Genomic DNA, 72,089 nt, shown 5'->3' with positions numbered 1-72,089 from the left:
AACTATAATTTTGTTCAGTTTTTCCAGGAATTCTGTTTAGATTTTTCTTCTGTATGATGAAAGAGTGATCTTTAAATATGGCTAATTCTCTCAGTATAGTATAATAACTTTTATATAAGTAAGCCAAAAAATTTAAAGAAGACTTGCCAAATCAGAATCCGAATCATCTCTTTAGATAATCATCTCTTTAGATAACCACAGAGAAGGGAGTGACTTTCAATTAGGAATACAAATCAGGAGTTATCCTTGTTCTTAACAATGTTGCAATGGAATAAATGGGTATTCTTCTCTACTCTTTGTGGGGCAGAGTAAGAATTTAGACTTCTCCCCAAGTGAGATAGGAACTCCTTGGAGGGACAGGAGTAAAGTAAGGTTCATATGGTATGATGCCACATATAAATAGCATGATTACAGATGCAATCCCTCATCTACAAGAAGATGACATGATTTGTTCGCAGTAATGTGGAGAGAGAAATTTGACTTCTAGGAAATTTTATTAGATGTTTCAGGACTTGTCAATAATAGATCTGGGTGTAGAGAAGCAGAGTCCACAGGAATACCAAGGTATAGGAGTGACATAGAATGGGAGATGGAAAATTCTAGGTCAAAAACTCCGGTAAAGATCTGACTCTGAATGGAGACATACTGATTTTCCCTCCAGAATTTCAAGGTCTTTCTTTTTTTTTTTTTTTTTTTTTTGGCATTTATATATTTATTTATTTATTTATTTATTTATTTATATTACGTGTTTTCCTCAATTACATTTCCAATGCTATCCCAAAAGTCCCCCATACCCTCCGCCCCACTTCCCTACCCACTCATTACCATTTTTTTTTTTTTTTTGGCCCTGGCGTTCCCCTGTACTGGGGCATATACAGTTTGCATGTCCAATGGGCCTCTCTTTCCAAGGATGGCCAACTAGGCCATCTTTTGATACATATGCAGCTAGAGTCAAGAGCTCCGGGGTACTGGTTAGTTCATAATGTTGTTCCACCTATAGGGTTGCAGATCCCTTTAGCTCCTTGGCTACTTTCTCTAGCTCCTCCATTGGGAGCCCTGTGATCCATCCATTAGCTGACTGTGAGCATCCACTTCTGTGTTTGCTAGGCCCCGGCATAGTCTCACAAGAGACAGCTACATCTGGGTCCTTTCAATAAAATCTTGCTAGTGTATGCAATGGTGTCAGCGTTTGGATGCTGATTATGGGGTGGATCCCTGGATATGGCAGTCTCTACATGGTCCATCCTTTCATCTCAGCTCCAAACTTTGTCTCTGTAACTCCTTCCATGAGTGTTTTGTTCCCACTTCTAAGGAGGGGCATAGTGTCCACACTTCAGTCTTCATTTTTCTTGAGTTTCATGTGTTTAGCAAATTGTATCTTATATCTTGGATATCCTAGGTTTTGGGCTAATATCCACTTATCAGTGAGTACATATTGTGTGAGTTCCTTTGTGAATGTGTTACCTCACTCAGGATGATGCCCTCCAGGTCCATCCATTTGGCTAGGAATTTCATAAATTCATTCTTTTTAATAGCTGAGTAGTACTCCATTGTGTAGATGTACCACATTTTCTGTATCCATTCCTCTGTTGAGGGGCATCTAGGTTCTTTCCAGCTTCTGGCTATTATAAATAAGGCTGCTATGAACATAGTGGAGCATGTGTCCTTCTTATCAGTTGGGGCATCTTCTGGATATATGCCGAGGAGAGGTATTGATGGATCCTCTGGTAGTACTATGTCCAATTTTCTGAGGAACCGCCAGACTGATTTCCAGAGTGGTTGTACAAGCCTGCAATCCCACCAACAATGGAGGAGCATTTCTCTTTCTCCACATCCACGCCAGCATCTGCTGTCACCTGAATTTCTGATCTTAGCCATTCTGACTGGTGTGAGGTGGAATCTCAGGGTTGTTTTGATTTGCATTTCCCTGATGATTAAGGATGTTGAACATTTTTTCAGGTGCTTCTCTGCCATTTGGTATTCCTCAGGTGAGAATTCTTTGTTCAGTTCTGAGCCCCATTTTTAATGGGGTTTGATTTTCTGAAGTCCACCTTCTTGAGTTCTTTATATATGTTGGATATTAGTCCCCTATCTGATTTAGGATAGGTAAAGATTCTTTCCCAATCTGTTGGTGGTCTTTTGGTCTTATTGACGGTGTCTTTTTGCCTTGCAGAAGCTTTGGAGTTTCATGAGGTCCCATTTGTCAATTCTCGATCTTACAGCACAAGCCATTGCTGTTCTATTCAGGAAATTTTCCCCTGTGCCATTATCTTCAAGGTAAAATTTTCCACACTTTCTCCTCTATAAGTTTCAGTGTCTCTGGTTTTATGTGGAGTTCCTTGATCCACTTAGATTTGACCTTAATACAAGGAGATAAGTATGGATCGATTCACATTCTTCTGCATGATAACAACCAGTTGTGCCAGCACCATTTGTTGAAAATGCTGTCTTTCTTCCACTGGATGGTTTTAGCTCCCTTGTCAAAGATCAAGTGACCATAGGTGTGCGGGTTCATTTCTGGGTCTTCAATTCTATTCCATTGGTCTACTTGTCTGTCAGTATACCAGTACCATGCAGATTTTATCACAATTGCTCTGTAGTAAAGCTTTAGCTCAGGCATGGTGATTCCACCAGAGGTTCTTTTATCCTTGAGAAGAGTTTTTGTTATCCTAGGTTTTTTGTTATTCCAGATGAATTTGCAGATTGCTCCTTCTAATTCGTTGAAGAATTGAATTGGAATTTTGATGGGGATTACATTGAATCTGTAGATTGCTTTTGGCAAGATAGCCATTTTTACAATGTTGATTCTGACAATCCATGAGCATGGGAGATCGTTCCATCTTCTGAGATCTTCTTTAATTTCTTTCTTCAGAGACTTGAAGTTTTTATCATACAGATGTTTCACTTCCTTAGTTAGAGTCACGCCAAGATATTTTATATTATTTGTGACTATTGTGAAGGGTGTTGTTTCCCTAATTTCTTTCTCAGCCTGTTTATTCTTTTTGTAGAGAAAGGCCATTGACTTGTTTGAGTTAATTTTATATCCAGCTACTTCACCGAAGCTGTTTATCAAGTTTAGGAGTTCTCTGGTGGAATTTTTAGGGTCACTTATATATACTATCATATCATCTGCAAAAAGTGATATTTTGACTTCCTCTTTTCCAATTTGTATCCCCTTGATCTCCTTTTGTTGTCGAATTGCTCTGGCTAATACTTCAAGTACTATGTTGAAAAGGTAGGGAGAAAGTGGGCAGCCTTGTCTAGTCCCTGATTTTAGTGGGATTGCTTCCAGCTTCTCTCAATTTACTTTGATGTTGGCTACTGGTTTGCTGTAGATTGCTTTTATCATGTTTAGGTATCGGCCTTGAATTCCTGATCTTTCCAAGACTTTTATCATGAATGAGTGTTGGATCTTGTCAAATGCTTTTTCTGCATCCAACGAGATGATCATGTGGTTGTTGTCTTTGAGTTTGTTTATATAATGGATTACATTGATGGATTTTCGTATATTAAACCATCCCTGCATCCCTGGAATAAAACCTACTTGGACAGGATGGATGATTGCTTTAATGTGTTCTTGGATTCGGTTAGCGAGAATTTTATTGAGTATTTTTGCATTGATATTCATAAGAGAAATTGGTCTGAAGTTCTCTATCTTTGTTGGATCTTTCTGTGGTTTAGGTATCAGAGTAATTGTGGCTTCATAAAATGAGTTGGGTAGAGTACCTTCTACTTCTATTTTGTGAAATAATTTGTGCAGAACTGGAATTAGATCTTCTTTGAAGTTCTGATAGAACTCTGCACTAAACCTGTCTGGTCCTGAGTGGAGCGGACGGGACTTGTGCCCCGGGTCAGGCCGGGGTCCACTGCTTCCCTACTTCTCAAGGTCTTTCTCAGGAGCATATTATGATGATTATTCAAAAAACATCCACTCACAGTGTGACTCTGGTAATAGTAAGTTCTTAAATATAGAAGTCTTTTCTTTCACTAAATATCTTTCATTAAGACACCACACATGTCGAGTTCATTATTTTAAAACATGTGTGGGGAGTCAAAGTGATTCAACTCAATTTGAAAACCTTTCAGCTCTTTTCATTAGATATTATTCATTTTTCCCAGTTTTTTTTCCAAAACAATCTCAACATCTACATGCTTATGCAGCTCTAGAAACTGACCTAACTGAGGCTGAGGAGGACTGAAGAAAGGAGAGACACACTGGTACATATAAAGAAAATAGTAATTGGTGGGCTAGGCTGTCAGATAGAAAAGATACAGCATACCTTGAAGTATAGTGTATCTGTTATACAGTTACTCAGGCTATGGGTGGGTGGGTCTTATGCCATATAGCTAAACAAGGAGGCAACTTTAGCTAATCTCACTGGGGCAGTCTCTATAAAAATATCATTCTTCAGACCCTGAAATCTTGGGAGGAGAAAACTATGGTAGACATTTTTTCTGCACACACTATCAAAAGGCAGTCAGCAGAGGAAACCTTTGCTATCCCTTTGTCCCTCATCCAGGAAAGGTTTTGTCACTCTCTGTCTGAGATATTGTGTCTGTGACGTGTGCTACATCCACTCCAGTAGTGACAAGCACAACAGGCCTCAAAAATCTGGGCGCTGTCCCAATGCGAAAAGTTCATGGAAACTTAGTCTCCTGTATAACTAATGCTCCAATGTCGTTGCTTTAGTTGGTAAACGAATCTGTGTGCTTTCCCTTAATATTGCTTTATTACAAGTGCTCCTAAGGATTGACATTTTGACATATAGCTAAGTTAGATTCTAGGCAGTCCTTGATCCGACCTTGGGCATGGATAGCTAAGTCACTGCCCTACACAGAAATTTACTATTATCTAGGAAGAAGGAAGTTTGTGACCTAAAGAGGAACCAGAGTAGATAGCCTAGTTATACCCATACACACGTATTTACAATGGCCTAGGGGAAAGGTGGGCTATACAATAGACTAGAGTAGGAACTATGGCAAGGGCATGAAGCCGTGGCCCTGGCTTCTGCGATTAAGTGGACCTTAGGTGGAGCTGGTTTTGATCCCAGTTGTTAACATTGAATTTTATCCCAGTTGGTTCCTGCCAGTCCTTCCATGTTTGCCTTCCTCTGTTTTGTGTAAGAATCCAGTAACTTCTTGGTACCTTGCTGTTGTGTCACCCAACTTCCCTATTTTCTTCTGTATATAAAGTTTGATGCTCAATTTGACAAATTACATTCAGATCCACACTCCCTTGTGTTGAGTCTGTCTGTCAATTCCTGCCGACTCCTTGTCCACCTGCAACCAGAGACCCGTTCCACGCAGACAGGAACCAAAGAGGGTCTGCAGCAGACATAGCCATGGCTATGTCAAGTGATTCACAACCATTCAGGACTTCACTTGCTTCATACACACAACAGTTTTCTTTATATAAATTCCCCTGACTGACATTTACTCTACACTCATCATGTAGAATAAATACTCATATTCCCAGCTGAGAGATTCTAGTCATTAATTTTTAAGAGAGGAAATCTTATTCATTCTCATTACAAATGGGTCAAATGAATGGATGTAGGCTGGCATTTCTTCACAGAAAGCCATCCTGGCATCTTTCAAAAGAAAATGGGCCAAATGAAACTTAAGCTTCTCATTTTGACATGCTTAAAACCCAGCATGTAAATATGGCCCCTGAGAGAAGCAGAGACATACTCACAAACAGATGTTTTCACAGGTAAATCATTGATTTTTAACCTTGAGGAGATAATAAAGCAATGTCAACTTCTTTTTATCAGCAAGAGAGGGAAGTCATCCATCACCCCCAGGGGCTTGTGATGCTTATAAATGAACAGTGGTGACAAAGTCAGTGTGATACCTTTGATACAGTAAAGCCTTAGATCTCTTTGAGGCTGGGATCTTATGCTGAAAGACCAGCAGCAGTGTATTTATAGAGCACTCCTACAGCTGTGGTTACTAGCAGCAATTTCTAAGCATCTACCCAAGCCCTTTCAGTATGACATCAGCCCAAATTACAGCATCCACTGCAAACTTTCCCAAGCAAAGTTCATATGGTACAAATTTGAAAGTACTCTTTGTTCTTTGGGAATGAAATTATATTTAATGATGTATGGACAGAACAGCAAATAATAAGGAAGTATAAAAAGTGCAAGGAAGCAATCAAACAAACAGCAATAATAAGCAGTAAACACTTATAAGCTCATCTGCAGAAGGAAATCCTACCTTCTCTTTTGAATATTTCTCTGAGCTGAGGACACAGTATATGTTAATGTGATTATAAAATGTTCACTCAGACTTGTAGAAAATGACATAGTGCAGTGATTCATGGCTGGACGAGGAACCAAAAACAAGTGATTCACGAGTGTTACTCCTTGATTATCATTCTATATCATGAAGCAGAGGAAATGCAGAGAGAAGGTAAGGGCCATTAGAGGTCTGTTTAAGAGAATGCCTTCTTAGAATGATAGCAGTGAGTTCTCCCCTAGAAAGTTCAACCTTTATTCACATATTCTTCATCCCAGGATCATTTTCAGAAATAGGTAACAACATAGAGCAGGCCTTAAAACAAATTAGAAAGTGGTTCCTTACTCTCATGACATTCAAGCTACCAGTGGGTTAATAGTAGCACTGTGGGGCTGGCCATTATTGTAGATTGCACAATTCACAGCTGCATACAATTGGTGGATACTTTCCTATTTTTGGTTGAATGCATAAGATATCCCTGGACTCTGAAAGAGCATCTGTAGGGATGATGCTTCTAGATCAGTGGCCACTTCATTTTCCCATTGGTATATGGCTTACGTATGTGGTGTCTTCAGCAGGAGGGTTCTACTATCAAGATCTGGAGGATAACCATGGGCAGTATACATATTCTGTAATTTTCAGGAGTCTATCAGAACTTATCGGTCAATGTCTACAAAGGAGGTAACCCATTCCTGGAACTGGCCATTTTATTTGTTAGCCTGTGATGTTTCTCCTGTTTCCATCTTCTTATAAAGGTAAGTATTTCTTTATAAGCTGTTTGTTTTATAGTTGTATAGATTACATTGTATGGATAAAACTATGTTTTATGGTTAAACTATAGTTGAAAAGATCTATCATTGGACAGTTAACTTGATTTTTATTATTATCTATTTACAATAATTCTATGATGTTTGTTCTTGCTGAATCTTATGAGAACTTATTTTATGTTTTTCCAAATTCCATAAGGCAAACATGTAACATACACATACACATACACAACTGGACATTATTTTTAAAGTTTTAAGTCAGATTTTATTTGTGTTTATGTGTGTGTGTACGTGTCTGTCTGTCTGTCTTTTTGTCTGTCTCTGTGTGATGTGTTTATTTGTGCACGTCAGTTAGAGGACAATAGGCAGCTGTTGGTTCTCTCCTTTTACCACGTGTGTCCCAGAAGTTGAGGAGTTCTGGAATCTTATTTGAATCACCAGACTTGACAACAAGTGTCTTTATCCACTGAGCTTTCTCACCAGCTTAATGGTGCAGGAATTTTTGCTAAGTGAAGAAAGGATAATACCTGTCCACATCTCAGAAGCTCTGGTGTGTTACTTTTCTTCTAATTACCTACCATCAAGAAAAGTAATTCCTTGACTTTTTACATTGTAGAAACCCCCTTCCCTGCTTTAACTCTATTCATCTCTGCCTATTCTCTCCTCAATTCACAGTGCCTTTGATTATTACAGTTACACACACACACACACACACACACACACACACACATACACACGTGTGTCTGTGTGTCTGTGTGTGTCTGTGTGTGTGTCTGTGTGTCTTTCTGTCTTTGTGTGCCCGTGTTATGTGTTCACTTTTACATGTCAGAAGACAATTGGCAAGTGTTGATTCTTTCAACCGCGCGCATGCATGCGTGTGTGCGTGCGTGCGTGCGTGCGTGCGTGCGTGCGTGCGTGTGTGTGTGTGTGTGTGTGTGTGTGTGTGTGTGTATTATATGATAGTAAGCCCATACCTGTTGCAGTAAATCTCCTCCCAAATATACCCCGGCAATGAAAACACAACACAATTAATATGAATATATGCTGGGCGCCTAGATTGGGCAGATCTACTGCTATACTACCATCTTCCACATCTGTGAGACCCCTTAGATCATGCGGGTTCTCCAGGTCATGTGCTTCTGCTCTGATTTTCTTCTTCCTCCTCTTCTGTGTCATCTCCCTCTTCCCATTTTCTCTTCTTCTCCTTTCCTTTCAACTCCACCTTCCCTTTTTCTGCCCAATCATCAGCTCTCCTTTATTTTACAAATTAAGGTGTGAAGCAGGTTTACAGGAAATCACCTGAGTGCTGACTCATTCCTTGTTCTCAACCACTCACAGGAGAACAGAATTAACATCAAATATAATTAAACCCTAGGGCTATCCACAACATGAATTAAAAAATCCTAAATATGCTCTCCTCTTAAATGTTTGCTACCTTTCCCTCAGCACTATGTCTCTATTATCTATATTATTCCTCTCCAGTTATGACTGTCATATTAACATATATGGTTCTATTAACGCATGTTAATATACATATTCTTTGAAAAGACAAAGTACTCTAGGTTTGTGATGCCCAAAACAAGTGTGTTTAGCATATTCTGAGTGGGTAGGTATGTTTTGCAGTGCTTTAAAATAAAATATAAAAACAGCTCTTTTTACTTTACAAATCATATAAACATGGCTTATACCATCTGGCTCCTAAGACATCATCCTGACCCCTGTTGTTTACTGTTCAATTACATGAAAGCAACAGATTTCATTTATACCCTTATGGATAATTATTGTTTCCAAATTTTGTTTTTTAAAGAGAGTATGAATATAGTGGCACATGCTTATATAATGAGAATATATATCCATGACTTTGGAGAAAACCTATAGCCATAAAACTGTTAGTCTTAAGTCAGTGTATTTATTCTGCTGTAGTAAAAATAGCCAAATGTTTTCCAGAGTGATTATATCAAATCAAATTCATACAAAATACATGATGTTTTCAAATATTCAAATCCTTTGCTGAAGATCTGGATTCTGTGTCCTTTTAAGTTTTAATCAATTTCATGTGTAGGAAGTACTATTGCATGCAAGTTCTAAATATTTCTCTTTTTAGTGTGTGATGTATGTGTGAGGCTGTATGTTTATATGTGAGAATGTGTGCATGCAGTTATGCAAACACATGTATGCAGGTGCATGTGAAGGGTAAAGTATATCAATTGTTTTTTCTCTACCACTCTTCATTTTACTTTATAAAATAGAGTTAGCATGAAGCCTGAAGCTCTTCAACTAACTAGTCTGATTGGCCAACATGCTTACCTCCTATTCTGTCTCCCTGCAGATGCATATCACGATGCTGGTATTTTACACAGGCCTTGGGAACTCAGGTATTGGTACTTGTTGGGCAGATACTTTACAATTGACCCATCTTGACATACCCATTCAAACAGGCTTAATATTAATTTTAATACAAATTTAGAATTTATCAATATGTTCATATCAATTGGGCATTTCAATTCCTTTTATGAGGATGCTTTTTGAAATTCATGACAAGTTTTGAAGGATGTTATAAACCATTATTCTTGACTTGTAAGTATTCCAGACTTAATTGGTCTAGGTATTATCATTTTCTTCTACTTTGTTTCTTTGATTTTTCTCTTAACTTTGTCTTTAATTGAACAGTATTTTCAAAGCTTAATATCTTATCAAAAATTTTGTTTGTAGTTATTTACTTTGTATGCCTTCCAATGAATTGTTTTTCTCTTAGTAGCTTGTGCAGATTCTCACCTTTCTTCAACCCTTTTTTTTTTTTTTACCAATCACATTTATATATGACCCATTTTTATACTCTTTTGTATATGGTCCAACACAGGCATCAAGATTTCTTTTCCACTTGTATGGCTAGTCAAGTGGCCTACCAGTATTTAATGAATGTGGAGAGCTGTGCCGTTAGCAATTGCCATTATAAGACGGCGCTGGCCTCCGCTGTGCCTAACTAGTAAACAAGCCTTGTACGTAGGTGCAAGAGTGAACTCACGCCTAGTCACTGCCCATCTCGGGCGTAGTAATGGGGTGATGGGCAAGCAACGAATCAGGAGTTGACACGCCACATCAGGTGCTGAAACGCCATGGCTGAGGGCTATATAAGCAGTGCCATTTTCCGGGGTCGGGGTCTTCCCTCCTGACGAAGCAATAAAGCTTGCCGCAGAACTGGTGGTTGAGTCTTTCTTGCTGGTCGAGTGGGTCGCGACAAATGAAAAGATTATCTTTTCACTTGAACTTAGTGTCATGGTAGGTAGAATTCAAATAACCTCATAACCCCTGGGTCAGTTGTTGAATTCTTTATTTTACCAGTTTATTTATCTAGGTAATTTGGAATGTATTTATAACACCAATCCCAAAGCCATTGAAGAATTAAACAATTGCAGTTTTATTGTGTTCCTCTTTAGCATTGTAGGCCCACCTCCTCTCATTGAGCAAAGGACATTCATATTGTATGACAAAATTAAAACAAAAACAATGTGAAAATGTTTCTTTGAATATTGGGAGGATATAATATACACACGAAAATGAAAATGATTAAGATTAGGATGGGATGTATTTTAGTGACAGTGACACATTGTTTTTTTTTTTTCCAGACCACTTGAAATCTTTAAAGGATATTAGATTTATATATTTTATTATTTTATGGGTATAGGTCTAGGTCTTTTACATTCATTTATTTAGATCCAACATGTACAATGCTCGGTGCCCATGATGAGCTGAAAACCAAGAATAGAGTCTATGAGACTGCATTTTACATAGTTATAAGCTATCATATGGGGACTGTGAATAGAACCTGGGTCCTTTATAAGAACATCAGTGATATGAAATGTTGTACTCCTCTTTTTGTGGTATTTTTCCTTTTATTGAAAGTACATTGTTCTTAAATAATAGCTCCTTGATTCCTTGTTCATCCTCATTTCTTCTCCTATCTGGATCTATTCCATTTCTTTGTCTCATTTAAAAGAGACAAGTTTCTGAAGAATAATATATAATTTAATGTAATATAATATCATATCTAATAAACTATAGTAAGATAAAACAAAAAATAATACATCTGAGTTGGAAAAGACATAAAAGAGAGGGAAAGGAGCCCAAGAAAAGGCACAACAATCAGAGCAACCCACTAATTCCATACTCAGGAATCTCATAACAGCAGTAAACTGGATGTTATACAATGTAGATGAGGAGCTTGTACAGACCTGTGCAGGCCTTCTGCATGCTGCCGCAGTCTCTGTGAGGTTATACTATAAACATTGATTAGGTTGATTTAGAGGACCCTATGGCCTCCATTCCCTCTGGCTATTAAATTTTTCCTACCTTTTCTTCCCTGAGCCTCAAATGGTGGGGCTTAGGGGGCATTGATGAAGACATCCCATTTATGTTTCAGTGTTCCAATGTGTCTTACTGTCTTCACAATGTCCTACTGTGGATCACCGTGTTTGTTCCCATCCACTGTAGAAAGAAACTTCATGGAAGATGTTGAACAAGGCACTCCTGAAAAAGTGCAGGAGTCATTTTATTACTATAGGATTTTTGTTGTTGTCGTTGTTGTTATTTTTTGGATTTGTTTTAAGAACAGTAATATTTGGTTTTACCCTAAGTATATAGGCAAGTTATTCTCTTAATCTTGTCGTTCAAGCATTGTTGGGTAGAAGTTCCATCTCTTGGAGTGGTCCTTAAGTCAAATTGGATATTGGCTGGTTATTCCCACAAGCTTTGTGCCACTATTGCCCTAGCACAATTTACAGGTAGGCCTCCATCTTAGATCAAAGGTCTTGTGGCTGGGCTGGTATTTTCATTTGTCTTCTGCTAGCACGAACAGTCCCTTTCTGTACCAAAGATGCTAGAACATATAGGTGAAGGCTCTATCTATGAAATACCTTGAATTCTCCATGTTCATTGATTTGTGCAGGTTTTATCTTCAGCAATAGGGCTTTGCCTTCAGTTTGTGCAAAGCTACCTATGGCCTTGTCAACAGTCCAACTGTTTTGGAAACTCCATGAGAACCCTTTGGCTAACAACTCAATTAGATACAATTCTACACTGAAGTACCTGGCCCTTCTCTTAGTTGGTGACAAGATATGGCCAGTTGGGACTCTCTCTTCTCAACTAACTGACAATATCATTAGATAGCCTTTATATATGTATGCCTTTTAGGAAGTTTGTACACTATTTTACTTACATAATAACCCTCAAACAACCCTCTCCATATTCACTTTCTGGTCCCCATTTTTCCCTCCCTATCACCAATTGTTTCTGCCATTCATTTATTCTATTTCCTTTCCCTATGGAAATCTATCACCTTCCAAAGATTAGGTATAGAAATCTATACCTAATCTCTGTAGTTCTAAGGATTGTTGCCAGGTTATCATTGACTTAACAGCTGTCCAAGCTTTGCAATAGACTGTTATAGTCTCTTATATACACTATCAGATAGTATACTGCAAATAAATATACTTTGATTTCTTCCTTTCCAATTTGTACTCTTTTGATCTGTTTCAGTTTTCCTAATGGAGTATGACTTAGCTCTTAAAAGAAATGAAATCATTTAATTTGCAGGTAAATGGACGCAACTAAAATACAATCATTCTAAGTGAGGTATCAGAGACCCAGAAAGACAAATATTGTATGTATTCTGTTATATGTGGATATTAGCTGTTAAACTTTCTATAAGCTGGTTGTATTAGTCAGGGTTCTCTAGAGTCACAGAACTTATGGATAATTTCTAAATAGTAAAGGAATTTATTGATGACTTACAGTCGGCAGCCCAATTCCCAACAATGGTTCAGTCGCAGCTGTGAATGGAAGTCCAAGGATCTAGCAGTTACTCAGTCTCACGCAGCAAGCAGGCGAAGGAGCAAGAGCAAGAGCTAGACTCCCTTCTTCCAATGTCCTTATATTGTCTCCAGCAAAAGGTGTAGCCCAGATTAAAGGTGTGTTCCTTAACTCGGAGATTCAATCTTCTGGAATCCATAGCCACTATGGCTCAAGATCTTCAAACCAAGATCCAGATAAGGATCTCCAAGCCTCCAGATAAGGGTCACTGGTGAGCCTTCCAATTCCGGATTGTAGTTCATTCCAAATATTGTCAAGTTGACAACCAGGAATAGCCACTACAATCCACCCCTTGTCAACTTGACACAAATAATATCTCATGTTCACATGAAACAATAACAAGGTTGTAAATACGCCTAACATGATATAACTATCCCTCGTACAATCGCAAACGCATTAGTAAATTTACAATGGGCATTCATATTACTTTATAATCCTCGTTTCTGCAACTGGTTACGTGGCCTTAATTGGTATTTATAACTACCTTCCTCTACTACCCATTCTGTATTTCCTTCACCTTCAGCCAGCACCTCAGCAGGTCTTGGCTCTTTTCCTGGAGGATTGACCCATACCTTCATTCCTGATGGGTCTGCGTCCTTTGTCATCCTGCTTGGATTAGGCTGTTGTAGTTTCCCATTGACTTTAATCACAGGACATGGTAGTACTAAGAGACGCCCTAAGGGATCTCCTGCACTCCAGACATAATCTTGCTTACCACCATTGTGAAGAGGTAATCCAATTTCCCCATGGTAATCTGGATCTATCACGCCTCCTAACACTGTTATTCCTTTTTTAGCCTGTTGGTTTAAGGGCATTAGAAGCCCAAAATGACCAGGGGGAAGTCTGAGCTTCCAGTTCAATGAAATGTTTGTTGTAGCTCCTGGTAGGAGCACTCCCCTCTCTGGAGCCAAAACTTCTAAGCCAGCAGAACCTAGAGTTATGGGGACAGGAAGCAAAAATTTTCCTAGAGGGTCACTAGGAGTGATAGTAAGTGGAACTATTCCGTTTTCCACCCCTTGATTCCTGGACCCATGAATCCTGGCTATGGGTGAAACTGTACCATATATCGAGCGCTGATTCAAAGCATATACTGCCTTCTGAAGAACTCTGCCCCAGCCTTCCAAGCTGTTACCACCTAATTGGCGCTGTAACTGCGTCTTCAAAAGGCCATTCCATCTTTCTATCAGCCCAGCTGCTTCAGGATGATGGGGAATGTGGTAAGACCAGTGTATTCCATGATCGTGGGCCCACTGTCGTACTTCTCTGGCTGTGAAATGAGTTCCTTGGTCAGAAGCAATACTGTGTGGAATACCATGACGATAGATGAGGCATTCTGTCAGTCCGTGAATGGTGGTTTTAGCAGAGGCATTACGTGCAGGAAAGGCAAATCCATAACCAGAATAAGTATCTACTCCAGTAAGAACAAAACGCTGTCCTTTCCACGAAGGAAGTGGTCCAATGTAGTCAACCTGCCACCAGGTTGCTGGCTGGTCACCTCGAGGAATGGTGCCATATCTGGGGCTCAGTGTTGGTTTCTGCTGTTGGCAGATCTGGCAATCAGCAGCAGCTGTAGCCAGGTCAGCCTTGGTGAGTGGAAGCCCATGTTGCTGAGCCCAAGCATAACCTCCATCTCGACCACCATGGCCACTTTGTTCATGTGCCCATTGAGCAATGACAGGGATGGCTGGGGAGAGAGGCTGATTGTCCACAGAACGGGTCATCTTATCCACTTGATTATTGAACTCCTCCTCAGCTGAAGTCACCTTTTGGTGAGCATTTACATGGGACACAAATATCTTCACATCCTTTGCCCATTTGGAGAGATCTATCCACATACTTCTTCCCCAGATGTCTTTCTCACCAATTTTCCAATTGTGATCTTTCCAAGTCCCTGACCATCCAGCCAATCCATTGGCTACAGCCCATGAGTCAGTGTATAATCGTACATCTGGCCATTTCTTCTTGCAAACAAACTGTAATACCATGTGTACTGCCCGAAGTTCTGCCCACTGTGAAGATTTCCCTTCACCTGTGTCTTTCAAGGTTGTCCCAGAAAGGGGTTGTAATGCTGCAGCTGTCCACTTCTGGGTGGTGCCTGCATAACGTGCAGAGCCATCAGTAAACCAGGCTCTAGTCTTCTCCTCTTCGGTCAGTTGATCATAGGGAACACCCCATGAGGCTATAGGTGCATGCTTGGCAGCAGATGGCATTGTAACAGGAGTAGAAACCATAGGCATTTGAGCAACTTCTTCATGTAACTTGCTTGTGCCTTCAGGACCTGCTCTGGCCCGATCACGTATATACCACTTCCATTTGATAATAGACTGCTGCTGTGCACGTCCCACTTTATGACTTGCAGGGTCTGATAGTACCCAGCTCATGATGGGTAGTTCAGGTCGCATAGTGACTTGGTGTCCTATTGTCAGACGTTCAGTTTCCACTAAGGCCCAATAGCAGGCCAAGAGCTGTTTTTCAAAGGGAGAATAGTTGTCTGCAGATGATGGTAGAGCTTTGCTCCAAAATCCCAAAGGCCTTTTCTGTGATTCACCTACAGGGGCCTGCCTGAGGCTCCAAACAGCATCTCTATCAGCCACAGACACCTCAAGTACCATCGGATCTGCTGGGTCATATGGTCCAAGTGGTAGAGCAGCCTGCACAGCAGCCTGGACCTGTTGAAGGGCCTTCTCCTGTTCCAGGCCCCACACAAAGCTAGCAGCTTTCCGAGTCACTTGGTAAATAGGCCTAAGTAACACACCCAAGTGAGGGATGTGTTGTCTCCAGAATCCAAATAGACCCACTAAACGTTGTGCTTCTTTCTTGGTTGTAGGAGGGGCCAGGTGCAATAACTTATCTTTCACCTTAGAAGGAATATCTCTGCATGCCCCACACCACTGGACTCCTAAGAATTTCACTGAGGTAGATGGTCCTTGAATTTTGGTTGGATTTATTTCCCATCCTCTGATACGCATATGTGTTACCAATGAGTCCAAAGTGGTTGCTACTTCCTGCTCACTTGGTCCAATCAGCATAATGTCATCAATATAGTGCACCAATGTGATATTTTGTGGAAGATCCAAACGATCAAGATCCCTTCTAACTAAATTATGACACAGGGCAGGAGAGTTAATATATCCTTGAGGCAAAACTGTGAAGGTATACTGTTGGCCTTGCCAACTGAAAGCAAATTGCTTCTGGTGGTCCTTATGGACAGGTACTGAGAAGAAGGCATTTGCCAGATCAATAGCCGCATACCAGGTGCCAGGAGATGTGTTAATTTGCTCAAGTAAGGAAACTACATCTGGTACAGCAGCTGCAATTGGAGTTACTACCTGATTTAGTTTTCGGTAATCAACTGTCATTCTCCATGATCCATCTGTTTTCTGCACTGGCCAGATAGGAGAGTTAAATGGAGATGTGGTGGGAACCACCACCCCTGCATCTTTCAAGTCCTTGATAGTGGCAGTAATTTCTGCAATTCCTCCAGGAATACGATACTGTTTTTGATTCACTATTTTCTTTGGCAGAGGCAACTCTAAAGGCTTCCATTTGGCCTTTCCAACCATAATAGCCCTCACTCTACAGTTCAGGGAACCAATATGAGAATTCTGCCAATTTCTGAGTATATCTATCCCAATTATACATTCTGGAACTGGGGAAATCACCACAGGATGTGTCCGGGGACCTACTGGACCTACTGTGAGTCGGACATCAGTCAAAACTCCATTAATCACCTGCCCTCCATAAGCCCCTACTTTAACTGGAGGGCCACAATGTTTCTTGGGATCCCCTGGGATCAGTGTCAACTCAGAACCAGTATCCAGCAGACCCCGAAAAGTCTGATTATTTCCTTTTCCCCAGTGTACAGTTACCCTTGTAAAAGGCCGTAGGTCCCTCTGGGGAAGAACTGGAGAAAGGGTAACAGCAAAACCTTTGAGTGTCTTATCAAGATCCTTCCTCAGAGGAACCTGGCCACCCCTTCATTCAAGGGGTTCCGGATCTGCAAACTGTCTCAAGTCTGGAAATTGATTCACTGGCCGAGATTGCTGTTTACCACGATCTAATGTAGCCTTTCTTTCATTTGTTTGAGAATTTTTTCTGCTTATACAGATCAAACAAATATGCAGTAGGCTTCCTATGTATTTCATTCCTGGAAACACCATGATTGATTAGCCAGTACCAAAGGTCCAAGCGAGTCATGCCATTATAAATTTCACCTCTCCTGTGCTGACCATTACTGGGTATGTTATTATAAACATTCTTTTGTCTACGCTGTCCATTATAATAACTAGGATCACCTTGTCTCCGGCGATTCAATGCTGCCACCTGGCCCTTGTTACCTCGGGATCCAACTAAACCCAGTGAATTTAATTCATCTAATTGAGCAGAAGCATCTCCAATGCTAAGATCTGGCACAAGGAAAAGGGAAAGAACAAAACCCTTCAAATGTGCTGGTGCCCCTCTCACCAATTTGCGTCTTATAGAGCTGGTGAAAGGCATATCTTCTGGACCTTCCCATTGTGGACAATTATGCTTTACACAATATATCCACTCTAGCATTGCAATTTCCCTAAGTCTTAAAATCCCTTCATCAACACTAAGCCACGGAATATCAGGCATCTCCAAGTCATTTCCAGTAGGCCATCTTTTGATAAACACCTCAGCCAACCATTCAAACAAACTTTTGACACCTTTTTTAACTATGCGAGCTTCCGTATTAAACCTAGAATCTCTACTCAGAGGACCCATGTCAATAAACTCAGCCTGCTCTAGTTTTATGTTCCTTCCACCCTTATCCCACACCCTTAAAATCCATTCCCACACATATTCACCAGGTTTCTGCTTGAATGAATTAGCAAACTCATTAAGCTCCTTAGTAGTGTAGCGAATTTCCTCATGGACTATACTTTCTACCTCCCCTCTAGGAGCCTGTTTTGCTTTGAGTCTGGTTACAGGTCTAGAAGAAACTATTGGTGGGCCGTGAGCAGACTCTGCAAAATTAATTTCCTCATGTGGGGAAGGCATTATTTCAAGAGGTGGGGCTGAGGGTACTACTTCCTCAGGTGGGGCAAACCCTTGAGAATCTGAGGATTCAAAATTCTCAGCTTCAACATGGTCTTCCCACACATCCCCGTCCCATGTTGTAGGATCCCATTCTTTGCCAATTAGAGCCCTTACTTTAACTGTCGACACACTCTGAGGCTGAGACTTGAATTTTCTCTGTAGTTCAGCCAACCTTACAATGAGAGTTTCTGTTTGATTTTCTGCAACTTGAGCTCTATTGCTACAAGAGAGAAGATTCTCCTCAAGGACACACTTAGCAACTTTTAGATCGTTTACTTGTGTCTGGAGCCTTTCGATTTTATCACACAACTCCTTCCTTTCATTCATCATTTTTTCCACAGATACTAAGAGCAGCCAGCCAGTAAAATCATTTTTCGATTTTTTCCCCATCTTGTAGAAAGCTTTGTGCACTGAATCACCTAATTCATTAAGAAAATCAAGGGCATTAGCTTCTTTAAGTTCGGAATATAGTTTCAACCATGGGTCTTCAAAATTCTCTGAGCTCCCAGGAGGGAGAGAATCTGGAGAGGTTTCAATATTTGAAAGTGCTGGTGGATCAACAAGCCAATTCCAGTATTTTAAAAGATTCATCCTTGTACTTCTGTTACTCTAGAACCACTCCTGGTACCAACTTCTGTATTAGTCAGGGTTCTCTAGAGTCACAGAACTTATGGATAATTTCTAAATAGTAAAGGAATTTATTGATGACTTACAGTCGGCAGCCCAATTCCCAACAATGGTTCAGTCGCAGCTGTGAATGGAAGTCCAAGGATCTAGCAGTTACTCAGTCTCACGCAGCAAGCAGGCGAAGGAGCAAGAGCAAGAGCTAGACTCCCTTCTTCCAATGTCCTTATATTGTCTCCAGCAAAAGGTGTAGCCCAGATTAAAGGTGTGTTCCTTAACTCGGAGATTCAATCTTCTGGAATCCATAGCCACTATGGCTCAAGATCTTCAAACCAAGATCCAGATAAGGATCTCCAAGCCTCCAGATAAGGGTCACTGGTGAGCCTTCCAATTCCGGATTGTAGTTCATTCCAAATATTGTCAAGTTGACAACCAGGAATAGCCACTACACTGGTATAGATTTCTATACCTAATCTCTGGAAGGTGATAGATTTCTTTAGGGAAAGGAAATAGAATAAACGAATGGCAGAAATAATTTAGCTGTTTTTTGTATGTAGTAACATAACAGAAACAAGAGAGATATTATTTTTGTGGGCTTGTGATTCTTTTGCTAGAATTTACATATGATGTTCAACATTCAAGCTCTTTTTTTGCTTTTATTTTTTGTGTTAATATGAATTTGTTTCTTAGGTATGACATAAGTTCAATGACTGTCACAAGGAGTAGAAAACATGGTTGGAAGAGACTTTGTCTATCTATGGATGCAGAGAAATAGGCATAGAGAGCATCATGGTAGTAGTTTTAATTACACATGAATATTATTATCTGTTTAAATGCTTTCTAGAAAATTAACTTTTTAAATATGTTTCAGACATTTTATGAACACAAACCAAATGATTCTAACTTCAAGAGGCTGTCCAAATTCTGCTGCCTCATAGGCCACATCTTGTAGAGAACAATGTGCAACGTAGTTGAATTATTATTTTATTTAATACCAGTGTTCTAAGTGATCGTATTGATACCTAACATGAATACACAACCTGTGCTGATGAACTTGGGACTTTCTGAGTTTATGTTTACTGTCATGGCATGATTTTTGGCTATTCAGTTGATGCCAGGACTCACCCTAGCTGTAGACAGCAAGGATTAACCTTCTCTTTCTGGCAAAATGCATCCATGTGGAAGTCACTGTGTGACTAGGGGCCCAGGAAGAGCTGTCAATGCAGAGAAAAGCTGCTTAGTGATGGCTGTGCTGATTTTTCACTCCCTGGAAAATAAAAAATGTGGATGATATCCTCAAGTCAAAAACAAGGGCTTTCAAGGAAGGCCAGTCTTCAAATTCACTGAGGCACATGAGAAAGCTGATGCTTAGAGAAATCACTTCTGGGATGCTTCCTCAGCTCTAACAGGAGCTCACCCACTGCCAGTGTTAACCTGGCAGCCATACTCAACAAAGCTGGTCACATGCCAGTGCACTACAGGGGGAAAATCATCCTTTTTATTCCCACTCTCTCTCTCTCTCTCTACCACATACCACCCTTTTGGGATTCTGAAATGTCTTACTGAGCACTTTATTCAATCTAAATTTAAATAGAACTTTTCACCACTTCCCAAGAGAGAAACAACAATGAAGGAGATGAGAGCGAGAGGAACTGCACAGAGGTAATGCTCCATATCATTTGGCTAATCTATTCTTGTTTATTAATTTATTACACGGAACAGTAAGTTTAATGGCTTTAACTTTGAAGTGGAAAAGAAGCCCCCAAAGTATACTTTCAAAAAATGCAATAATGACTTTAGGAAGATCTAGGACAAGGATTTCATTCTGTATTTTAAATTATTTTCAAGACTTTAACCTTAGCCTTCAGATTTATCATTTTACATTAGCCAAAATAAACTACCACCATAAGAAACCATGTATTATTAAAATCAGAACAGTTTCCTATATTTATTAGTTTGGTCATAAAACTGCTATTAGAAATAGCATACAGATGAGTTTGATATCCATAAAATCACTGAAACATAAGATGACATTTACTACCTGTGGTACATAATTATACTCACACAGTTTTGGATGCATTTATTTCTGTCACTGAATCATAATTTCAGCAACTTGTACTGCATTTCCAAAGTGGAATTTTAATTTTTTTCATTCCTTTTATACTTCCAAATTTGGAAAGATAATTTCAACAAAAGATTCCGCAGGAAGCAAATGTCACATTTTTAGATAGTCTGTATCGATTTTCAATTTTGTCAGTAGTTTTACCTTTTTGTCTTTTCTGCCATTAAATCGATCAAACAATTGATAGGGGTTAGCTGCAAATGTATTAATCTTTTTAGCAACCTAGTTTTTTACATTGACTTTTAAAATAACTAAATGCATGGTTGGGTGTGGTGATACATGCTTTTAATCCTGGCACTTGGGAGAGAGAGAGGCAGGAAGATCTCAGTGAGTTAGAGACCAGCCTGGTCTATGTTGTGAGCTCTAAGATATTTAGTACTACACTGATGAACCCTGTTTCAAAACAAAAACAAAAACAAAAACATAAATAAATTAAATAAATTAATATATAAGACATAAACGATTTCTGTGTTGTTCAAGTTGTTCAATGATTTTGTTTTCTCCTTTGTGTATATGGTTTATGCTAAAGTGTGGGCACGCATACACACACACACACACACACACACACACCCCTAGCCGAGGATACTGAGAGTCCTGCTCCATTGTCCTCTGTTTCATTCCTTATATAAGGCCTTTCTGTGAAGTTGAAAATGCAGTCAGCCAGCCCACACGCCTGCATAACCATATTGTCACTAAACCATAGCCAAGATCCAGCTGTCAGGTTAAGGACTCATAAATCCAAACCCAGATTTGTATTTGATTGCCAAGTAATGAAACACAAATCGTCTTGTTTGTGTAGCAGTCTCCTTTACTCACTGATGTGCTGCCCCAGCTCTCTTTGCTTTTCTTTATTTGTCCTGTTAGTCACCACACAGATATAATAAAGATTAACAGTAGCAGATTCACCATTTGCATTTCTTAAATGTATCAAGATATTCTATGAGCTGAGCTCTATTTTAAAAATTTAAATAACTTGTTAAGTATGAGTTAAAGAGTCAGTGTTAGTCACATGATAGTGAGTTAGTCTGATCAACCTTTCAGTACTCAAATTCAATGGCCCTCATGTTGTTCCATGTGCAGAAAAATATATATTTTATTGGGAATATTATACATTTTAATTTAAAAGGTCAAGAAATTCTTAAGGCATCTATCCAATGAAAGTACATTGCACTATGTAATATTGAGATTTTCACATACTTTATCTGAAATAAAATATACATCTAAGGTTAGTAACAGCCTGCATACTTGAGGGAAGGGAACATTTACAAAGAAACATGTAAGTCAGTGGAGTTATGTCTTGAATAATTTATGAAGTGGAATGTTGTTTTTCTAAGCAAAAGCTCTCCACCTACAAAAAAAATTCAAATCACATTTGAATATGAAATAGAGTAGCTTCTCAACACTTAATAATGTGTATGCTTTAAAATTATTAAATACAAACTTACTTCAAGGAAAATGCCCTGTAATAAATGTACAGTAGAGGCACATAGACAAGTTATAGATCCCTGAAAACAAACAAACAAACAAACAAATAAACAAACAAAGACCTACTTTCTTAGGGGTCCAACCTTAACGTGCTGGAAACTATCGTGACAGGAAAGTATTCCAGTTAGATTTTCCCATGACCTCAGTTTTACACCCTCCAAAGAACTGTTCCAATGTCCCTGGTTTAACTATAAAGTATTTTTAAATTAAGAGAGAGCATACTTAAGTATCAATTACTTATACAGAGCAAATTTTAATTTGACAGATTTTATACATTTCACCAAGGGCTACTGCAGAGGTAAAAAAGATCACAGAAATTGGAGAATATAAAGGAGAAGATGTGTGTTCTGAAGTTCTTGCATTGCCTTCTGGACGTAGCTCAATCAGTGCCCAGTGGTTCTTCTCTTACTATGTGGTGCGGCAACTGTCCAAGTATTTTCTAGGAGGAGTGATATTAATTCATGTAAGATTTTACTCATTCTACTTAGCTAACCAAAATACACATGTAATGATGTTATCTTCATATAAGTTCATATTCACTGTATATATTTAGGGGGTTCATTATGATATTTCAGCCCATGTATACATTATGCTAGGATCATATCAAGTTCAGTTTTCTTTTTCTTTCTGTTAGGAACATGTATCAGAAGTCATTCAGTTAATCAAATTTCACCTCTGTCCTTGATAACTGTTCTTGCTTTGTCTTTCTGTTTCTTCACAGATTCTGCTAACATGTATTTGACTCAATCTTTAGGAGATGAACTCTTTAGCCTACAATTTTAATAGCTAACGATAGAGTTTTGCCCATCCAGGAACAAAAGGCCTACATGTGGTTAAAGAAAAAAGAAAGAAAGAAAGAAAGAAAGAAAGAAGGGAGGGAGGGAGGGAGGGAGGGAGGGAGGGAGGAAAGGAAGGGAGGAAGAGGTCATACTGCAGCATTATAAGCAGGAGAAGAAGAGCCAGCTGCGGTGACAGACACATTCATTCCCAACTACATTGTCCAGGCAACATTACATTGGGGATTGACAACTACCCCAAGCTCATTATGAAGATAATATCATTTCGTGTGCTGTGTAGTAACATATTTCAGTCCCTGCTTTTGTTAATATTGACTTTCAAGAATTGGGCACTTCTCTTGTTTGACACTGAATGGATACTTTCAGGAATCATTTGAAAGAGCTGTGGCACTGATCACACAGTCAGAATGCCAACTGTAGAGACTAGACCAGTTGATGGTTTAGATGGGTACTTTAACAAAAGTTTCTGCATATCAGACCTGGGAGCACAAAACAATAAAATGCAATCATCCACAGGTATAGTCAAAATCATGATTTGGAGAAATGTAAAAGAAGTTTTACAAAGATTAAAATTGGTTTAACATTTAACAAACTCATATAAGCCAACAAGAAAACATTAAATACAAAGAGGCAACCACAAGAAACAATTAACTACATCTCACAGACACACACACACACACACACACACACACACACACACACACACAGAATAGTGACAATTATAGAAAATAAAGATTTGTGTTATTTATAACTACATAAATTATCCTCAGATACTATATACTATTGGGTAATTGACATTTTATAGTTCATAGGAATACAAAGTAGATTAGTTACTTTGCATATGTACTTTTTTCCAATTTTTTATTAGGTATTTTCTTCATTTACATTTCAAATGCTATCCGGAAAGTCCCCTATACCGTCGTCCCCCCCAACACCTACCCACTTCTACTTCTTGGCCCTGGTGTTCCCCTGGGCATATAAAGTTTGCACGACCAAGGGGCCTCTCTTCCCTATGATGGCCGACTGGGCCATCTTCTGCTACTCATGCAGCTAGAGACATTAGTTCTGGGGGTACTAGTTAGTTCACATTGTTGTTCCACCTATAGGGTTGCAGACCCCTTCAGCTCCTTGGGTACTTTCTCTAGCTCCTCCATTGGGGGCCCTGTGTTCCATCCAATAGCTGACTGTGTGCACCCACTTCTGTGTTTGCCAGGCACTGGCATAGCCTCACAAGAGACAGCTATATCAGGGTCCTTTCAGCAAAATCTTGCTGGCATAAGAAATAGTGTCTGGGTTTGGTGGCTGATTATGGGATGGATCCCTAGGTGGGGCAGTCTCTGGATGGTCCATCCTTCCATCTTTGGAGCTGAGACAGAAGTATATGTACTTTATATCAGTAGCTTTAGCTCATATGGACATGTATAGCACTTTTAAAATGTCTAGCACAATAGTACTTGGGGTCTATTTAACTGAATTAATTCCTAAGACATTGCATTTTAGTTGATCAACTGCAAATGACATTCTATTTTTTTTTACAGTTTTTAGTAAGAACAAGTTTTATTTATACAACAAATGTATTTTTACTCACTAAGTAACATATTTAATGAGTAATATAAAACCCTTCCACTTAAAAAAATAAGACAAAGATCAGAGCTAAGACAGAAGGAAAGACCATCAAGAGACTGACCCACCTGGGGATCCATCCCATATACAACCACCAACCTAGACACTATTGCATATGCCAGAAAGATTTTGCTGACAGGACCCTGGCATAGCTCTCTCTTGGGAGTTTATGCCAATGCCTGGCAAATACAGAAGTGGATGCTCATAGTCATCTATTAAATGGACCACAAGGCCCCTAATGAAGGAGCTAGAGAAAGTACCTAAGGAGCTAAAAAGGTCTGCAACCCTATAGGAGGAACAACATATGAACTAACAAGTACCCCCCAGAGCTGTGACTCTAGTTGCATATGTAGCAGAGAATGGCCCAGTCGGCCATTAATGGGAGGAAAGGCCCTTGGTTTTGTAAAGATCATATGCCACAGTACAGGGTAATGCCAGGGCCAGGAAGCAGCAGTGGGTGAGTTGGGGAGCAGGGCAGGGGTAAAGTATAGGAGGCTTTGGGGATAGCATTTACATGTAAATGAAGAAAATATCTAATAACAAAATAAAGAAAAATATATAAAAAATGTGTTTAAGTCAGTATTTACAGTCCACAATAAATGTGCATAAGAGAATAACTATATATCAGTATAGTGTTGTACCACACCTCCAATTTTAAATAGCAAGGTATGTGTGTGTGTATTGTAAAAATTAATGATGTGATCTCATTTTTAATGGTTTCTAATTTTTGTTAGTAAATGATATACTTTTCTACTATAATATTTAGCTGTCAGCTTCCTTTCTAGAATATGATTAGTGATTATGCTGTATTTTCAGAAAATAAATCACTCTCTTTGTTTTTCTCCTCTTTTTCACCTATATTCAAGTCTATATGGAGGACAGTAGAGGTTTTTATATTTGTATTTTGTACAATGCAATGTACAAGTCAGAGAAGTTAAATTTAGCAATAGAGATTCAACCATAAAACCACAAAACAGTAGTAGATAACAGTGATGGTTCACACCTGTAAAAGCAGTTCTCAGGAGGTGTTCCAGAGCATCATGAATTTAACTGATGCTGACCTCATAGTGAAAATATGTCTCTAAAAGAAAGAAGATGAAGGAAAGAAAAAAGAAAAAAGAAAGAAGGAAAGAGAGAGAGAAAGAAAGAAAGAAAGAAAGAAAGAAAGAAAGAGAAAGGAAGAAAGAAAGAAAGAAAGAAAGAAAGAAAGAAAGAAAGAAAGAAAGAAAGAAGGAAAGAAAGAGGTCAGAGAAGGAGGAAAGGAAAGAAAGAAGGAAGGAAGGGAGAGAGGAAGGGAAGGAGGGGGAAGAAATGAAAGACAAGCAGGAAGGATGGGAAAAAGAGAGAAGAAATTTTAGAAAATTAAATGTTCAGAAATTCTGAGTAACATTTTAAATATTAAAAAGTGAAAATAAGTCTCATTAGGACATTTACATTTTTCTGTATATCTGCAGAAGACAAAAAAGTTGGTGTAGCTATTTTTCTTAATCTTTTGATTGTAAAGACCCTAGCATTTTGAAGATATTTCTGTCTCTGTATGTGTGTTTTTTTGTGCTCATACATGTGTGTTTCTTTGATTCTTAACTTGTCTACTAAAGGCATTAATTTTTTTATTAGGGTGACAAATTTTTAGGTTAAATTATTCAAAATCTCTCACATTCATGAAACCTATTGGACCTCATTATGACTTAAGAAAATTGAAGTTTGGAATACTCTTGCACTTCAGCATTAACAGGTACATATCCAATGGAAATACTGGGCTAAACTTCTAAATCATTTGTCCTTTCTGAATGGTCCATCATTGGCACAAAAAATATGTGTTCCAACATGTAGATACACTAGGCTGAATAAAAGCTATAATGATTTCCTATTGAAATTCCTCCACAAAGCTTCTACACATATGCTCAATGAGGATGAGATAAAAAAAACTCTGACTTAGGCATTCTCAAGACAAATTTGAGCAGTTTTGCTGATAAGGTAACCTGCATACGTCTACAGATGTTGAAAAGGATTCATAGTATGCTTATCAGATACTCGATGAAGTTCTCCCATAATAGATTGTCCTCATAGAAGTGTAGGCATGTTTAGGCAAATATTTACTGAAATGGAAATATACTGAGCAAAATATAGTTTGTCTAATCAGTCATGTCACACAAGGTCAGCAGGGACAGACCTCCATGTAAAGGATAAACAGGATAGAGATATTCTCTTGCTACTTTGTTTAGAAGCAGTTTCAGGACTAATTGAAACATAATTTTGCTGTCATCTTTCTGATTAAAGGTTTTATTTTGAGTAGATATGATATGGTACTATCTGGGTTTCTTAAACTCTTTAGAGTCTTTCTCTGCCAGAGATGAAGTGAGAGTTGTCATGTAGCTGTCAGTGCAGAAAACTAAAGGAACTTTAAAAAATGCTCATTATTTGTAAAAGTAAAACTGATAGTGTAGAGTTTATACATGATTCTAAAGAGAGTGTCTCTGTCTCCTCTTCAGTGTATGACGTTCATAGGGGCTGTGACAGTTTGTATATGCTTGGCCCAGGGAGTGACACTATAAGAAGGTGTGGCCCTGTTGGAGTAGGTGTGGCCTTCTTGGAGTAGGTGTGTCACTGTGGGTTTGGGCTAGTAAACCTTCATCCTAGTTGCTGGGATGTCAGTATTCCTCTAACAGCCCTCAGATGAAGATGTAGAACTCTCAGCTTTGCCTGCACCCTGCCTGCCTGGATGCTGCCATGTTCTTGCCTTGATGATACTGGACTGAACTTCTGAACCTGTAAGCCAGCCCCAATTAAATGTTGTCCTTTATCAGACTTGCATTGGTCATAGTGTCTGTTCACAGCAGCAAAGTCCTAAGACAGGGACATTCTAGAGATCATTAATGATGTTAATGCCTCCTTAGTACTTTTTATTTTTAACTTCAAATGACCCCCTTTACAATGTACATCAAAGGACAGAAGCCCTTTCTTGTTCCTTGAGAATTTGGAGGAGTTGTAGTCATTTTTGTCTTCATTGAAATCTAAAGTAGAACGTGAAGACATTATTTACCACAATGGTCTGTTGTTCCACGCTACGTAAAGATGTGTTTCTGCTAAGTCCTTTTCATTTTTAATCAATTGAAATTTTACTCTGAAGAAGGGAAGGGATTCTCAGTGCACACAAAGCATAAGCAGAAAAAAAAAAGTCTTTAGACAATACTCCAAGGGGTTATTTCTCATTATTGTTGGCATCCTTCTTTTCATTGAGAAGCCCACATGCGTATTTACAGTTGATCGGTTGACAGATCAGCAATTCTATTAAGATGAAAACTAACCTTGGGAATGTTTAGAAGGAAAAGGTTGTCCTTTGATTTATTATGCCAGTTTATGCTTGTGCCATCATTCCCCCCTTTAGCTATTCAGGCTATGCTAAATCGAAACATCTAACATTTTTGAATAAATTGGCTTCATTCAAACCAAATACTAACCAGAAGCATTTTCAAAGACATCTGATTAAAGCAAATGAAATCAAGACCATCCAGGTCTGCTCAGTAATATAGAAAGGTATCATGAACAGAATCCAGAGACAGCTAGTGATAACAAACTATGCTGTCAGCTTTCTTCCTTTTTTTCTTTCTTTTTTGTGCCAGCTGAGGTCTGGCTGGGGAGTTTTAGGAACATTTGTTTTTAGTTGGTAACATTGCACATTAGTTATCTTGCATTTTTCATGAGAAGTCATTGGATGAGATATGGCTCAGTTATATGATTATATACAGTTATTTTAAAGAAAGTTTATTCATAAATCAGGCTAAGTATCTATTTTATGTACTCCAAATATAGTACTCAAGAGTCAAATACAGTTTTTTTTTTTTATTTCAAAATGCCCTGATACACATCTTTCTCTGTTGTATATTTAGAATTGTATAGTCTACTTAACTTAATATATTCTTAAATAGCCTGGAAATGACTATCCTTATCTTAGAACTTACTTTTTTTTTTCTAACAGAACATAAGATTTATAAGAAAGATTTCCCAGGCTGGAGAAAACAGATGTCAGAAGCAGAAACTGTTACTATTTGATACAGCTTAGCACAAAATAACCTTAAAATTATAACTATCCTCCATTAAATATTAGAGGTTCTACTTCTAAATGATTATATTATCTAAAATTCTATGAAAAAACAATTTCTCTTATGCAACAACTATTTTAGAAATGTTCACTACTTGTGTTCACTCATTAACCAATAAAATATTAAATATGATTTTGTAATAATATGTTTTCCAAATTGCTAGCTTATTAAAATAAAGCTTATTGCATCTGATGAATAGTCTTAAGAAATATTCTGGAAATCTCAGATCATGTGAATAGAAAAATACTAATTGCCTAGTTTCAGTTTCAGAAAAAAAGTAAACTTTATGAAAGCAAAGAATTTTCTAAAGCCAAACAAAAGTGGCTCAGCTCAGAAATTATGCCAACTAGAGTTTGTGGTAGATAATAAGGAGGTGTTATAATGAAGAATAAGCAAGAACAAAATATAAGTTCTTATTTTATAACTTATCTGGTGAAAGGAACGAAAAGTAAAGTCTCCAAATTTATGTGTTCATTCATTTGCTAAAGTTCACCATATCTGACAGCATTCTAGACTCCCAAGGCACAAAAGAGCATAAGGCAATCCTACAGATCTTTCAAGAAGCATAGGAATAGCAGGGGCAGGGGATATCTGCCTAAACTGTGATAAAAATTACCAAAGAGCAAGACCAGGATGCTCAGAAAATGCATGCATAATCAGAGCCTTGATTCTAGCAAGCTGTGACTCTGCCAACCGAATAGTCACATGCCAAAGCTATTAAGTTATGTATTTACATTGCTAGTGTATTCTGTGGATCATGAAACTGGAAGAGAAGGTAAACCATCTGTGAATCTTTGATTGGAATTAATTTCTGCTAAAAATGTATGAATGATTAAGAAGATAGAATTTCCTGGCTGATCCCTCAACTTCATCTAACTATACTCATAGGAACTATGGGTAGCACAACCACTGTATCTATAATTGAGCTAATTTGCTAACTGTCTTCTGCTTAGCTGTAACATTTACATGTATCTTATAAATAAAATCCTTTAAAATTAAGGGACATTTCTGACATTACATGTTGTGATATTTGCTACTTTTGCTTCTGATAATTCATGACAAAAATGGGAACAATGTTAAGGTCTAACTTTCATATCATGTTAGTAATTATCTCTCAGGCTTGGATTTACTTATCTAAATTAGCATTACTTACAACCAAAAATGAATGAAGTTTTTTTCCAAAGGCAACATATCAGATTAAGAGTGGATGAGAAAAAAAATCCAGTTGAATAGAATATACTGAGAAAGTAAATTCATCAAAATTTAAAATGCTGTCCTGCTAATAAACTATCATAACAAACAGAATGCTAAATATAAACTTTTTTATAAGATATTTTCTTTATTTACATTTCAAATGTTTTCCCCTTTACTGGTTTCCCCTCCAAAAACCCCCTATCCCCTCACCCATTCCACTGTTCACCAACCCACCCACTCCTGCTTCCTGGCCCTGGAATTCCCCTACACTTGGGAATAGAGCCTTCACAAGACCAAGGGTGTCTGTTCCCATTGATGCCTAACAAGCTCATCCTCTGCTACATATGTGGCTGGAGCCATGGGTCCCTCCATGTGTACTCTTTGGTTGGTGGTTTAGTCCCGGGGAGCTGTGGGAGTACTGTTTGGTTCATATTGTTGTTCCTCCTATAGGTCTGCAAACCCCTTCAGCTCCTTGGGATTTGCTCCTGTGTTGGGAAACCTGTGTGCAATGATTGGCTGAGAATTTACATCTCTGTATTTGTAGGGCACTGCCAAAGCCTCTCAGGAGACAGCTCTATCAGGCTCCTGTCAGCAAGCACTTGTTAGCATCCACAATAGTTTCTGGGATTGGTGACTGTATATAGATAGGATGGGTCCCCAGGTAGGGCAGTATCTGGATGGCCTTTTTCTGCTCCATACTTTGTCTCTGTAACTCCTCCCATGGATATTTTGTTCCCCCTTCTAAGAAGGACAGAGTATCCACACTTCTTGAGCTTCATGTAGTCTGTGAATTGTATGTTGGGTATTCTGAGCTTCTGGAATAATATCCATTTATCAGTGAGTGCACATCATGTGTGTTCTTTCATGATTGGGTTACCTCATGACATTTTCTAGTTCCATCCATTTGCCTAAGAATTTCATAAATTCGTTGTTTTTTAGTAGCTAAGTAGTACTCCATTGTGTAAATGTACCACACTTTCTGTATCTATTCCTCTGTTGAGGGACATCTGAGTTCTTTCCGGCTACTGACTATTATAAATAAGGCTGCTATGATCATAGTGGAACATGTGTCCTTATTACATGTTGGAGTATCTTTTGGGTATATTCCCAGGAGAGGTATTGCTGGGTCCTCAGGTAGCACTATGTCCAATTTTCTGAGAAACTGCCAAACTTTTTCAGAGTGATTGTACCAGCTTGCAATCCCACCAGCACTGGAGAAATGTTCATCTTTCTCCACATCCTTGTCAGCATCTGCTGTCACCCGAGTTTTTGATCTTAGCCATTCTGGCTGGTGTGGGGTGGAATCTCAGGGTTGTTTTGATTTGCATTTCCTTGATGAATAAGGATGTTGAACTGTTCTTTAGGTGTTTCTCAGTCACTCCGTATTCATCCATTGAGAATTCTTTGTTTAGCTCTTTGTGTACACCATTTTTAATAGGTTTATTGGTTCTCTGGGGTCTACCTTCTTGAGTTGTTTGTATATATTGATATTAGCCCTCTATCAGATGTAGGATTGGTAAAGATCTTTACCAATCTCTTTGTTGTCATTTTGTCCTATTGGCAGTGTCCTTTGCCTTACAGAAGCTTTGTAATTCTATGAGGTCCCATTTGTCAATTCTTAATCTTAGAGCATAAACTATTGGTGTTCTGCTCAGGAAGTTTTCCCCTGTGCCCACATGCACAAGGCTTTTCCCTGCTTTCATTTCTATTAGTTTCAGTGCATCTGGTTTTATGTGGAGGTCCATGATGCACTTGGAGTTGAGCTTTGTACAAGGAGATAAGAATGGATCAATTTGCATTCTTCTACATGCTAAATGTCAGTTGAACCAGCACCATTTGTTGAAAATGCTGTCTGTTTTCCACCAGATGGTTTTAGTTCCTTTGTCAAGGATCTAGTGACTATAGGTATGTGGGTTCATTTCTGGGTCTTCAATTCTATTCCATTGGTCTACCTGTCTATCGCTGTAACAATAACATGCAGTTTGTATCATGATTACGCTGTAGTACAGTTTGAGGTCAGGCATGGTGATTCTACCAGAAGTTCTTTTATTGTTGAGGATAGTTTTTACTATTCTAGGTTTTTTGTTATTCCAGATGAATTTGCAAATTGCTCTTCATAACTCTATGAAGAATTGAGTTGGAATTTTGATGGGGATTTCATTGAATCTGTAGATGGCTTTCAACAAGATGGCCATTTTTACTATATTCATCCTGTCAATCCATGAGCATGGGAGATCTTTCCATTTTCTGAAATCTTTGATTTCTATCTTCAGAGTCTTGAAGTTCTTGTTCACTTGCTTAGAGTCACACCAAGGTATTTTATATTATTTGTGACTATTTGTGAAGGGTGTTGTTTCTTTCACAGTCTGTTTATCCTTTGAGTAGAGGAAGGCCACTGATTTATTTGAGTTAATTTTATATCTAGTTACTTTGCTGAAGTTGTTTATCAGGTATAGGATTCCTCTGGTGGAATTTTGGGGGTCACTTAAATATACTATCATATCATCTGAAAGTAGTGATATTTTGACCTCTTCCTTTACAATTTGTATCCCTTTGACTTCCTTTTGTTGTCTAATTGCTCTGGCTAGGAGTTCGAGTACTATATTGACTAGGTAGGGAGAGAGTGGGCAGCCTTGTCTAGTCCCTGCTTTTAATGGGATTACTTCAAGTTTCTCTTCATTCAGTTTGATATTGGCCACTGTTTTGCTGTATATTGCTTTTACTATGTTTGGGCATGGGCCTTGAATTCCTGACCTCTCAACACTTTTATCATAAAGGGGTGTTGGATTTTGTCAAATGGTTTCTCAGCATTTAATGAAGTGATTTTTTTTTTTTTTTTTTTTTTTTTGCTTTGAGTTTGTTTATATAGTGGATTACCTTGATGGATTTCCATGTATTGAATCATCCCTGCATCCCTGGGATGAAGCCTACTTGATCATGATGAAGGATTGTTTTAATGTGTTATTGGAATTGTTTTGCAAGAATGTTATTGAGTATTTTTGCATCGATATTCATAAGGAAAATTGTTCTGAAGTTCTCTTTCTTTGTTGGGTCTTTGTGTGGTTTAGGTATCAGAGTAATTGTGGTTTCATAGAATGAATTGGAACATAGTTCCTAGATGGTTTTGTTCAATTCCTTTACCTGTTGGGTTGTGTTTTCCTGTAATTCTTTACAGGATTTTTGTGTTTCCTCTTTAAGGACTTCTACCTGTTTACCTGGGTTCTTCTGTATTTCTTTAAAGTGGTTATTTATGTACTCCTTAAAGTCCTCTATCAGCATCATGAGATGTGATTTTAAAACCACATCTTGTTTTTCCAGTCTGTTGGAGTATCCAGGACTTGCCGTGTTGGGAGAACTGGCTTCTGATGATGCCAAGTAGCCCTAGTTTCTGTTGGTAAGATTTGCCTTTGCCATATGGTTATCTCTTGTGTAAGATGGTTTTGCTATCTCTGGCTGGAGCTTGTCCATTCTGTGGGTCTGTAAGACTTTGTCAGCATTCCTGGGAAACCAGCTCTCTCCTGGATGAACTTGTATACAGAGAGCTCTGGAACAGCCCAAGCTCTGGGTGCAGATGCTGACTGGAAGGATCCTTCCCCAGCTGCTCCACTGTTCCTGTGTTCCCTGTGCTCCTTGTTTGTCCCACTCAAGTTACTAGAGAGAAAGTGGCTCTCTAACCTCCGAACCTGGGAGTAAAAGTGCTGCTTGGAGAACAACTCTCTCCTGTCAGGACCTGTGCACAGCAGGCTATGGAACAGCCTCAGCTCCCGAATGCAGATGGTGGACCCAAATCAAAACTGTTTTTATACATGCTATCAAACCCAAACTATGGAGCCGTAATTTGAAAAATCACCTCCTGAAATACAAATTCTTCAGTATATATTTGTGAATGGGAGTGGAATCAAATAAATAACAATTCCTCACCTAAGCAGTAGCTGATAGTATTCTAAATTTCCAATGCCTTATACAAGTTACCGTTTTCTCCGTGACAGAAGGCATAGTATCATTTTTTGCTTGAAAGAAATACCATTTAACACAAGTAGAATTGTCAAAGAATGCCATGTGCTGAGAGGAAAATGACAAACTAGAAAGGGATGAACTACTCAGAAAGTGACTTGCCAACAGCCCAGAGTAACAGAAGCTACGTAAGAAGAGACATGGGAAAAATAGGTGAAAGAGTCAGAGAAGCACAGTCATTGCATGCTACATTGACACAGAGATGTCTTTACAATATTTTTTATTGGACATTTTATTTATTTACATTTCAATGGTTTCCCCTTTCCTGATTTCCCCCCTGGAAACCCCTTATCACATTCGTCCTCCCCCTGCTTCTATGAGGGTGTTCCCCCACCCACCCAACCACTCCTGTCTCCTCACCTTTCATTCCCCTGGACATTGAGCTTTCCCAAGACCTCTCCTCCCATTGATGTCCTTTGATATTACATATGTGGCTGGAGCTCTTTGCATGGTGGTTTAGTCCATAGAAATTCTAGAGGGTCTGGTTTGTTGATATTGTGGTTCCTCCTATGAGGTTGGAAACCCCTTCAGCTCCTTCTAACTTCTCTACTGGTGACCCCAAGCTCAGTCCAATGGTTGGTTGCAAGCATTTGCCTCTATATTTGTCAGGCTCTGGTAGAGCCTCTCAGGAGACAGCTATTATCAGGCTCCTATCAGTAAGCACTTCTTGACCTCTGTAGCAGTGACTGGGTTTGGTGTCTGTATATGGGATGGATACTCAGGTGGCACTACTTAGTATTAGAAGTTAATATTGGTCAGCTTCTAAGTAAGTACTTCAGTTTTATCAGATTGTTTAGCTTTTATATTTACCATTACTTTATCTTCATGGTATTGTGATATATAATGATATTGATATTACATCTATCAAATTTCAGTGCTTAAATGTATACTGTAAAAAGTGTCAACACAAAAATGTTGTTTCATATATGTGGAATGTAATTCTGAAATCTCAAAAATCTATTGTATATAAAATTTAGAACTCTGAAGATAGAGGAATAATAATTTCCTTGAAATTAAGTAGCTTTTGAATTGAAAGAATGTTAAAAATATGTTACTACATGCAGTCTACTCTGATATTACTTCCTCCCAGAGCAAATCCAATCTAACAATATAACTACCAAGCATTAAAAAAAACAAAAAAAACTCTTCTTTCTCCTTCTCCTTCTCCTCCTCCTCCTCCTTCTCTTTCTCTTTCTTCTTGTTATTAGATACCTGTTTATTTTCTAATGAAAGAGAGAAAGGGAGAGAGATATGGGGGAATATAAATGGAGGGCATCAGGAAGTGGGAAGGATATAGAAGGATTTGGAAGAGGAGAAACTATAATCAGAATATATATTATTAAAAGATTTATTTCAATTTTTTTAAAAAAAGAAAACTTCACTTTGCATCAGGTAGAGATCACTAGGTGTGTAGAAATGGGGGATCGGGAACTGGGAGTAGTCCCAGATACCAGGAAAGCAAGAGGCTCCCAGGACCCAACAAAGATGAAATTCGCTGAAATCCCCTGCAAAGGGGAAGGAGAATCTGTAGAGACCATCTTCAGATGTTAGGCAAGGCCCCCCAGGTTGGGGGATGGGGCTACCCACTCAACTCCAAATTTTTAACCCAGAATTTCTTTTGTCTAAAGGAAATACAGAGACAAAGTGTGGAACAGAGACTGAAGGAAAGGCCATCCAGAGCCTGCCCCACCTGGGGATCCATCCCATATACAGACACCAAGCCCAGATACTATTGCTGATGCCAAGAAATGCTTGATGAGAGGAGCCTGATATAGCTGTCTCCTGAGAGGCTCTGCCAGAGCCTGACAAACACAGAGGCAGATGCTTGCAGTCAACCTTTGGACAAAGCACGAGGTCCTCAATAGTGGAGTGAGAGAAAGTACTGAAGGAGCTAAAGGGGTTTACAGCCCCATAAGAAGAACAATAATATCAACCAAACAGAACCCGCAGAGATCCCAGGGACTAACCCACCACCCAAAGAGTACACATGGGGGGACCCATGGCTCCAGCCACATATGTACCAGAGGATGCCATTGTCTGGCATCAATAGGAGGAGAGAGGCCCTTGATCCTGGGAAGGCTTGATTCCCCAGTGTTGGGGAAGGCCAGTGTGGTGACATGGGAGTGGTTGGGTGGATGGGGGAACACCCAAATAAGAAGTAGGGGGAGGGGGAGGGGATAGGAGGGTTGAGGAAAGGAAACCTGGAAAGAGGATAACATTTGAAATACAAATGCATAAAATTTCCAATAAAAAAAGAAGAAAAAGTTAAAAAAATCCACAACCTATAAAATGCAAAGTTGTATGGCCCAGTCCCAAAGGATACATCTACAAAACCTCTCCCCAACCTAAGTCTCAGGGAATATTATAAAAGAGAGGACAAAAATATTGTAAGAGTCAGAGGATCAGGCAATTGGCTGTGAACTTTGTTCTTCTAGCAATGTCAGAAGCTATGCTCATAAAGTCATACAGTTATGACTTCCTAAACATAAGCTGAACAAAGATAACAACTTGTACCCTAAGTGGATGGACTAGGAGGCCTCAACCTTATACAATAACTAAAGACCACTAAGGAAACCTTTGAATGAGATAAATACTTTTTCCTATGGAAAAACACATCAAGGGATTATCCAATACCAAATGGACAACCCAGAAAACATATATACAAGTAACATTATGTAGACTGAGCATGCTGTATTTATGCATTTAGAAATATATAATGTCATATATATGTAATATTATATTATATCACAAATATATATATATATATATATATATATATATATATATATATTCCAACATCCATTTATTCAGAAAAGAGTACAAAGGGGTATGGGGAGAGTTTAGATAGAAAAGAAGAAAAGAGTAAATTCTATAAATAAAATTCAAAACAATAAATAAAACATTTATCTCCTATATCTGCATTTTCAGAATTCTCAAAAGATGTGTAGAAAAATTTGTCAATTCTCCAGTGAATTTTTATAGTTTTCACGTGAATTATTTGGCTCTGGTAATGTGGGTTTACTTGTCTCCTTTATATTCTATTTTCTGTGTACCTATGTGTTTGAGATAGCGCCATTATATTTTAGAATCAGGTTTTGGACTGCCTCAAGCTCTGTTAGTTTTGTCAAACTATCTCTGGTGAATATGATTTATTTTATAAAACATAGTTGCTTTACCATAAACTAACATACATAGTTTTTGTCCACTTTTTGAATTGATACCCTTACTATTATATTAGGTCTTCTTTATTTCTTTTCATATTATTTTGTCTCATACTATGTGTTAACTTATATGCAAGTATTACTGCTTGTTTGGGGTTCTATTTTTATGGAAATTCTTTTAACATCCTTTCAGTTTCAGAGTGTATGTGTCTTTGCTAATGAAATTATTTTCATTTTTCTGAAAGCCTTAGCTTTGAAAGTGTGTATGGGGAAGGTTTAGATTTACTTTTATAGATGAGCATGCATTTCTTCTGCTAGGTCTTTTGGGGGATGATATGGGTCAATTCAGAAAATGAAAACAGCAGGAGAACTGGGCTTTATGAACACAAGCCAAGCATAGCTCTATCACTATGTAGAACTAAGGCTTGTCAACCTTGGCACCATCTGTAGGCATAGGCCTTACCTTTGAAACCTAGAAAAATTCTCAGGGGGCAACAGTCATATTCCTTTCCTAATATTAGTTGGCTTTCAGCATTTGTCAGTCTTGTCTTAAGAACTGAAAAGTTCAAGCACTCATTAGTTTCAAGGTAACAATTTGTCTTATTAGAATATATTTCCTTCTCAATGGCAAATTTGCTATTCTTAAAATCCCTGCTTCTTCCCAGTTTTAGAGTTCAGCAAAGAATATATTACCAGCCTATCCTTGAAGACAGTCCTTTCCTAAGCCCTTCATGAAGGGGTAACCAATACCCTGAATATCCTAGAATTTTTCACCCCCTTTGGTCTCTTTTTTTAAGTGTTTGAGGCTTTTATACTGCGAGAAAGAGTATGGTGATGATATAATGAAATTGTCACCTTTCCTCATGGTTATTTATGCACAATGGGCTTTTACCCAGGAACAAAATTCTTAGACGCATCCCAATGTATTTATGAACATGCTTGAAGTCATAGAGAAGATCTTGTAAATGTGGAGAGTACTTTTTTCCTCACGACTACAGCCTCAAATAGACTTTATGTTATTTTATTAACTTACACTCATCTTTTAATAAAGTTTAACCGCATATTTCTGAGTGCTGACTTTGGTTCTGTCTAGAAACACTGAACTCTGTTAAGAGTGGCTCTTTCTCACGTCTTTCAACAAGGATATTTTTTTTTTCTTATACTTGGGTTTTGTTTGATAATCACTAAAAGAACTTTGAAAAGTAGGTTTTGAGAGTTTTCTGAAGCATCTTGTATATATAAGAATATACTTTCTAGTGTTCTCTGGTTCATTTAGAAGCTGGAAGATGCATGTGTCTTTCTTAATGGCAACTGATAGATATGTTTTCACATTCTTATGTTCTATAGGGAGGCATCGATGATGATGAAAAGTAAGGAGTGTTCAGTCATTTAACAATTTGTATTAAACATTTCTATTTGTGAACTAATATTCAGATGGAAGAGTGTATATAATAGAGAAATACCATAATATTTTGGACTTCAGTTTCCTCAGTGGAGAGCAAAGAAACCAAAAAAGGAAATAAACAGTGTCCATAACATTTGTAATATTTAAAATGTTGATAACTGTGAGGGAGAAAGAAATAATGTAGAGAAAGTATGAGAAAAGTTGTAAAAATAGAGCAGGACTTTTGGCTTGAAAAAAGTTATCAAGGCAAGTTTCATTGAAAAGTTATAATTTGGTCAGAGACTTCAAAATGAGGAAATTTAACTCTGGGTGCCCTGGCTGGAGACTCAAATTGCAGGAGAGAAAATGACACCAAGGTGGTGCAAAGGGGCAAGCTTGACATTTAAAAGAACAAGAGGACTAGGGTGGCTGTACTGGAGTGAGGAAGGGAAAAGGTGAGATTCCAGAGAGAAGGGAGTTAGGCAAACAGAGCCAGTGTCTTTTGATTACAAAACCTTTGGCTTTTATTCAGAGGGAAATGAAGAGGCTTAGTGGGATGCTGAGTAGAGAAACAACACGTTCTGACTTTCATTTTATGAAGCATCACTTCAGCCACTGTGTGGAGAATAGTCTGGGGTATTGAGCAGGAACGACATAATCAAATTGTCATGCCATTTAATAAGGGTGACCTTTAAAGAAGATTTCTCCTTTGAGTCCAATTCAGAGTTCTTTCTCCTTTCCAGTAAAATTGTACTTAATTGTCAAAAATGAAGCATGACTTTATTCTACAATTAGTGAAACTTAAAATGCTAAACTGCAAAGCATCGTAGTTCAAACTACTCAACAGGAAAATAGGGAGAATGTACATTTCATTTAATCAACATTTTCTTATATTTGTCTTTGTCATTAATCACATAATTTTAGAATTCATGAAAGCAACAGATAATAAGTTTGTAATGTTTTTATTGCCTTTAATTTCTTTACTTTCTTTCTCTCAAATAGTTAAGCAAACACACAGTAGTTTTAAAAAATGACCTGAGCTTTTTTTTTTTCTTAAATTGGATATTTCCTTGTAAATAAATATCCCCTTTCCTGGTTCATCTCCCTCCTGGAAACACCCTATCATATCCTCTATCCCCCTGCTTCTATGAGGGTGTTCCTCCACCCACCTACCCACTCCTACCTCCCTGCCCTCGATTCCACTATACTGGGCATCTATTTTTATTTTTTAATGTATTTACATTTCAAGTGTTATCCCTTTACCAGGTTTCCCCACTTCCCAGAAACCCCCTGTTCCATCTTCCTGTCCCCACTTCTATGAAGGTGTTTCTCTACCCACCCTCCCATTCCCACCTCTCCACCCTCGATTCCCCTACACTGGGGTATCTATGGAGCCTTCATAGGACCAAGAACCTCTCCTCCCATTGATGCATGACAAGGCTATCATCCTCTGCTACATATGCAGCTGGAGCCATGTGTACTCTTTTCTTGATGGCTTAGTCCCTGAGAGCTCTTGGGGGATTGGCTGGTTGATGTTGTTCTTCCTGTGGAGTTGCAATCTCCTTCAATTCCGTCCATCATTTCTCTAACTCCTCTATTGGGTACGCCTTGCTCAGTCCAATGTTTGGCTGCAAGCATCCATCTCTGTATTTGTAAGGCTCTGGGCAGGGCCTCTCAGGAGACAGCCATATCAGGTCCTTTCACCATGTACTTCATGGCATCCACAATGGTGTTTGGGTTTGGTAACTGTTTATGGGTTGAATCCCCAGGTGGGACAGCCTTACAGGAGCAAATATGTAGATCAAGTGTAGATGGAATCCTGAAGGAAAGGCCATCCAAAGACCTAGGCTTCTAAGCTGTGGATTCTGCTGCTCCCCCCACCTTTTTTTTTTTTTCTGCCCCAGGTCACAAAGTAAAACCTCTGCATATACTACTTATTATCACTTCAGTTTTCCATGAGGTGTTTTCATGTTTGTCCATTTGTTGATAAAATTAACAGAGAGCACACACTGCTGACTATCAGGTAGGCTAACTGGTACAGCCACTGGAAATTTAAAAGCATACTGATAAGCTGTATGCACATTCCAATTAATGTATTTGAATTATTTAAATTATGCATTTTAGAAGAGAGTTTAATTTTCATAGCCAATCAGAACACTTTATGTTCAAAGATATCAAATTAACTTCAACTGAAAGTCTATGATTATACTTTTATTTCTGACTGCCTATCGCTCCGATTAAAACTCCAAAGTTTGGTTATATTGGCCTTCATATTCATTCCTGCACATACATCAAATCACAAAATGGTGCCCAGAATAGCGGCGTCAGATTCTGCTCATGTTGGATAACTGCGCTGCTATATTTGGAACTTTTCCCTTGTTTCCTATATGTAAAATTAACTTACTGTTCTTTAGCTCCACAGTTTATAAAGGCTTCATATGCAATATGTCTGTAGCTGAAAAACCTCCAATTTAGCCTTCCTGTGTGCGTTTGTGTTTTTGTTTATCAACGTAATATTTTCATTGATTATTTGGGAATTTCATACATGAACCCCATCTAATTTCCACTTCCCATTCCTCCCAGGTCTACTCTCCCACCCTTATGCCCTCCAAAGGAAAAGAAAAAAGATTTTAAAAAATCACACCACTTGTGCTCCCCATTTATTCAATGAAGCATGGTTTTATTGTAGCCATTCTCTGGCTTTTTAGATAAGAGCCAGGGGGCTGTCTTTGACTCACTCCATTCCTTATTCTTCTACATGAAATTTTTACCATACTCCAGTAGCCCTTTGAAACATCTTCTCTTGTCTTTATTGTGACTGCCTCTGTTCTCCACAGTCTGAGAGATCACTCAGTTTCAAATCATCTTTTCATTCCCTCATTTAAATGGTCCTGACAGTTAGCTGTTGCTACTAGATCATTGAAGTATCACACAGCATTGTCATAAAGACCAACATAATGGATCTCCTCTTCTTTCATGGAAGCTCATGCCCCTGTGCCATTTTTACTTGCCACAAATCTGTGTGTGTTGAGTTCTCCTGTTCAATGCTTCCTTTAGAATTGCCCCTTGTCTAATCCTCTGTCCTCAGTTTGATCACACGTTTGTTATTCCCCAAACTTTTCTTTTTAATGAGGCTTATTTCCAAAATCTTAATCCTCTTGGATTTTCTTGTGCATGTGGTAGGTTCTTCCATTCTTTTACTTTACAAACTCATGTTTTCCTATGCTCAATTCCAGAGTAAGTCAGTGCTGGTTGTATTAAAATATTGTACCATGGTACAGTATTAGCACTATTCTCAACAAAGTCTGTTATCTTTCATGATGTAATACTAGCTTCTCATAAGTGCTTTGGACCCAGCACACAAACAATAAACATTTGTCAAATGAATTAATAGGTGAATTTTAAACAATGTTTGAAATTAAATTACCTTTTTATTAAGTACATTATAAATAATATAAACCCAACTTATTGCATAGTGATCATTTCATAGTAAATTTAATTCTCACTTTCTGGTCATACATTTTTATAATAAATTTGAATTATACTTGTGTAGATTCAGTTTTAGTATTTTAGAAAAACACCTAACTAGAAATAGTACTATAATAGAGCCTTTTACATCCTTTTAAAATGAAAGTTCAGGAAGCTGAAGCAATGCCTCAGTGATCAAGAGTACTGGCTGCGCTTGAACACTACCTGGGTTCAGTTCTTAGCATCTATATGGCAGCTCAACGCTGTCTGTAACTCTAGCTCTGGAGAATCTAACATCCTTTTCCAGACTCCATGAGCATAAGATGCCTGTTGTGCATGTATATGCATTCATTCATGGAAACACACACATAAATTAAATGTTATTTTAAAAGAGACATTTTCTTGTTAATTAGGAATAATTGTTTTTAAGCAAAACCCAAAATAGTACAATAGACCCCTAGATAGCACATACTTTATAATTAGGAACTATTACTTGATATACAATTATCTATGAAGATTGTCCTTTTGATTATCTTCAAGATTTTGATGTATCAACTTATTTAAAAAAGTCATCCCATCAATAAAGTGTCTTCTAATCAATATTAGATATTTGATATTTTTCTCAATTCAGTTTGAGGTTCCAGTCTACTGTTGATAGGGCTACCCCTGGGCTGGTAGTCCTGGGTTCTAGAAGAAAGCAGGTAAAACAACCGACGGGGAGCAAGCCAGTGAGGAGCACTTCTCCATGCTGTCCTGCCTCTAGGTTTCTGCACTGCTTGGATTTCTGTCCTTCCTTCTTTCCCTGATGGACTATGATGTTATAGAGTAAGCCAAATAAACCTTCCCCTCCCAACTGCTTTTGGTCATGATATTTTTTCACAGCAAGGGTAACTCTGACTAGGATACTGACACATGTTGTACAATTTCTACACATACTTGCAAGTGTTGTTATGAAGTTACATGTACAATAGCAGGAGAAGCAAGTAAATAAAACACTGAAGAAATAAGGAGAAATTAGCATTCTTCAAGTAATGTAAAACAATATCTTAATATCTATACAATGTACAAACCACCATATTTAATTATGTGTACATTAAACAAACTTATAAATTCACAGAAAACTTACAATATTATATTTTTGCTAAGATGCTGAGGGAGGGGGTATTTGTAACCAAACAGTTATTTAAAATCTAATAACATTAATATATGACGAGTACTGTTCCTTTATCTGACACTGTTCATCACACTGTAATTCATCATCAAGGAAGAAAACAACTATTCGTTTTAGATATGGACCAATAACTCTCAGAAAAATTAAATCATCTTTCATATGCATTTCATTTCTTTGTGCTAATAAATAACAGACAGATCATATTATATGCTTTTTTTGACATTCCCCATGTTATGTATGGAAATTTTTTATGCATTGGAAATCTGCTTTTTCTCTCAAACTCATTTGCAGCATTGTGATAAGTAGCAAAAGGTCGTTTACAAAGCATAATGTGAGCTTCAGATAAAGCTGGAAAATGTTTAAAAGAATGTTATAAAGGGAAGACTGAGTGGATGGGTCACTATGACCAACACAGAAGACACTCGTCCTTTTAGAATATATAATGGCGTTTTAACCTCTACCTCTTCCGCACTGTGTTTCATAACCTAACAGTGACCAGATTTTCTAGGTTAATTTGCAATTCAATCCTGTGGTCATCATAATACATAAACAGAAAAACGGGGTTATGAGCTGAGCATTTTCTTTTTCCCTATCACATGAGGAAGTGCAAACTCCCAGGTGGCTAGTATTGTGAAGTAGGGCCTTTGGTTATTGATTAGATCACAAAGCAGAACCTTTATCAAGGAGGTTAGCATTCCACTGAAATGGGCCCTAGGGAGCTTGTCTCTTCTGCTCTCCTATGGCACACACAGTAAAAACACAACCAGTGAACAAGGAAACTGAGCCGCATGAGATGCAAAGTCATCTTTGATCTTGTACTTCAGTATCCAGATCTGACAGAATGCATTTCTATTGGTAGCAAGTCACCTAGTCTTCAGATGTTTCAGTCTAGAATACCTAACAGACTAAGTCAAATGAGAAGGAAAACAATGAGTTTAGATACACTTACATAGATTAATTTTGATACACAGTCATTGGGCTGGGTAATTCAAATGTGGTATGCTCATATATTAATTTGCTCTATGATACTGTACTCTAGTAAGCAAGCAATGTGACAGATGCTCATTCAACTCCATACCTACCACACAATGCCATGATCAAGAAAGTCCTGGTTTAATTCCTTCGAGTCATAGAATGGTAAGGGAAGCAAGAAACAATCGCTTTAAAGACTCAAGAGTAATTTCTCCTATTCATATTTTAGCAAAGAATTTTTGTTGTTACAGTTACCAATTTTTAACCTTTAGTGGCATTTGAATGTTTAACTCCAAGTATAGATATTAAATGTGTGAACATAGTACAACTGAGGTAAATGAACATTTCCAATGAGTTTTCATTATCAGAGTTTCTTTTCTTTTACAGTGATAAAACTTTAACTTGGGCAGAAAAGGGTTTATTTGGTTAATGACTTATAGTCTTAGAGATCCAGGGCAAGAATTCAGGACAGGAATAGAGGTAGAGACTGGATGAATGCTGCTCACTGGCTTGCTCTGCTTGTTTTCTTTTCCAGCCCAGTGACACCAGCCCAGGGTTAACACCACCCACAGGGGGCTGGGCTAGGACAGTCTGATAGAGGCAATTCCTCAGTTGTGTTTCCCTCTTGTCAGGTGAGTCTAATTTGCATTCTGTTGACAAAAACTAGCCAGCTCAGCTGACCCTGTTTTGACCTGACATACAAATATATCACAAACGATAATGTTCATGTTCTTATTTTTCTCCAAGATCTCATGTTAATATCCCAAAATAAATCAGAGTATAACTTCAAAAGTCCTATTTTATGGGTTTATATTTTTACTTCACACCCCTATATATATATATGAATATATATGAATATAATATAAACATATATATGAATATAATATAAATGTATAAAAGTAAGGGTTTCTGTAAAATCCCAATTAAGCCATATATTTATCATTCCAAGAGGTAATAGCAAGGAACAGTTAAAATCATATCAAAGCAAATACCAAACCCAGTAAAGCTCATTGTGTAATGTCTGGAACTCATTGTCCATCTGGCTCCAGAAGGCTTAGGTAGACCAATGCTTCTGGGTCTGTTATTTGTAGCATCAGACAGGTTTCACTCCACACCCAGTACCATCCTCGTAGGTCACTCCACAGTCCTGGTGTATTAGTCAGGATTCTCTAGAGTCACAGAACTTATAGGTAGTCTCTATATAGTAAGAGGATTTGTTGATGACTTACAGTCTGTATGTGGTCCAACTCCCAACAATGTTCAACAGCAGCTGTGAATGGAAGTCCAAGAATCTAGCAGTTGCTCAGTCCCACAATGCAAGCAGGCAAAGGAGAGATGGAGAGTAAATTTTCCTTCTTTCAATGTCCTTATGTAGGTCTCCACCAGAAGGTGTGGTCCAGAGTAAAGGTATGTGTCACCATGCCTTTAATCCAAAATGACCTTGAACTCAGAGATCTCCAGTCTTAATCATCTGGAATTCATAGCCACTATGCCTCAAGATCTCCATGCCAAGATTCAGGTCAGAAACTTGTATCTCCAAGCCTCCAGATTAGGATCACTGGTAAGCCTTCCAATTCTGGAATGTAGTTCATTCCAGATATAGTCAAGTTAACAACCAGGAGTAGCCACTACACCCAGCATTTCTAATAGGTGAGGTTCTACACTGCAGTGGATGCTACACCTTCACCAATGGTCTCTTGGCCTGTTTGCAGGAAGCCTGCCACGTGTTGCTAAATGCTTCTCTCTAAGACCTCTTAAATTCTTCATCTTCCATGTTAACAAAACCAGCATCATATTGGAACTTTTATGTTACCAAGTTTGGCTGCCAGCTTGAGAGACAGTCTTACCCTCTCTGGGTTACTGATTCTGTGTGCTAACCCTAGAGAAATACTTTAAGGTTAATGATACTGGCCCCTTAATCACAACTAATTCCTCAATCCTGACTAACCAGTTCAATTATACCAGGAAAGCATATGTTTCACATACACAGATTCTAAATACAAAATATGACATAAACAGTCCTGATTAGAAAAAACTAACCTAAGATCAAGACACTGAACAGGACTGAGCCTGAGACAGAAGATCTTTGCATGGGTCTGCTTATGCAGACCCAGGCAAGAACATGCCTGGGGTATTCACCAGTCTGGCACTGACCAGGGCTAGGGAGGCAGATCATTCTAGAGATTATTGCTGCCTCGTGCCGTAATGCACAAATGGAGCGAAGTAGTATTGACACCACTCCTGTGATGATGACCCCTAGCTCCTCAGAGACTCTGGCACCACTACAAATAAACAAATAATGATGGAGAAATGGAAGAGAAAGAAACAGAAAGATGTGGGTACAATGAAGAAAGGCACAAATGGGGACTTAAGGATAGTGAGGAACAGCTTGGTGTCAGTGCCACCTGGGACCATGGTGAGGATCAGGCCTGTGCTGCCACGAATTCCCATATTTGGTTCCTTGGCCCTGAAGCAACAGACCGTTGGTTACCACAAAAGGACAGGCCGACAACTCTGGTCTGGATTGCTGCCTGGGTCATGTTGATGTCTGAGGGCTGTGCAGAACTTGGCCCACTCCTCACCTCGGCTTCATGGGAGAGCTGGCCCTGGAGACTTAAGAGAAGGAAAGCTGTCCCCATTCCTAGCCAGCTGAAGCACTCAGGAGAGTGACTCCTGCATATCACTGGAGTTATGCATGAGCTTCCCCAGAGAGCCGGCCCTACCACCTGGGGACAAGGGAGAGATATATTCCTTCTTCTTGCCTCCCAGTGCCTGGGGCAGGTGGAAGACCTGACCATGGGGCCATGAGAGCAGGGAGGCTGTTCCTTCTCCTTCACTAGCTGCAGCATTTAGAAGAGAAATCTCTGCACCTCACCTGCACAGCACAGTAGAGTTGACCCTGTTGACAGGCACAGCCTGAGAGAGTGAGCATAGGAGAGCTGCCCTGCCACTTGTCTGCTGTGCAGTAACATGGGCAAGCGAGAGATGCCCCTCTTGCCCAAGTGTTATGAGGGCAGGAGAACTGTTCCCACCCCTCATCTGCTACAGCACTAGGAAAGTGGCCCTGAACCTCACCCCAGCAGCGGGGTAGTGCTGGCTCTGGTTGTGGAGGTTGCTACTGAGGCAGCTTCACTCATGAGAGTTGGAGATACAGTGGGCTGACAGCTCAGACACCTCTCAGGCAATACCCAAGGCTTGAAATTGCCTTACAAAATCTACACCATTGAACAATTGCTGGAGTTCTTGAAGGGGCCAGTCCTACAGATCCAAAGCTACAGGATCTCCATGATACAGGGCAACAACAGGATATCTGAGAGGACCCAGTAAGGTTCCAGTATTAATGAAATAGCAGAAGCCAGATGCCTCAAAGCAGATCAAGAATTCATTTCAATAAATATTTGCAAGAAAAGAAGTATGGAATAAACCATGTACTGTGACACATTACAGCTTCCAAGACTAGATATTTGTTCTATTGGGCTGGGAGGTTGCAAGGGCAGAGGGCAGGTATAAGGGGAAGAGGAGATGTGTAGGATTGGGATGTATGATAGGAAGTTCACAAAGTACAAATAGAAAGTCATAAAACCTTTTTGCTTCTCTCTGGACTTCCCAATCAAGGCCTCAATCATCTGCACACAGCCCTCCATCCTTATTCTCCAGGTTTCACAGTATCAGCTCATTCATCTCTAGGCTGTTGATGGTATTTCCAACCCCAAACATTTCTAAAATTCTCCTCAAAACAGCATGGTTAGGTATATCATAGCAACATTTTACTTTCTAGTACCAACTTCCTTCCTTCCTTCCTTCCTTCCTTCCTTCCTTCCTTCCTTCCTTTCTTCCTCCTCCTCCTCCTCCTCCTCCTCCTCTTCCTCCTCCTTCTCTCTCTCTCCCTCCTCCTCCCTGTTCCCCTTCCCCTCCCCCTCTCTCTCTTTCTTTGGACTACTTAAGTAAACACCATGACTATAATCAATGTAGTAGAAAGGACTTATGTGGCTCATACATCGTAATTAGAGTAAGTCATAGAGAGAAGTCAGAGCAGAAACACAAGCATGGGTTAAAGCAGGAAGCATGGAGTAATACTATTTGTAAGCTTTCTCACCACAGCCTGTTTCTCTTGCTTTCTTATACAGCTCAGGACCACCTGCCCAGGAGGGATAGCAACATTCATACTAGACTGAACCTTTCTACATCAATCATTAATCAAAAAAATGTTTCACAGACGTGACCAAAGGCTAATGAAATGGGGAAAATTCTGCAACTAAGATTCCGTTTACTCATGTAACTAGTATATGTAAAATTGACAAAAACTAGCCAATACAGGCATGCTGCAAAATGCTGCTATGGTAGATAGTGGATGTGGGGCAGGTGGATCTTTATGAGTTAGAGACTCTGTCTTCAAACTAACAAACAAAAATCCCACATAACCCTGAAAATAAAATTGTACCAATGGCAAAAGGAAACTTCAGATTCCCCTCCTTTATCCTCCCTAAAAAACTGTAATACATTATAAATTGTATATTATAGGTATGATTCCTTTCGGTTTTCAGTATGTTCTTTAAAGTATTAGTGGAATATTAAATTTCAGTGTTTTAATACTTTATTTAGTATAGTATCTGAAAAAATGATTTCATATGAAAGCATTGGAAATATTCAAACATATATGAGATAGTTGTATAAGAAATGAGAAAAATCAACTTAAAATATTTTCATTGACTTCATTATGTATCTTCTTGGTGTTATTGGTTGCAGAAGTTCTTAAGGTAAGGATTGTGACACTTGTCTGAATCTTTATCAAATGAATAATGATAGGTAAATTATCTTATGAATAATATCTTAAGTCAGTACTTTTGAATACAGGAGAATGGACATGTTCTCCAAATGTGTTTAGTTAAAACACTGGTACATAGAAATATTTATTATTAATCCTATGTAAAATAGGGTCTGATCAGTCAAATGACCCAGGTATTTTGAGAGTTAATGCTAAAATAAATGAGATCTAGAGTTTATCTGTATGATTTTCTTATATAAACCATGGGATTTGTCAGTAGATCAACCATGAAGGGTCAAACTAGACAAGGATATTTTCTTAGGGTTTGTATACATGCACAAAGCATAATGACCAAGAAGCACTTTGGGTAGGAAAGTGTTTGTTCAGTTTTTTACACTTCCACATTGCTGTTCATCACCAAAGGAAGTCAGGACAGAAATTCACACAGGGCAGGAACTTGGAGGCAGGAGCTGATGTAGAGACCATGGAATGGTACTTCTTACTGGCTTGCTTCTTCTGGCTTGCTCAGCTTGCTTTCTTATACAACCCAGGACTTCCAGCCTAGGGATGACACCACCCACAATGGGCCCACCCACTCTTGATCACTAATTGAGAAAATGCCTTATAGCTGGATCTCATGGAGGCATTTCCACAAAGGTGGTTCTTACCTCTGTGATAACTCTAGCTTGTTTTGACACACAAAACTAGCCAGTACAACTGACCCCTTTTCAATTTGACACACAAATATCTCACTATTAAGCCTCAACTCTTTCTTTCGTATTCATCCCCAAGATGTAAATAACTTTAAAAGTCCCACAGTCTTTACAAATTCTAATATATTAAAATGTCAATCCCTAAAAGCTGGGTTTAGTGGCACACACCTTTAATCCCAGCACTCAGGAGGCAAAGGCAAGCAGATTTCTGAGTTAGAGGCCAGTCTGGTCTACAAAGTGAGTTCCAGGACAGCCAGGGCTATACAGAGAAACCCTGTCTTGAAAAATAAAAAAACAAAACAATACAAAACCAAAATTCAATCTCTTTAAAATATACACTCTTCTGAAATTCAAAATCATTTCAACTGTGGGCTCCAATAAAATACTCTCATATTTAAAGAAGAGAAAAAGTATCAGGGGACAGTCACAATCAAAAGCAAAATCAATCCCTAACCATCCAATGTCTGGGACCCACTCACCATCTTCTGAGCTCCTCCAAGGGCTTGGGTCACTTCTCCAGCCCTGCCCTTTGTAGCACACAGATTGTCTTCTAGGCTCCAACTGCCTGTACTCCACCCACTACTGCTGCTGTTCTTGGTGCTGGCATCTCTAAAACACTGCTGTGTTCTGCTGCAACTGGATTGTACTTTCACAAATAGCCTCTCATAAACGCTTTGCATGGTGCTAAGCCTCAACTTCCCTGCATGGCTCTTCTGCTATGCCTTCAACTGCCACTGATGCTGTACCTTCACCAATGGTCTCTCATGGCTTCTCACAGTGCCAGGCATCAACTACTATCCATTTATGTTTCAAAACAAATACCACCTGGGTGACTCTTACACATTACCATGTCTGGTGCAACCATGGCTGCCTCTGGAACACAGCTTCTCTGTGCTCTCAGGAAACATTTGCCAGAAGCTTTCACCTTAGTAACTCTGGTCTTTTCTTAATCACTGCTAATTTCTTAGCTCCAGCTAACTAGCATCAATAGTCCCAGTAATGCAAAGGTTTCACTTTAGTAGTTCTGGCACCTTGATAATCACAGCAAATTTTCAGTCCCAGCTAACCAAAACCACAGTCAAAACAGCAACAACCCTGATAAGTATTTTTAATCTTCCCTCTGAATTTTCACAAGCCAGGCCTCCATCCTTTGCACAGTACTCATCTTTGTCTTCTGAGCTCCTGCAGAACATTCCACAGAACAGAGCTTTTAACATACCAATGGCTCTTCTTCCTCAAAGTTCCAAAGTCCTTCCAGACTCCTCCCCAAAATATGGCCGGGCTGCCACAGGACTACCCCACAGTTTGTCTTAGTCAGGGTTTCTATTCCTGCACAAAACATCATGACCAAGAAGCAAGTTGGAGAGGAAAAGGTTTATTCAGATTACGCTTCCACATTGCTGTTCACCACCAAAGGAAGTCAGGACAGAAATTCACACAGGGCAGGAACTTGGAGGCAGGAGCTGATGCAGAGACCATGGAATGGTACTTCTTACTGGCTTGCTTCCCCTGGCTTGCTCAGCTTGCTTTCTTATACAACCCAGGACTTCCAGCCTAGGGATGGCACCACCCACAATGGGCCCTCCCACTCTTGATCACTAATTGAGAAAATTCTTTACAGCTGGGTCTCATGGAGGCAAATCCTCAAGGGAGGCTCCTTTCTCTGTGATAACTCCAGTTTGTGTTAAGTTGACACACGAAACCAGCCAGTACAGATATCTACCATTGCCTCTACTGTTTCTGGGTAAAGGCACTCAGAAACCACTTGCAAAGTCACATACAAGTTATCCTGTTCTCAGGCTGAGGTATAGGGAGGAGAAGGTAGCATCATATTTCATAAGTATATTTCCAGTGGCACTTGCTTTTGTTTTAAGAAGCCTGGGGGTGAAAATTCATTATATCAAATAAAGTTATGAAAACTACAATTAAATTCTGCTAGTTTTCTCTTTCAAGGTAAGAATTATATCTGAAGTTAACTACTCTACATGAGATAGATCTGTAAAAGTAAGTTTTGTTCACCAGATGTAAGTATTGGTTCAGGTTTATTGCTGATTAAACTCACTCTTTCTAGTTCTCCCTAAACTTTTGCTGGTTGCTCAACTGAGTTGTTCTAGCTCAAAATACCTTTCCAAGCTGCCTGGATCACACCAGCTGGTAGATTAACATTGACTTCTCTAGGCTTCTCACTAATCCTCTAATCCTCTAGCTCCTTTTCATTCTCTGGCTCTTGGGTGTCTTCATCTGTGTCTACTTTGTTCTTTCTATTATCTGTCTCTGTCAAACCCTCTTGGAAAAACTGTCTCTCTCCCTCTCCCTCTCCCTCTCCCTCTCCCTCTCCCTCTCCCTCTCCCTCTCCCTCTCCCTCTCCCTCTCCCTCTCCCTCTCCCTCTCCCTCTCCCTCTCCCTTTCCCCCTCCACCCCCTCTGCTCTTCTAATTCACTTCTCTTCCCTGTGCCATTCTACTGAGAGTTAGGCATATCCTAAGCCTGACTAATTCTGTCAAATCTTTCTCTTATTCATCACTTTGTCTGCCCCTTAATTAGACATCACTTTCAATACTGGTTACTTCCTTCTACAATCTAACCTTATATACATTGTTTGAGATTCAAGTGTGCACTAAAGGTGTATCTGTATTCCAAATGGATCATATTAACCTAAATGGTTTTGGATGTGATCCCTTTCCAGAACACCCATGTTGCTGGATTAAAATTCCTCTATACAACACAGAAGTGGATGCTCACAGTCATCTATAAGATGGAACACAGGGCCCCCAGTGGAGAAGGTAGAGAAAGCACCCAAGGAGATGAAGGAGTCTGCAATTCTATAGGTAGAACAACAATATGAACTAACCAGTAACAACAGAGCTCATGTCTCTAGCTGCATATGTAGTAGAAGATGGCCTAGTTGGCCATCAGTGGGAAGAGAGGCCCTTGGTCTTGCAAACTTTATATGCCCCCGTTCAGGGGAATGCCAGGGCCAAGAAGTGGGAGTAGGTGGGTAGATGAGCAGGGTGGAGGGAGGGTATAGGGAAATTTCAGGATAGCATTTGAAATGTATATAAAGAAAATATCTACTAAAAAATAAATTTTAAAACTTCCTCTAAACAGATCCAAGGAAATGTTACTAATTTCTACAGTATAGGCAAAGCCCTAATTTTTAAAGAAACCTAGGATTATATAAACAGTAACAATGTCCAGAAAGCTCTAAATTGTGTAAACAACTCTATCCTGGCTAATTTTGTGTCAACTTGTCACAGCTGGAATTATCACAGAGAAAGGAGCTTCAGTTGGGGAGATGCCTCCATGAGATCGACAGCTGTAAGGCATTTTCTCAATTAGTAATCAAGGGGGGATGTCCCCTTGTGGGTGGTGCCATCTCTGGGCTGGTAGTCCTGGTTCTATAAGGGAGCAGGCTGAGCAAGCCAGGGTAAGCAAGCCAGTAAAGAACATCCCTCCATGGCCTCTGCATCAGCTCCTGCTTCCTGACCTGCTTGAGTTCCAGTCCTGACTTCCTTTGGTGATAAACAGCAAAGTGGAAGTGTAATCTGAATAAACCCTTTCCTCCCCAACTTGCTTCTTGGTCATGATGTTTTGTGCAGGAATAGAAACCCTGACTAAGTCAAATTGGTACCAGGAGTGGGGTATTCCTATGACAACCTGACCATGTTTGGGGGAGGACTGTAGAAGGACTTTGGAACTTTGGGCTAGAAGATCCATTCCATGTTAAGTGCTCTGTCAGACGTAGTGTAGGAACTTGGAAGATAATGTTGAGAACAGTGCATAAGATGGAGGCCTGGCTTATGAAATTTCAGAGGGAAAAATTAAAGACTCTTTTCAGGGCCATTGCTATTTTGGATTGTGAAGATTCTGTGGTTCTGGTTAGCTGGGACTGAAGAATCAGCTGTTATTAACAAGATGCCAGAACTACTAAAGTGGAAATGTTTGCATTACTGGGACTATTGATGCTAGTTAGCTGGAGCTAAGAAATTAGCAGTGATTAAGAAGAGACCAGAATCATTGAGGTGACATCTTCTGGGATGTTTTTTTCTGAGAGCACAGAGGCTGTGTTTCAGAGATAGACAAAGTTGTACCTTGTGTTGTGGATGGAGTTGGTAATGTGTAAGAGTCAACCAGGTGGTACTAGTTTTGAAGGAATGAAGGGGTCACGCAGAGCAGCTGAGGCTTGGCACTGTGAGAGGTCATGGAAGGCCATTGGTGAAGGTGTAGCCTCAGTTGCAATTGATGGCCCAGGACTGAAGGGGTCATGCAAAGCAGTTGAGGCTTGGCACCATGAAGAGAGCCTATGAGAGGCTGTTGGGGAAGCCTAGTTACAGTGGAAGACAGCAGTGTTTTGGAGATGCCAGTACCATGAGATGACCAACAAGGACAGCAGCAGCAGTGGAGTACAGGCAGCTGGAGCCTAGAAGACAATGTGTGTGCTACAAAGGGCATGGCCGGAGAAGTGACCCAAGCCCTTGGAGGAGCCCAGAAGATTATGAGTTGGAGCTCAGACATTGGGTGAAATTTTGCTTTTGATTGGGACTGTGCCCTGATATTTTTCCCTCTTGAAGGAAGTTTTTTAGTGAAGCCCACAGTTAAGAGACTTTGAATTTTAAAGTACTTTGAATTTTAAAAGATACTGGATATTTTAAAGGGATTGAATTTTTAATACGTAAAGACTGTGGGACTTTTAAAGTTATTTAGATCTTGGAGATGAATAAGAAGTAAGGGTTGAGGCTTACTAGTGATGTGTTTGTGTGTCAAGTTGACAAGGGGTCAATTGTCCTGGCTAATTTTGTGTCAACTTGACACAAGCTGGAGTTACCACAAAGAAAGGAACATCAGTTGGGGAAGTGCTTCCACAAGATCCAGCTGTAAGGCATTTTCTCAAATAGTGATCAAGAGGGGAGATCCCCTTGTGGGTGGTGCCATCTCTGAGCTGGTAGTCTTGGTTCTATAAGAGAGCAGGCTGAGCAAGCCAAGGCAACAAGCCAGTAAAGAACATCCCTCCATGGCCTCTGCATCAGCTCCTGCTTCCTGACCTGCTTGAGTTCCAGTCCTGACTTCCTTTGGTGATAAACAGCAAAGTGGAAGTGTAATCTGAATAAACCCTTTCCTCCCCAACTTGCTTCTTGGTCATGATGTTTGTGTAGGAATAGAAACCCTGACTAAGCCATCTTCTGATACGCCCTGTGATCCATCCAATAGCTGAGTATTAGCATCCACTTCTGTGTTTGCTAGGCCCCAGCATAGTCTCACAAGAGACAGCTATATCAAGGTCCTTTCAGCAAAATCTTGCTAGTGTATGCAATGGTGTCAGCATTTGGAGGCTGATTATGGGATGGATCCCCAGATATCACAGTCTCTAAATGGCCCATCCTTTCGTCTCATCTCCAAACTTTGTCTCTGTAACTCCTTCCATGGGTGTTTTGTTCCCAATTCTAAGAAGGGGCAAAGTGTCCACACTTTGGTCTTCATTCTTCTTGAGTTTCATGAAACTTTATATGCCTCAGTACAGGGGAACACCAGGGCCAAGAAGTGGAAGTAGATGGGTAGGGGAGTGTGTGGGGGAGGGTATGGGGGACTTTTGGGATAGCACTGGAAATGTAAATGAAGAAAATACCTAATTAAAAAAAATAAAGAAACCCTGACTAAGACAAACTCCAATGATGCAGGTTTCCTATCTAATCACCCAAGCTTGGGTGAATTTTTTGATGATTCTATTGCGTTTCAGTCATCCGTACTGCTCTAGGAAATCCTGATAAATTTGGTTGGTTCTTAATCTAGATTTGGTGGAGGGTTTCTTTTTTGGGGGGTGAGTAGTTATTTGCCCATGTCTCTCCAGATAGCCACATATAGTAATGTACTCAGTTTGCTGTATCACAAATGATGAGTAGTGGATAATTTTCATGTACTTTAAGTATAACAAATATATAGAAAAAAAGGCTTCTGAATTGATTAACTTCAGTTGTTAACCTGAAGATGTCTGAAATTTCTAAAAGACAAGCATCTGGGATTATGTTGATGATGTCAATAGAGGAGGGAAGCCCCACCCATTTTTAATGACACCATTTTGTGGGATCGTAGACTATATAAAAAAAGACAAGGAGTTCATTCTTTCTAATTTGTATCCCCTTGATCTTCTTTAGTTTTCTTATTGCTCTAGCTAGAACTTCAAGTACTATATTGAAAGTTATAGAGAGATTGGAAAACCATGCCTTGTGGAATTTATCTCCATTTAATTTGATGTTAGTTATTGGCTTATTGTATATTGCCTTTATTGTGTTTATATTTGTGCCTTGTGTCCCTGATCTTTAAAAGACATTTTATATGAAGGGGTATTGGATTTTGTCAAAGGCTTTTCAGCATCTAATGAGAAGATTATGAGGTTATTTTCTTTCAATTTGTTTATATGGTACATTACAATAATGGATTTTCATATATTCAATAACCCCTACATCTTTACCATACCATATGGGGAAATATGCTTTGAACCAAAAATCAAACCCTTTCTCCCTTAAGCTGCTTCTGTCAGAGTATTTTTATCACAGCAACAGGAAAAGTTACTAAGACTGTTTCCTAAATTCACTCCAAGTAGCACACCCTATAATAAAACTATCTCAACACCAGTGTGTTTCCTATGGTCAATATCAGATACTCCACACTTGCACTGCATCGTCTTGACAGAAAAGAGTATGAACATTTTTGTAGATACAACAGTTGTTCTTCAAGTTACCTTTATACTCAGCAATCTGACTTGTTTAGCCATATATATATATGTATATATATATATGTGTGTGTGTGTGTGTATGTATGTATGTATATATATATATATATATATATATATATATATATATACACATACATATATATAACTATATATAATATATAAAACTACATATATATAATATATGCTATATATAACTATATGTATATATGAAGAAATGGCTTTGGTAATTTGAAAATTAACCTTGAAAACACTATGTATTCTGCTTGTACTTTTGCACTTCTTTCAGTGTCAAAAACATGCTGTTCCAGGAAGCCTGCTGAGACAAGGAGAGTGAGAAACGTGCAGTAAATACACCCAGATGATCCTGCAATAAAAAATAGTTCTTTCCAAGCTTCTAGCTTCTTATTCTTGATTATCTACTGAAGGTTTCCCTATGTCAACAAACTGGAGCTCAGCTGAAGATTTGCCATCCAAAATATGTTGACACTGTTTGAAAGTGCTGAGTTTGAGAAGATATGTAAAGAGCAACAAATTATAGATATTATCATGTGTGTCAATTCAGTATTGACTGCGTTTTGCCTGTGCCATCTTTTGTCATCCCCCATCTCCACCTTTGAGATTTCAGATGAAGTTCAGGCCCCTATATCCTTCTTTAGGTACTTCTGATTCCTCTATTCATATCTTGAAAGTTACTCCTGAGAAGAAGGTTTTGCAATATAAGAAGTGTGCAGCAGAGTAATCAAATTCCATACTTATAGCTAGAATCAAACCCTCAAAGACAATTTCTGCAGAGACAGAGCTCTATTAAAAATGCATACCATAAGAAAATGCATTCCATAGGAAGATATGACTTCTCTGACTGAATTATTTACAGCCAAGTCAGTGGATTCATTTCAGTTTTTCCTCTTACATATACACTTGCTCTATGGGTGAGCAAATGGCCCATTAATCAAATTTTCCAGGATGGAAAAAATAATCATTAAATGAGAAATTAATTTAAGTTCTAACCTCTGAAAATATAGAAAGTTGTATTTCAAATGGCTTCTGGGGATATTGTTTAAAAGAAAAAATACATTTTAAAATAATGATAGTGAAATATGTGCATAGTATGTGAGGTCATGAATTTTATTTTTCCAATTCATGGATTATGGACATATGCTCCAATTTTATATAACACAGTGGTTATATAATACACACTATACAATACTCAACTAGGCTAATAACCATCTTTTATTCTGCGTTATTTTTTAAATTTTATTTTATTAATGTACTTCCCACTTAATTTTTCTGCTGTTAATTTGCAAGGTATTATTCTGTTGTGTCCATATATTTATTGTTTTACTTATCACTTGTTGCTAAATCTTAAATTGTTGCTGAATCCTAAATTTGAGCCACTTTTTCAAAATATTAGAATAGCCTTAAAGTTTCTAATTTTCAAGGTTCTTAGACAAATTTACTAGCATTTTTCAGAATAACATGTGCATCTGTAATTTCCCCACAGTTTCCACCACTAGATGCCATTTCTGCAATATATAATATGAATAAAACAAGGACTAGTCACTGTTTTCACTGTGTCTCTGTTGAGATGAATTACCAAAAGATCAAGAACTATCTTCATGATTATATCCCAGTACCTATAATAGAACCCGGAAAAATAATATTACATAAATCCTCTGTCAATGTCATAATTCCAACAGGTTTGAAAATTTTCTGTGCTATATGGTATCTCAATAATTCCTGGTCACTTTGAGAACAAAAATGTTTACTAATGACAGTTGTCCTCTTATGAAAATGTTTGCTCTCTTTGAAAATCTCTTCAGGGTGGTTTTTTTTTTTTTGTACAAGTATGTAAAAACCCTTTGTAGCCATTAAACAAAAGCTGAAGTTTTAAAAGCATATGTAAAACTGCAAATCCATCTCAGTCTAAACAATACAGTGTTTGGTAGCTCTACAGAAGCAAATCTGTTTGAACATGTGTACAGTTCTCCAGGATCCTGAGGAGTATAAACCTGACACTCTCCTACCAAGGATCAGTCAGATTTCTATCTTGGTCTGTTTAATTACCCTGGTGCATCTGTCCTTTCTCTTGTACTCTGATGCACTATATACTCTTTACATCTGTACCTAAGACTTTCTTTTCTATTAACACCTTCATCTTATTTCTTTAGCAGATTGTAAGATAAAGAATTATATCTAAGTTGCCTCCCACCTATAACTGTACATATTCTAGTACAAGGAAGGTATGTGTACTGTTACAATTCTAAGTAATCATTAGAATGATACATGAAAATAGATTGTTTTGAAAGTGTGCTGTGAATGCAAATTAAAAATATATGTGATATAAGCTAATGAAATTCTTGGTAGAAGTAAATTGAAAACCAGTAACAAAAACATAAGGCTGTGCTTACATTAGGATATGGAAATTAACCTGAAGTGTCTAATTTCTCCTCCAAAGGAAAGAGTTCCAAGGGATAAAGCTGTGGCTTAATCAGCAGCATGCATGCTGGGGTACGCAGGACATCTTATCTTTGGTCTTGAGCACTGCCTAAACTTGGTAGACTGACTCATACCTATGTTATGAGGAACAAGAGACCAAGGTCATTTTCTATTGCACTGCAAATGCCAAGCCAGTCTGGGCTACATTAAACCTGTCTCCAAACAAACAAATAGAAAACTTTTAAAAAGTATGAAGTTAGTACCATATTTTTCCTCTAAACAAGACTTTCTAAAAGAACAAGTATACAGTAAACAAATGTCAGTGCTCAAAATACAGTGGAAGAAATTGAGACACATTATTAGAAGAACTCGACTGTATGAGAATTTGTCAAAGGTTGCACTGCAGTATGCTTAAAATATCCCAGAGAAACTGACTGGGTTTTGAAAGATATTTCATTGAAAAATAAAGTCACAGAAAACCAATAAACATGTATTTTTCTTTTTCTTATTCTGGTCAGGAGTAAGATGTTCTTAGTTACATATTCAGTTAGATGAAAAACAAAGATTGCCCTGAGAAAATGCATGGGTCTTTAGTTTATAAACACATGGATATTTTATGAGAAAAAAGAAAGGCTCACATAGAACTTATCTGTCTCCATAATGATACTGCGCCACCATTAGTAAACCCTCACATGATTATATAATTTACCATGAAGCTTAGCTCAGAAAAACCAGGTCAGCTTGTTTCTTCAATAGAAGCTGTCTTCCTATTTTGAAACCACAGCACTAGCATAGAAATATCTATTCTTAGGGTACATAGCATTCTAGGTAAACATGGAGAAACGTGGAGGGATTTCTGTAACCTAGCATCAGAACTGGCAAACTGTGATTCTGCTATATCCAATTTACTAGAGTGATTTTGTGATTAACTGTGGATTGTAAGACTAAGATCCATGGCAGTAGAATATGGATCAACATGATGGAAAATGGCCTATAGATGTAATTAAAAAAAAGTTTACCTCTTGTTTTAATTTTGTGTATTCAGAGTCATGGCTACTGGCCCAGAGTATGCTTCTGTATGGCAAGAATGTTTAACATAGATAAAAACAGTCTGTAAGGCTTCCTGTAATGATGGATTATAAAAGTCAGTTCCATTTTTACATTTGCTTTGATTGACACATCAAGATGCTCCAGCAGTTCCTGTTGAAGAGAAGAACTTGTCAGCCTGCTCAGTAGCCATCCAGACTTAATTTCAGCCACAAATTAAAAAAAAAATGTTGTTAAAAAATATCAACACAAGTTGATATTTTTTAAAACTGTTAAGATTACTTAAATAGACATTTTAAAGGGAAAAGAGCCTGTCAAATGGAAACATGAGAAAAGTAGAAATGGGAAAACCTTGCACAACACGAAGGCTAAGCCTACTTACATGGTAAGGTGCAAGCACTTAATGTCTTTATTTTATTTTTGTTCTACCTGGTCGAAATTCCTCTTTAGTCTTTTATTAATGATTAATTGGAAATTGAGAGAAAGTGTACTCTGTCTTCACTCACTTCTTTCAGTTGGTAGGGTGAATCTAGTCTCAGGTGATAGAAAAATTTTCATTTTTGATCCCTCATGGTTTTGTGAGTAGAAATCCTATTATCTGTAATTATAATTGCCAATTAATAATTTTATAAATGGACTTGACAGTCTCAGCTATAAAGAATTTCATATCTCATGAAGTCTACACAACAGGAATACTTATTAGGTAGCTGATGCCATTGGACCAAAGATCCCTAACTAATGTTCTTGTAATCCTACTGTGGGCATCAACCCTTCTACCCTAAAAAACTCTCAGGAAATTTTAACATTCTCTTGACTTCTTAAATTCCACTCCACTACCTTAGCTATATTTACAGATCTCCCCACTATAATACAATTTTAATATCTTCTTAAAACCTAAATAGGCACATTGTAAATGCATCTTATTACATTATCTAGGGGTGCCATTGATATATACCACTTATGTTTGTATCAGGCAAGTACTAACCAAGCCCAGCCCTACTTAAATTTCAAGATGTGATGCAAATGGGTACACTCACAGTTTTGAATCCAATTATATTTTCTCCCTTCAGCTACGTACATGGTACTCTTCACATGATCAAGGTTCAGCTTCTTATTCTGAATTTAAAAGAAAAATAATCTTGTTATATTCTTTGAGAATTTTATTCAGAGATACAATGAATTTTTGGTCCCATCTGCCCATACTTTCCTCATTCCATCTTCTTTGGAAACCCTTTCTTAACACATATACTTGCCAACTTTAAGTCCTCTTCCTTCTTTCTTTTTACATTTTTATAGCCCTTTGAGATGAAAACATGCTGATTGTATATGGCCATCAGTGTTTGGCCATTTGCCGACATATAAGTAACCTACTAGTGGTCATATAATGAAAGAAAAATGGGTACACTTCCCCAGCAGCCAGTACCTTCCAATTCAGCTTCTTAAATTATTAATAAAATAATACTTGCAATGACATCTTGTTCCTGAAAGGATGATCTATAAGAATCCTTTAACATGAGCAATAAATAACTGACAAATGAATAGTGTATCTTGTGGAAAATTATCCATTGTGCAAAACACACTGGTCTGGGTTTTCTGATCATGGTGATGTTTACTTTACATCCAGCACGAATTGTAGTTTTATATTTCTTTCAACTTATTTCTTTACATTACAATTGATTGGCTAGTTCAATTTGATGATATTGAGTTTGTGATTAATATCATTAAACAGCCATTACTGCACTTCAATATTTCAGAAAGCAACAGCCAGCTCCGATTTAATTGTTTAATAAAGAACATCACATTCACAGGCTTTGTATTCCCATGAATGGAAAATAGTATGTGCTTTGTGGAATGGTTTTATTTTAGGACAAACTGGTTCACTGTTTATTTGAAATCTTACCATCTTTTCTTTTATCAAATCTGGCTTTTAAATTTAACTGTAGAGATTTGATACAATCCGAATTGTGATGACATTTTAAAAAACAATCTTATGGAGATAGAAGAAAATAGTTATCTCAAAGTCTTCTGCTTTAGTATTTTCTACAGTTCATTTTTTTTTCTTCCTGAATGCTAGGAACAGCTTGTACTCTGGTTTATTTTTTTTTAAATTTCATTATTTATTGCATACTTTTCCTAAGTTTGCTCTCTTGTATATTTTTAGGGAAATTCATTTTAGTTCACTGAATTGAAGATCATGTATCTGCCATATTTCTCTTCCAGAAAATCTATTTTATTGACTTTACAGTTATTATGAAGTTGAATTGACATACTCTGTGTTTACTCTAGAATTCTAGATCTTCAATTCAGTGATGTTTTTCTATGATTATCAAAATACCAACGCATGAAAAACTTGACAAGTCAAAAATCACTCAATAAAAAGTAGAAGGATCAGTGAAAACTTTACTAAACACATAAGACTAGAGATATTTAGTCAAACCAAAAAACAACATTTAAATTAAGTGACTATAAAGTGAAAAACTAATCTTGAAAATGTATCGTGTCTAGATACCTCACCAGCAAAGATAGAGACAATATGAAAATATGCTCAGTTCCAACTTCTATAGGAAAATTCAGAGTGAAGCAACAATATGACAATATTTCACAGCAATGAAGACCATCTTCCACAAAACAAGCAGTCTAGCAAATACATTCTGAGATATCTAAAGAATTGATTGGAAAACTTGCATATCCTCAAAAATGTGTATTTGAAAATTTGTAAGGTATTATTTATTATCACCACAAATTGGAAGAAAAAACATATTATTTAGCAAGAGAAGTATGGTAGAAAATGAGGATCTTCCTATTGAAATAGACTGATGTAGAAAAATGAGGGTGGCAGGCTAGAATAGGTGGCATTAATAAGAGCTAGAATTAAGAATAGAAAGTTGTGTTATATTAATGTGGACATGGATCATTACATATAGAAGTAAATATTGATGTAGTTATTTCTTTTTGTTATTTTATATACTTACGTTTACTTCCTCTTTAGCTAAAAGTTTTGGAAGAAATGGAACCCCAATATCAGAGAGCAAATCTAGTATATAGAACTCAGCTCCTAATTGCATCCTCAAATAAGCAAATAAACTAAAAGTCCTCTAGGAAATATTTAACTTTTAATGGAAACAATGTATGAGATTAGTAAAGTTATCATCTTACAATTCCCATAGTAATAGACTTCTTCAACACATACCCACAAGGGTCTTGATATTCTACAGGCATGCAGAACTGTAATGTGTCTCAATAGCTAGAACTGTAATTTGAGCAGCACACTAAAGAAGCTAAACTATAACTCAGAGTATAAAATAAATACACATGTCTGTATTTATATAAACAACCAAATACAAGAAAAGATGAGTGGTGGAGAATGAATAGACAATTTTTTTGTGCAAAGTAATTCCAAACATTCTTGAGTAGATGAAGTAAACTCTTCTCAAATCAAGTGTTGACTACATTATACTAAAGTGGGAAATAAAGGGTAGTGTCAGAGTTGAAAAGATGACAACTACTACCTGATCAAGGCTATATAAACAGGAAGAAGCCATAATAAATGAATGAACCCTTTATACACCTTGATGAAAAAATCCACAATCCTCTATGAGCTTCCACACACATAGGCTATCGTGAAAAAAAAATCAGAAAAATCTAGCATGAAAGTGTGACTACAAGATTCCAATGCATCTTAATTCACTCAAGAAAATGAAAAGCAAGAAGTCTTAGAAATTGCTACTACCAAAAGCAACATAAAGAGATAACATAATTAAATATAATGTAATGTTCCAAAAGAAAATCCTGGAAGATGTTTAAAATTAAAATACACTATGAGCTTTGCTTAATAATGTATACAACTTGGTCCATCATTTATGATTAGAATATTCTATAACTATGGAAAGTATACAACATTGAAATCTGTGGTGCTGTGTGCAGAGTCTTGACTTTCTTCTTTGGGCTTCTGTAAATATGAATTCCCAGTGCTTACTTTTAAGTTTGTTCTGAATTCATGGTCAAATACCCACAGAAAGTGTGGGTTTTGATTAACTCTACGCTAAAGTATGCAAGTGTTCTAAGGATATGCTTAGACAAATGAAATGTAATGTTCTACCTCCATTAAATTCCACTTGTAACTGCCTTTTTGAAGACAAGTAACATATGGAGCCAAAAGGTTATATTTAGGAATATCTATGTATATTACAATTCATATATGTATGAAGTAATGATTGATAGAAAACAAGCCATGAGTTTGAAGCAGAGGAAGGAGTGAGATTTTGGAGATTTGGAGAGAGGAAACAGAAGGGAAAATGTAATTAAGTGACAAATTCAAAAGAAAAAAAAAGTATTCCCAAACAACAATTTCTCTCAAGTAGTACTTAGGGATATTTGAAAAATTAATTCTTGTGTACTCAATTAAGTTTGTATATCAATAGCTGCTATACCAAATACTTTTTAGGCATTAAAAACATTGCATACTGTTTTACTATTTTTGCCTGTGTAGAAACGGAAGCCTGAGTTCTTTCAGCTATTATGGAACGAGGTTTGACATGATGTTTACACAGCAAACAAAGGGGCAAAATACTTAAGACTTTTCTGAATGGTTTAAGCCAAGCTGTAATTTTATCCATATGCTTTCCACAAATGGTTCATCAATTATTGATTAGGCTTAATGAGTATGCTAATAAGCAGAACTCTAGTGACTTCTTTAGCCCTTCTGTGCTTTTCAGGTCCTCATAAATTTTTGAAATGGTGACTGCTGGAGATGGATTGTGGATTACTGCCAAGATGCCATAATGCAGACCACATATGGTGTTCAAGGGCTGATGTTTGTCCTTTTAGGATAGGACCAAGATGTTCTTTGTGTGGCATTTGTTCTCAGATGTAAATTAATTTACAAGCTTCCCCCCTGTGCAGTTGTTATTCATCACGATCATGCTCACAAGTGATGACAGAAACCATGATTCTCACAAAGATTAAAGTCTAAAGAATCAAATCGGAATCATATTGTGTTTGGAGATTGTTGCAGTGACCTGAATCACAAAGCTTGTTTCTGTTGACTTTATTTACTTTAAGAAAACAACTATGGAAGTCTGTGAAATAATTTCTGGAACTTGATGGACATACTTTTATTCTCCAAATCACAGGGTTCAGCAATCTTTTTTCATTTAAATATACCAATTTATGATTTCGTCAGAAGAATGTACTTACTCTCATAGTAGAACCTTCTTAAGGAGAATCTTCAGCTTGGTTCAGAGCTTCACTTAAGTCTGAGTTCTGTAGAAGTGAATGAATTACAAGCTGCTATATTTTCATAAACATTCAGTCTTATACAAGATCTTGAAATTGGATGAATGCAAGTCCACCAAAACAGTTTATGAAGTACTATTATTTAAATTTTACTCCATATATTTGAAATTTATAGCTAAACTAACTTGTTTCTTTTCTCTCTCTCTCTCTCTCTCTCTCTCTCTCTCTCTCTCTCTCTCTCTCTCTTTCTTTCTTTCAGAAGCTTTCGCTTATTTTTTAGTATGTGCATTACAGGAAACAAAACACAAGAAGGCAAAAACAAAGTCTCCCAGTCATAAGCAGCTCAGCTTGATGTGTTGTTCTAGATCCTGAAAGCTTACATACACTTGGGTAACTGAGATTATACAGTATGTACCATGCCTTCCCCACATTGTGAATATTTACCAACTACAATCCCTACACTACATGAGGACTTTGATAACCAAGAATACATCATGCCATCTCAATCTGTCAGACAAAATTATAATCCTGTCTTCCTTGGCAAAAGAAATTTCATAGAAGACAAAAATGGCAGCAGGCCTCTAGATAGATGTACTGGCAAAGTTCCAATTAAATTCTGCCTTCGCTCAGTCTCAGCTTATAAGGAAACACAAAGCAACAGACCCCACTAAGTATAGCATCCCTAAGCTTATCATCAGATCTATATACTAGCATATGTAAAAGGGGTATTCACACTCAATAAATGTATTCCCATGGAGGACCTGGGAGATGCACCTATGGCAGAGGGTCTTGGGATGTCTGTCTCAACACACCTGCAGACCTCACCCTATGAACCTCTCTGTCCCTCCAGTCAGCCTAGCAACATGAATTTCCCCACACTGTCCAGACATGGCTTAGCAGTTCCATGTTCAAGAGGAACCTTTTTTGTCAATTCTACCATATCCACTAGCTCTACCCTTAACCATGTCCTCTCCTTTAGGACATAACATTCAGATAACAACTGTGCATAATGAATACAAGTATTTTACCGAGATGCACATAGGGCCCCTGGGTATAGCTGCCCTCTGGACTGAGGCACTAGCAGCCTTTCCTCCATCCATCCTCTGAGTGAATATTAAAATATTGATTTGAAAAATGTTTGCACATACATTATAAATGATCCCTTTTAAACATTATAAAATCTTATTGCTGTTTTTTTTAAACAGCCTCCTATTGGAACTCCAGTTTTAGAAATGTGTTACCCAAAAATATGTCAAACTAAGATATGTGATGATATCCAACCCTATCAGCTCCCCCTCACAAACTCAAGAAAGTAGTATAATAACCTACATTCCTGAAGTAAACATGGCTTGCTTCTGATTCTTTGATCTTTTAATATTTAGTATTTCTAATTTTAGGTCATCAAAATCTTATTTTAGGTAACATTACTTTAGGAAAAAGTAGTTATCTTTTCACTTTGAATTTTAATAATGATAATAAAATATCAAGTTATTTACTATAGTGTCTAAATTATGTGTATCTGCCCTTGTCAGAAGTAATATTCTAAATCTGTAAGGATAATGCATAAAAATAAATAAGAGAGTAAATATATTTTAACTATAATTACCCAAGAGCTATAGTTTGGAATGATTCTAAAAATTGGTCAATTATTCAAGGTGCTTACTAACAAATGAGTAAGTAATGCATAACCACTGAAACAAATTGATTATCTGGATATGTGTCTCTTTTCACTGTAGCAAACCTGGTAGAATACTACTTGTCTTCTGTAGCATATTGATGTTTGTTCTTTTTGAATTCGTTTTGTTCTTTCTTTCTTTTTTTTAATTGAGCAACTGAGAAATATTTCAATACTCTTCAAGAAACTTCAGCCATCAGAGAAAACGCTGTCTACAGACCTGCTTTACAAATAGCTACTAAACCTGAGCAAGTAAGCGTCCTAAGGAAAGAGATTTCCAAACTAAATAATGACATAATTAAAACTGTGGTGGAGAGCAACGTATGCTTTAACCTCAGATGCTGCTGGAGATGTTATAGGATTCTTTCCAAGGCAATTTATTTTTGTATGTTGTCAGTCTTTGATTAAACATATTTTATTTTAAAACACATTAATTCATATGCTCTCATGAAAATAAAACTTTACAGAAAACCCTAAATAACAACAGGAAAAAAAATGTTGGATGCTAATTTACATTTAACCTTTGTTTTAAATGATTAATGGAAGCTATTTATGTAAACTCTTTCTACAATGCAGCATGAAATGAAATTTAAATTGCAGATTTTACAGTGGTGTATTTTAACTAGTGACCCTATCCCCATGAAGAAAAATAAAAGAAAACCAATTACATTTGTAATAAAGATGCTAATGTGTTTCTTGTTTTAAAGTTATTTTAAGTTGTGATTGTTTGTGATACTTTGGGATTTTTTTTCTTTTTCTTTTTTTGTAATGAAAAGGTTCTCTGAAACTCTTGAAAGAAGAAAAATAATTGGCTTCATTCTCCATTCTCAATTAAACAAATTTTCTCCTGTGTCCCAGCTGCTATGGACATCAGCAGGCACTTTGGTGGTTAAGTAGGTCATTTCCACCCAGTCTGAGAAAGAACCATGGATTTGGACTGAGCCAACCAACAAGAGACTGGGTGTTTTGTCAAACTGCCCTGTAGAGCTGTCAGAAGTGGATTCACAGAGATCTGTACATCTTTCAATTGGGACATTGGGAGGTTGGTATTTACCTTCTAGAATGCCCTGAACTTTATGATCCTCCACCATACAGGAGGTGTTAAGATTGGTTTGTTTATATCCCCTTGATCTCCTTTTGTTGTCTAATTGCTCTGGCTAGGACTTCAAGTACTGTATTGAATAGGTAGAGAAGAAGTAGGCAGCCTTGTCTAGTCCCTGAGTTTAGTGGGATTGCTGAGAGTCTCTCTCCATTTAATTTGATGTTGGCTACTGGTTTGCTGTAGATTGGTTTTATTATGTTTAGGTATGGGCCTTGAATTCCTGATCTTTCCAAGACTTTTATCATGAAGGGGTGTTGGATTTTGTCAAACTCTTTCTCAGCATCTAATAAGATGATCATGCGATTTTTGTATTTGAGTTTATCTATATAGTACATTACGTTGATGAATTTCTGTATATTAAACCATCCTTGCATCTCTGGGATGACGCCTACTTGGTCATGGTGGATGATTGTTTTGATGTGTTCTTGGATTCGGTTTGCAAGGATTTTATTGAGTATTTTTGCATCAATATTCATAAGGGAAATTGGTCTGAAGTTCTCTTTCTTTGTTGGATCTTTGTGTGGTTTAGGTATCAGAGTAATTGTGGCTTCATAGAATGAATTGGGTAGAGTACCTTCTGTTTCTATTTTGAGGAATAGCTTTAGGAGAACTGGAATTAGGTCTTCTTTGAAGGTCTGATAGAACTCTGCACTAAACCCATCTGGTCCTAGGCTTTTTTTGGTTGGGAGACTATTAATGACTGCTTCTATTTCATTAGGGGAAATTGGACTGTTAAGATCTTTAATCTGATCCTAATTTAACTTTGTCACCTGGTATCTGTCTAGGAAGTTGTCCATTTCATCCAGGTTTTCCAGTTTTGTTGAGTATAGCCTTTTGTAGTAGGATCTGATGATGTTTTGGATTTAATCAGGTTCTGTTGTTATGTCTCCTTTTTTATTTCTGATTTTGTTAATTAGGATACTGTCCCTGTACCCTCTAGTTAGCCTGGCTAAAGTTTTATCTATCTTGTTGATTTTCTCAAAGATGAAGCTCCTGGTTTGGTTGAATCTTTGAATTGTTCTTTTTGTTTCCACTTGGTTGATTTCTGCCCTAAGTTTGATTATTTCCTGCCATCTACTTCTCTTGGATGAATTTGCTTCTTTTTGTTCTAGAGTTTCTAGGTATGCTGTCAGGCTGCTAGTGTATGCTATTTCTAGTTTCTTTTTGGAGGCACTCAGGGCTATGTGTTTTCCTCTTAAGACTGCTTTCATTGTGTCCCATAAGTTTGGGGATGTTGTAGCTTCATTTTCATTAAACTCTATAATGTCTTTAATTTCTTTCTTTATTTCTTCCTTGACCAAGGTATCATTGAGTAGAGTGTTGTTCAGTTTCCATGTGAATATTGGCTTTATATTATTTGTGCTGTTATTGAAGATCAGCTTTAGTCCGTGGTGATCTGATATGATGCATGGGATAATTTCAATATTTTTGTATCTGTTGAGGCAGGTTTTGTGCAGATGATATGATAGTATATAAGTGACCCTAAAAATTTCACCAGAGAATTCCTAAACCTGATGAACAGTCCCAGTGCAGTACTTGGATATAAAATTAACACAAACAAATCAGTGGCTTTCTCTACACAAAGGGTAAATAGGCTGAGAAAGAAATAATAAAAACAACACCTTTCACAAAAGTCACAAAAATATAAAATACCTTCGTGTGACTCTAGCTAAGGAAGTGAAAGATCTATATGACAAGAACTTCAAGTCTCTGAAGAAAGAAATTGAAGAAGATCTTAGAAGATGGAACGATCCCCCACGCTCATGGATTGGCAGGATTAATATAGTAAAAATGGCTATCCTGCCAAAAGCATTCAACAGATTCAATGCAATCCCCATCAAAATTCCAACTCAATTCTTCATTGAGTTAGAAAGGGCAATTTGCAAATTAATCTGGAAGAACAAAAACCTAGGATTGTTATTAGACGCGTTCTCACGACCGGCCAGGAAAGACACCACAGACCAGAATCTTCTGCGGCAAAGCTTTATTGCTTACATCTTCAGGAGCCAGAGTGCAAGAAGCAAGAGAGCAAGAAGCAAGAGAGAGAGAAAACGAAACCCCGTCCCTATTAAAGAGAATTCTCCTTCGCCTAGGACGTGTCACTCCCTGATTGGCTGCAGCCCATCGGCCGAGTTGACGTCACGGGGAAGGCAGAGCACATGGAGTGAAGAACCACCCTCGGCACATGCGCAGATTATTTGTTTACCACTTAGAACACAGCTGTCAGCGCCATCTTGTAACGGCGAATGTGGGCGCGGCTCCCAACATCTCCCCCTTTTCTTTTAATAAGAGCAAATAGGCCACCCATATTAATGAGAGTGGAGATAGAGGTCAAATCCCCAGTGTGTAGGTAAAGGAGCCATGTACAGGATTAGCTCTTAGGCTCACAGGCTTTTACCCAGAGCAACCCTGACCTGCTCCCGTGTCGTTTTGCCTGGGGGAAAAGAACTAGGACACTGAACCTTCATGAAAGATGACATGTCTCCCTAGAATAGGCTCATATATGCCGCAGAGCCTTTCCATTGCAGTGCTTAGCCGTGCAACTCTCTCGGGCTGCTGAAGCACACTCACTCTATCCCGTGCAATGAGACTAGCCTCGTGGGATGTAAGAGCTGAGTGGCCAGCGACCTATTGCCTAAGCATAGATAACCATATATCAGGGGGAGCACCATGTTCTAGAGCTGCAAGCGCCTGGGCAATAACCACCTTGTCTCTCCTAGTTTGGGCCTTAAGCTTACAGACCAATCAAAGAAGCAACACTAATCCACAGCAAAGTGTATCTCCAAATAATATTAATCCCACCCATTTTTTAAAGAAGGAAAATGCTGAGGAGATCCAATTGGGTAATCCTTTGGTCAGCGACAGGTCCAAGCGCGTGGAGTTGACCTGAAGTCTCAATTCCCGAAGGATCTGTTCAAATTCAGCCATCCAATTCTGTAACATATACTGAAAAAGACTTTTTGACAAATTAGCTGCCCTAGTAAATTTAACATACTGAATGGAAATAACACACAATCCCGGAAACTTTTGTTCACATCCCAGCTGAGTTATTTGTCATAATACATCTAGTTGTATCTGGACAAGATCTATGAGTTGATTAACCAGCATGAGACCTCTCTGTATCTTGACATTAGCTGAGGCCTGTTCATCTATGACTGTAGTCACTGAGGCTGACAAAGTGTTAATGGTGTCAGTCGTCTGGACCTGTCCAGACAGAGCCAAGGCTGTCTGAATCAAGGCCAAACCCAGTTCCCAGTTAGTGGTAAAAAAGCAGGAGAATACTTGAGCATTATACATCACCGTCATTGGGAGTGGAAATGTCGACATTATCCCCCAACGCTGCTCTCTTTTTATTATTGACGCCCTGGACATCACCAAGACGAGGGACATTAGTATTTCCTTGGTCAGTCTGGATTTTTCGGGTGAGTCTTTCTGGTAACCAAAATGGGTTGTCTTCATTCTGTGGGAAAACACAGATAGCTCCCCTGGATCTTATCAAAATAGGATCCGGGCCATACCATTTATTATCAAGGACATTTTTCCATTTAACCATCTCATTGGGCCTATCTGGCTCTGTACAATGACGTTCAGCCGCAGTATGGCCATGAGCATCAATATTTAAAAAATTGAGTGTAAAGAGTGCCAAAGACACAGACACTCTTGGTGCTCGGGGTACAGTCTCCTCAAAAGTTCCCCTCTTCTGTTTTATAAGATAGGTTTTGAGGGTGCGATGCGCACGCTCAACAATACCCTGTCCTTGAGGGTTGTATGGAAGTCCAGTTAGGTGGGTCACGTCCATCTGACGGCAGAACTGTTGGAATTTTTGAGACGTATAAGCTGGTCCATTATCAGTCTTAAGGAGTCTGGGTTTCCCCCAAGCACTCCATGCCTCAAGACAATGTTGAATCACATGTGAGGCTTTTTCTCCGGTTAACGGAGAAGCAAACATGATGCCAGAACATGTGTCAATGGACACATGGAGATATTGAAGTTTTCCAAAGGAAGAAACATGTGTAACATCCATTTGCCAGACCTGTAGAGGTCGAATACCGCGTGGGTTAATTCCCACATGAGGAACTGGCAAGAACTCACAGCAGCTTTGACATTGAGTAACAATGTCACGGGCTTCTTTTCTTGTCAAGGAGAAACGACTGCGTAATGTTTCAGCCGTCACATGAAAATTGTTATGAAAATTTCTTGCAGCCTCTACCGGGGATGATAGGGCAGCAGCCACCACTTTAGTGGCCTTATCTGCCAAATCATTTCCCAGAGCCATGGGGCCAGGTAGGCCTGAATGGGCTCTAACATGAGTAATATAAACAGGAAATCTTCT

General features: G+C 38.3%; 1 long non-coding RNA gene across 1 annotated transcript; it reads left to right on the top strand.

Annotated features, from left to right (window-relative positions):
- The first annotated feature begins 20,063 nt into the window (after window positions 1-20,063).
- On the top strand, window positions 20,064-59,307 carry Gm29398. Its single transcript, XR_878598.2, has 3 exons — window positions 20,064-20,222; window positions 44,590-44,686; window positions 56,548-59,307. It is a non-coding gene; the product is annotated as a predicted gene 29398 (long non-coding RNA).
- Window positions 59,308-72,089: the final 12,782 nt, after the last annotated feature.

The sequence above is a fragment of the Mus musculus genome, chromosome 1, assembly GCF_000001635.26.
Source record: "Mus musculus strain C57BL/6J chromosome 1, GRCm38.p6 C57BL/6J".
NCBI classification, from domain to species: Eukaryota; Metazoa; Chordata; class Mammalia; order Rodentia; family Muridae; genus Mus; species Mus musculus.
This window is presented reverse-complemented; position numbering and strand designations above follow the sequence as displayed.